The sequence below is a fragment of the Urocampus carinirostris genome, chromosome 15, assembly GCF_059441175.1.
Source record: "Urocampus carinirostris isolate Australia breed hairy pipefish chromosome 15, RoL_Ucar_1.0, whole genome shotgun sequence".
NCBI lineage: Eukaryota > Metazoa > Chordata > Actinopteri > Syngnathiformes > Syngnathidae > Urocampus > Urocampus carinirostris.
In genome coordinates, this window is record NC_142363.1 from 10909653 (window position 1) to 10981741 (window position 72089).

Here is a 72089-nt window from a genome sequence, read left to right on the forward strand (position 1 = left end):
GCTGAGAGTAAGAAAGAGTCCCGGCCCCTAAGTTTTGTAGCGTATTATGAACTGATCGATAATGGATAATGGATAATGAATAAAGATGATAGACCAATAACACTTAACCCCCCCCCCCGTCAGCGTAGTGACCTTGTCTTAATTCAATTTTATTTCCTGGCATTTCTTTTCAAGATAATGAAATAAAAATGATGCCATAGCTTGAAATCTTGATCTTCACGGGACTGTGTCTTGTGCGGTTATGATTTCTACAGCCCGGTGCCGAGATTTGCATCCCCTCGCTACTACAACCACGTTTACCTTGTTTTATCTCACTTTTAGGGAATGTAATGGCGAACATATAACCAAAACCTCTTCGTCTTGCATTTGTTGGAAAGGTAATACAACTTAAACCATTCCGTCTTTGGTTTTTGTTGTGAACGTAATCGAACGGTAAATCCTCCCCGCCCTCGCGTGAACGCGCATTCTGCTGCGCTTCCAACGAAAGCGATCGTATTCTATATAAAACGCTTATTAAAACTATAAAGCGAGCCAATTATAACAATTGGGAGATCCTAGTCTATATAACGCGTTTATTTAAACAATAAAGTGCGATCGTATTCTACAAAATGCGTTTGTTAACGTGGATGAAAAAGTCACGCGAGGGGGTGGGGCGGTGTGGGTGTTGCGTAGGAGTCGGATTTGGGCACAACACCGGCTCGGGAGCTTTTATACCCGTGGTCCACACGAGAAAATGACGCAGAACTGACGCGGTGAGGAAGCGGAACAGTCGCCGGCGTCTGTTTTGCGGGCATACCACCGATGAACAGCGGGTTGGCCAATTTTGCGCATTTTCCATCCCGGGCAACCACGGGCAAAAAAAAAAACTGCAAAATTTTAGCCGTGATTCAGCCGCAAACGGCTGTGTGACCGGCCCCTAACATTCCAGATTTCAACCCATCAATCCACCTTACTGTCTCTGTGTAAATTTTCCCCAAAATTTCCAGTGTTACTAATGATTCCCGTCTGATCTATGAGCTGGCTGTTACAGTACAGTGCAACCAGGGTTGCGTTGATGGATATTGTGACAAATATCCACCACAATACATATACAGTTCTAGAGAATAGCTGTACATTAAATAATCAAACTGAAAAAAAAAAAAAATCATCAGTAACTGAAAGATGGTTTTCAGTCATGTTTTGATCAACTGGTTGGTTTGGCTGGATCCCTTGACCACTGACCCTATTTGTTGAGACATCCAATGACCAGGGGAACTTTTCCTGTGGTACGTATTGGGCAAGTACAGCCTGGTGGCGCCCATCCCTCTCCAGGCCAACATATGTTTCCACCCTGTCTGGAACCAAGCACCTTTCTGCAAGGACTTTTTACACAGAACGTCCACAGTGATGCTAAAAATTGAAAGTGATGCTTAAAATAAAGCCAGTTTCCCGGGGCACACTGTGCCGTGAGACTTTGTCGAATATGACTTGGACAATTTCTCAATTATGTCTTGCCATAATTATTTTTTTTATTCTGTGTAATACGTGTGTGTTTCAAGTTGATGATTGGGGATAAAGGAGGGGATTTTGTTGTCTTATTTGTACATTGAATGTTTTATGCAGCACTTTGAGTTGAATACGCCCCACAAAACTGGAAATTTGGAGGCCTGCCTCTGTCACGGAGCGGAGCGGGAAACAGGAAATAAGGACCCATTCGCGTAGACATACTCACAATTTATTGGGAGAGGATGAGGAAGGTTCACAAAGTTTTAACAAGTGTAAAAAACGCTCCAGCAAAGCCCAGTTCAAAGGAGCACGTTTCAGTACTCCAAGAGCAATCAGTCAAATGCGTCTCAGCCGGTGCTCATGGGCGAAGCCAACTGGGCGCGGTGGCAACCGCGCCAGAATCCAGCACCACCCGGCTGGGACCAACTGGGCGCCATGGCAACCGCGCCAGACGTGACAGAATCCCCCTCTCAAGGGACGGCTCCTGAAGTCCCAACAAAAAACAAATTCATTGCCCCCCAGAATGGGCTGATGATCCAGAGGAGAGTAGCCCCACTTCAGCCTCTGAAAAAGCAGGAACGGGGAGAGGCAGGGCCGGCAGGCGGACGAATCGGAGTGTCGGGCGGACGAACCAGGCTGGCAAGTGGTCAAATCGGAGTGGCGAGAAGATGATTCGGACTGGCGGGTAGTAGAATCAGACAGGCGGACGAGTGAATCAGGCAGGCAGACAGGTCGACAAACAGGCATGACAGGCGGACAAACAGACGAGTCCGACAGGCGGACAGGTAAATCAGGCAAGCAGACGGGAACCTCAGATGGATCGGGCGTTGCAGGATAGTCGGCCGAGTCAGACGGGCGAGTCGAAGTGGCAGGCAGACCAATCGGAGTGGTGGGCAGATGAGTCGGACTCAGACAGATCGGACGTTGCAGCAGGGTTGGCCGAGTCAGACGGACCAGTCAAAGAGTTGGAGTGGCAGGCAGACGAATCGGAGTGGTGGGCAGACGAGTCGGACTCAGACAGATCAGGCATTGGGGAAAGAGTCAAAGAGTCGGAGTGGCAGGCAGAAGAGACGGAGTGGCAGGCAGACGAATCGGAGTGGCGAGCAGACGGATCGGACTCAGACAGATCGGGCGTTGCAGGAGAGTCGGCCGAGTCAGAAAGGTGAGTCGAAGAGTCGGAGTGGCAGGCGAACGAATTGGAGTGGCGGGCGGACGAATCGGAGTGGCGGGTGGACGAATCTGATTGGCGGGCAGACGAATCGGAGTGGCGGGCGGACGAATCGGAGTGACGAGCCGGGGAGTCAAACAGATGAGCTGGGGAGTCTGACAGACAGATGGGTATGGAAGGTTGGCCGACAGGCGCTGCGTGGATGCCGACAGGCGCTGCGTGGATGCCGACAGGGGCGGCTTTGATGCCGACAGGCGCGGCTTTAATGCCGACAGGCGCGGCTTTGAGGTCGACGGGGACCTCGGACAGCTCGGCGCCAAATCTTCCCGGAAACCCCGTTCGAGGCACAGCAATTGCCACGGCGGGCAGGGCCGTGGGTCGGATGGGCAGGAAAGGTGACGGCGCGGGCGGAAAAGGGATCTCGGGAGGGGGGGCCATTGCCAACAGGATCTAATTCAGCGGACGTGACATAAACTCAGTCCTCTGAGCTAATTGCTCCATCTGGCGTCCTATGCTCCGTTGAGTTTGCTCGACCTGCAGCTGAAGGGTGGTGACATCACTGGGCGATCGCCAGAAGGCACCCTACGTCCGATCCAACTGCCAGAGAGCGTAAGGAGTATCCAGCTTTCACCAATCCACGCTGGTGTGATCGTTCGCTGGGTCCAAAACTGGTTCTGTCACGGAGCGGAGCGGGAAACAGGAAATAAGGACCCATTCGCGTAGACGTACTCACAATTTATTGGGGGAGAATGAGGAGGGTGCGCACACTCGATCTGGGAATCAATGGTCGCGGAGTGGATTAGAAATCCAAACAAAAGAAAAGTCTGAAAACAAACAGATCAGACCAAAAACAAAACAGGATCAAACGCTGGCAAATTTACAGACAGGGCATTTCTCAGAGTCAAACAGAACTTGCAGAAATCTCACAGAAAGTTCACAAAGTTTTTACAAGTATAACAAACGCTCCAGCAAAGCACAGTAGTAATAATAATAATAATGCGTATTAACGCATGTTTATAAAACTAATTTTCATTCAAGTTAACAATGTAAGAGATTAGTCAAAAGTGAAAAGGTGAAATATATGTGATACAGGTATGTGTCAGGCTGATAACACAGAAAAGAAAACTGTTTTTTTTTAACCTCTCGTGTACAGAGTAGTATTTGAGCAGCCAAAATCCAGTCGTGCCTCCCGTGCCCTCCCTTTTTGTAGCGAAGGGGCTTCTGGGAACAGGTGGGCATGGCAACCGTTGTAAATATACGCTTCTCTCCTCTTGCTAGTTGCCGCTCTCCCTCGGCTGCTAAGCAGGTTGAAAGAAAATCATGGCTCGTGTGGAAGACAAATACTTGGAGAGGATATCATCCATTCAACAGAGCATTTGTCAAAGGTCAGAAGGTTTTTGCGTTTTAATGCCATCCCCTCTTCGACACCCACAATTTAGCTATATTGCTAACTATTCGGCTAGCTGCTCAAATAGCGTCGGGGAAAGTTACTTAAAGTAAACATTAGGGAAACTACATGCGTGTTACCCATCGCTTCTTTTGATAATGCAATCGTTGTGGGACTTTAGAGTTATTTATTTGAATTAATAATTCGAAAAAAATGTTATTTCGAATGTTCCCGATTATTTGACTACTTGCGCGTGTTCTTGTTTGTGCAGAGAGAAACAGAGAATGCAGTTGGAAAAGGAGCAGTTTGTTTACGCCAGAACGCATAAACGTACAACGTAAGCCAAAAATATTTTCTATTTCAAATTCTTATTCTTAGTAATATCTTACTTTGTAACTGCATTCCATCTGTTTAACTGCATCACATTCTCGAGATCCTTAAATTAAATTGTTATCTTAGTAAAATTGATTTCATGAATAAAAATAGTAGAAAATAACATTTGAATTTAGAACATTTTCTGCTTAACATTTTTTCCCAAGTCTTGCTCTTATATTTTATGACAAGAATCCTTGATAATTCTATTTGGAATAATGGCTCTTCTGCACTTTCAGCTTTGAGATAAAAGGTTCCACACTGCACGGTTATCTCAAGCGAATCAGTGTCAGGGAGGCACAAGCGAAAATGAGAAACCTTGAGCTTTTGAGAGATGTGGAGTGCCTTCAAATTAGCATGCAACAATACAATCCTGACCTTTTTGCTTTGCAACGACAAAAGGTATCGCACACATGCACACACACCAGACTTTTTTAATCGCTCTTGGCGAACAGAGTTGTGAATATGTAATATATTTAAATGTTGTCAGAAATTGGTGGTGTTCATTGTATGGTGTATGGTGTATGGCCCAAAGGGGTATTTGTGGCGCCACACGTCTTGTTTGGTTGTCTTCGCCTATATTGCTTGTAGACATATTTTTAGTGCTTTCATACATCGCACATAAACGTATCTATATTAATATTATGCAAAATAAATACAGTGACTATAGTATGCCATATATATAATATTTCAACAAAGTAATTTACTTCAACTTGTCCATGTCTGATGTAAAAATGACAACAATTATGACTAATTGAATCAAATCAATTGGACTTTATTTTGAAGGGGAAACAAATAAAGGACTTGATTTCACCGAAACGTTAAAATATAAACAAAATTTTGGTTCAGGATATGAATGTTAACCCCAACGAGAGGCATATGTATTCTCATGTTATATAGAGTTTTGGGACACAGCTAATTTCTAAACAACCTGAACTGTCTTACCGCCGGATGCTGTCATAAAAATAAACTCCACATAGATACAGTATATTTGATACTCTGTACTTATAAAACATACTTTTGACCAATGGGTTTAAACGTTTTGGGACAACAGCACTTAACATTAAAACTAAGAATGTTCCATAACAGTTTTTTTAAACTAATATCCAAACTTAACATTCTAGTAGTCATCCCATACACCCAATCGTTTATGATAAACCTTTCCCTTTGCACAAATATAGCTGATGTTTTTAAAGAAACAACTTCAGTTCTCGCCATGTTTCTTTTATATTGCATTTAATTCGTTTTAATGTATTATTCCTCTCATTTTCTTTTTTTTTCAATACTGCTAAATTGTCACTTAATGGGAGCCAGAATGTATATCCTATCGCAGATATAAGATACATGTTGGTATATGCACTGATACTGATACCTGCTATCACCCATCCCCAATAAAAAGGAAGCTTTTCAAATACTCATTAACAAAATAAAAAAAATCTCCAACTTGGTCAATTATTTATTTTAAAGATGCAGTTTTTATTTTGGAATTTTCAAAATACAGTATACCAATTCAATATACACCAGCCTTCATGTCATTTTAACAGTGAGATGTAATATTTGCACTATTATTTACAGTTAGGTAGTAAACACTCACAATGCTCAATTTATCACAACAACCAAATGGACGTGTGGGAGAAACAATGAGCTAGTCAGATTATCGCTTAAAACTCAACATCAGTGCTTGACAATTTAATAATAATAATAATAATAATAATAATAATAATTTCCTTGTATTGTCATTCTGTGTAACAATGTACACAGAACGAAATGTCGATTGCACCTGACCCGTTGTAGCGAGCCGATGCAGCCGCAGCCAACAGAGGGCGCCGCCGACCACTTTTTAAGTCTTAGGAATGACTCGGCCGGGGCGCGAACCACCGACCTCCCAGTCTCAAAGCGGGCGCCTTACCATCTAGGCTACTGAGCTGGTTAATATCAAATCAACAAAATTGGCTAATTATGACTCAGAGTTAATTGGACAATATAGAGTCTGTGAAGTGCTCCAGAGGTTTAGCCCTTCTCTTCCCTCAAGCAGTTGTTTTTTTTTCCTCTTGATGTTTTATAAGAAGCACATTTGTCTTTGCTCTGCACTCTCCATGATTGTATTCAGGAAAATCACATTTCTTTAGAAGTTTGTCCTGTCTTTCCATCTATTTTGCAGGCTAAATTTTCAGATGAAATCAGTAGATTGTTGGAAGAAATGAAGAGTACAGAAAATTCAAAGGTACAATCAAGTTTGCCACATTTTACTCTCACTCATTTTGTGATTCTTAATGGAATATGAGCTTAACATCACTTCTTCTGGCTTTTGTGCATGCACATTTGTGTGTGCTGTTTTCAAGGTCATTTAATTTTCGCTTCTGTAAGGCTGATTTCTGTGTGCTAAGATGTGTGTATATTTTGATTGCTTGTAGCATTTAAGGAAAGTCAAATTTGTCACAATTAGACTGTGTGCCTGTAGTATCTTAGGTGTAAAATCCTAGCCAGTGAATCTGTACAAGCAGTGCAGTTCAAGCCCATAGCTGCTTTCTCCCTTCACTTAAAGCAGTTAAAAAGCTCTTTTAGATGAAATGTCTAAGACATCTCATAATAACTTCGAGCATGCTGTCTCGAGCAGTCACTTGTAACTGTGTTAAGCTCCCCTTCCCCCTCCTCAGTCTGTCGATATTGTAATGAGCAAAACGGTACCCGTTTCTCCATTATGCATACAAGCCATTGGCTTCCAGTGTGCATGTCCCTCAGGCTGCAGCATTCATTAAGGGAAGCTTACCGGGCTGAAAGCTGGAGACAGATGATAACGGGATATGATTTTCATATTTAATACTTTCCTTGGAAGAGCACACGCGTGCTGCAGATTGATAGAAGAATCAATTGCTACTTTAGTGAGTCACTTTCTACTTTGCCCTGCAGCTACCGATGGAATCACTCAGCCAAGAAATTAACTTTTCCTCTTTTTTTATACTTACTTTGTGGATCTGCTGGGTGGGCTGCATGGTTTACGGTGAATGTTATTAAGGAGCTAACTGTTTGGTATTTAAGACGCTTATCAGAAAAGAAACAGAAGCTTTATTTTTTTTTATTTTTTGTTATTGGTTTGGGAGGGAGTGTTTTTGCCTCCTTCATCAGTCCTTGGTGACATTGACATGAATCAAAACTTGTGTTAAGGATTTCTTATACGATTAAAAGTTAACATTTATCCCGAGACATTCTTTTGAACGATGTACTAGAGAGAATTCTGACCTTGGCCCAAACGCGCTATGTTCATTCAAATTACAGAGTGGATATTTAGCCTACTTGAGAAAAAAAACTCTCAAAAAAGAAATTAATTAACTTCAGTTAAGAGTGAAGATATTTTGCAATTATTGTGTTTTTAATCCAAATAATACATTTATACAACAGTGAGATTAATACAATTTTTGGTTTTATTTGTAGTTGCAATCTGTTCTTCACGATGGCAAGGACATCTTTCCTTCTCACATATCAGAGGATTTTTCAAATGCATCTGCGATCAAGCCAATTGGCCATCAAACCTCGAGAGTGGCCTGCCATGCAACTGCGAGTGTACTCTCACACCAAGCATTGGACTGTTCACCCAATCGTAGCATGTACTCCTGCGAACACCTACCAAGTGGCCCTTTAAAGGACTTCACAGTTGTCAGAGAAGAGCCTGACATCAACCGAGCACATTTAGCAGATGACATTTTAGTGCCAGACGACTCTGGCGACTGCCACAAATTGACTGACAAGCATGAGAAAAAGGCCTTTGATCAATCCGCGCCTGTGTTTTTCATAAATGATCGTGAACAAAAACCTGAACCTCGGGTGCCCTTGACGAGTCCCAAAAGGAATCCATCTCCGGGTACCAGCAAAAACCCAATAGGACTTCAGAATCCCCCTGCTGAACACGTTAACGCCACAGAGATTGCTCCACAGACGCCTTTATTGGAAAATTCTGGGGGAGGTTTTAGCTTTTTGATTCCTGAAACTTCCTGTGCAAGAAAATCTGAAGATAAATCAGGTTTGAAAATCCACTTTTTAATTATTAATTTTACTGCACTTTTTGGCATATGCACTTCCACTGCATACTTTCTTTTTGTGTTCTAAATACTGTTTGTAACTTACCTCCGCTTTATTCAGGCCATTCTGAAAGTGTCAATTTTAAGTCTGATGTGGAGCTACTAGAGAGCAGTGTGAGCGACCTTACCATTTCTCTGTCACAATCTGAGTCCGAGGAGTCCGAAGATGATGAGGCTCAGGATAAAGCGACCCCACGGAGTACTGGATCTGGTGGAAGTCGGCACGGTACCGTGTCAACCCTCAAGGACACACCTCCTTTGTATGTAAAATTTGATCTTCCAACATTTCACCATATGAAACTAAATATTTTTGATTAAATCATCTTATTCTCTGCACTATAAGGCTCACCGGATTATAAAGCGCACCCCAAAAAAAATAGTCTTTTGTCATATATTTTTCATACATAATGTGCACCGGACTGTAAGGCATATGAAATTGAGACTATGGCTAGAGCTTCTATGTATACAGGTACATATTAATGCAATGCACTACTGACCTAAATCGCAAATTATTGTATGCAATGGGAATCAAACCTGAGTTGAGCGCCGCCATATTACCACTAGACCACCAGTTGTTCAGATGACAAACAATATGGTATTAAAGCTCAGCCCATTATTACACAATTTTTTCTCACGATACCACAAAACTGATTCGCCCAGTTCATTCTAATAGGTTAGATAGCCTCTCCTCTTTTCCCCCTGTACATTTATGATCTCCCTGTTTAATATGTATGTGTGCGTAGAAGAGGTTATTTAGTATTTTGTTGAAAAACGGTTTTCTCTATTCTCTTAACATTCATAAGTGAAGAATTGAAGAGACTGTCTAACCTATCAGAATGCACTATGCAAATCAGTGTTTCATCTTAATTTTCATTAGCACCACCACTAGCATTCTTCAGTATATAAGGCGCACCTTCAGATTGTTGGCCAAATTGGGTTTTTTAGTTGGCCCTTATAATCCGTAAACAACGGTATATTTAAGAAAAGAGTTATTTACACAGCGAAAAAAAAGAAGGTTCTGAGATAATTGTTTTTCTTCCACATTGCATGTCACCAATTTATCCTAGGCTGTCAGAGAGGTTTGTGGGAGACGTGTATACAGGCAGCCATGCATGTGTAGCTCAGCAACAGTGGTGGCAGTTGCGCATCTTACAGAAAGAGCTCAGGACCTGCCGCCAGCCATATTGGCGTAATCCTTGATAATGCCCTAACAGAGCAATTTTCTGCTTGAGAGACCTCAGGAACTCCCCAGTGGAGGAGAAAATGTGCGGCACCACAGAGTGTTCTGGAGGGTTGGTATGTGGCCGGCACTTACAGCCACAAACCCTCAGTGCGATGATGGCCTGTAGTTGAAGGATCATTTTGGATGAGTTATAACCACATAGTCTGACTGGTGCAGTTCACTTTTAACTCGCCAATGTACGCTTTGCAAGAGTAAACTGTCTAACTTGCACTTAGCCAGGTAGTGATGGTAATTACTAAAATAGTCTGACATCATATCAGCATTGAACTGTATGTTCTCCTAAATTGATTATTCTTAGGAAAACAACATAAACAGCAGGTTAAATACAGCAACTGGTATCACAAGAAGACAAAAGTAGCAGCAGTTCATACCTCATAGATGTCATCCACTGCACAATGTTCATACCCCTCAGTCCTTCATTTTTTTTTAAAATTAAGGCTGCTGTAAACAATTACATGAATGATTGCGATTTCATTTCAATATATGTATTCTAGACCCGAGTAGATTTTAAATTAAAATAGTAGAAAACACATTTTTTGTCCAAAAGAATGGCAAAGATTTATGAAAAACTATATACTTTCCTTTCATAGCAATAGAAAATTGGATGTGCCTTACTGAAACATTGAACCCCCAAACTTGTAAATTGGTCACTTTTATGAAGTTGTTCCTTTTTTTTTTTGAGACGTCCCAAAAAGCGTTCGTCCAACTTCTTCCATGGCATTATCACCCGTTAAATTTGTCAATGATAATTTTTCATATAATGTCTGACCGCTATCTAGTGGGGACAATATTAATAGTTTGTTGTAAGTGGCAGGGTTATGGAAAGAAAGTTCATGTGAGAGAAGTAAAGATAAGTGAGAGAAGCAGGATGAGTGTGAGTGAAAAGTGAGGAAGTGTCTTGAGATGGTGTAGAGAGATCTGTAGAGGGAGTGGAGGGAAAGTGAAAATGTCTGAAGACATTCTTGGAGCGTAGTGCAAATGCGTAAGGTTGGTGGAATGCGTAAGGTTAGTGGAGTTGTAAGAAAGGGTTAGTTTAGTAAGTGGTGAAATGAGTGTGTGAGAGCAGCAGTTGTAGAAAAGAGAAAATCATTTGAGGAATGGTTGCAGAGTGATAATCAGGAATTATAAGGGATATGTACAATAAAAATAAAGTTTGTAAATCGAGTGGTAAGTGATGCGAAAAGGACAGCAAATGATAGATGGGGGAGGAAGTTGACTGAGTGTTTTAAAGAGAATAAAGGGTGTTTTTGAAGGAAGTGAATAGGAGTGGGACGGGGTAGTCAGGAAGATAGTGTGAAAGATCAGAGTTGCAGGGTGTTGGTAGAAGGGCAAGAGGTGTATGACAGATAGGCTAAGTACTTTAGTTACCTGTTGTGCCTGTGGGTGGTGGACGGATGCCTTTGTCTGGTAAATTAAATGAGAAGAACATCATGAGGGAAAAGGTGGAAGCAGCAGTTGGGTCGATGAATAAAGGGTTGGATGGACGCATGGTCGAGCATATCAGGTAAGGTGGTGAATCTGTGATAGTGCGGCTTGTTAGGTGGTTGAATATATGTTTCGTGGTTGGAGTGGTACCAAAGGACTGGCGTAGTGCAATTATGGCTCCCTTGTTTTGCTGTTGGAACTCAAGGAAATGTTTTCCCGTTCAGGTACTTCGTAACCTGAAACTTTCAAATGAAGAGGCATTTGTTAGTAAAAGGTACCACTTTAACGGTAAATAATATCCAAATCAATATATAATAACCTAGTTTGATATAAACAATCAGAAATATAAAACAGCAAACCAAATTCGTCACACATGAATTGCGTTTGCCTGTGTGTTTTCTGTACAGCCCTTTGAGACTTCTTGTGATTCAAATAAACATGACTTGACTTGACTTGTTAAAAGGTAAAGGTGACCGGCTGCAGGTTAGTAATTCGAGAGGTCTGTTGAGTGGGGTCAGAACGCTTTATGGTAGGATTTTGATTGAAAGAATAAGGGATAAGATGATGAAGCCAGTATCACTAAAAGAGTATGTAGTGCAGAAATGGGGGGAAATGCTTGTTGAAAGGAGGAAGTTTTAGGATTTGGAGAGTTTCTAATCCAAATTTGTTTCCAAACAGGCCAGCTATTATAGAAATGTACATTGAAATACAGTTTGCATTGAATTCGTCAACCCAACTTAATTAGTCGTTAATAATTCATCAAGTGTTGCCTCTATTTGAGGTATACAAAAACAGCCGTTTGCTTTTGGCACAAAAAGCCAATGTTTGCACCTAGAGAATGTTAAACATTTTCTGTCATGATGATGTATAAAATCGTTCATTTAATGCATCTTACAAACAGCAAAAAAGTAAAGTTTGATACTAGTTAGTGTATGTATTTTCCTTATTCTGAATTCTGCCAATTATCTTTGTTTCACTTGCTTCATTTTGCAACTATTCACATGCTACATATCATACAAAAATGAAGTTCCAGAATATAATTTGTGCAAGGATGTTTCTGTGTGGTCCCCTATACCGCTCATAGCAAAACCTCAATAGGCGCCAAGGTTTGGTGCAGAGGCAATGATGGTGGGGGTAGCAGCTTTCATTGTCAACACTATGAGCTTGTGTGTATGAGGAGAAAAACGAAGGCTTTGATGTAAAGCTCAGAGAGCATCCAGCCGCCATCCTCTCCCTCTTTTCTTTCTTGTTCTCTTAGGTTAGAGTTTACATCGCTCTATCCATTCAACCGGCAGTCGGGGAAAAACAAGCCAGGGCAATTCATTAGATTATCCCATTATATTTTCTCTTCTGCTTGGCCTGGATGAGTGCGGGTTTGTGCCTGAAATATCCTCCAAGTTTCTTCACATATGGTCAACATAATGGTCAATCTATTTGTCTACTTTCTAGCTTCGAGTCGTATGGGTGTGCTACTTTACTAACTGCTTGTAAAACAATATATTTTCATAATAAGATAATAATGGGTCTCTTCTGGTTCTAAATATTTTATTTTAATGTCAAGCAAGATTTCAGTTAAACACAGTCTTTAATTCTGGCCCATTTTTATATCCACAAGATGCCAATCAATGTAGTACTGGGCTACTACACTATATAAAGGATTGCAGTAAAAAATATTTACTGGGAAAACTGATTATTTTGACACACTTTGAATGTGTTTACTCACACATGTCAAATTAAAACACATTGAACATTCGAGTTATAAACAACAACATTGAACTTAAAAATTAAAATAAAAAAAAAACAACAATACTTTTGGTGTTACAGTATTGTTAATTAAATAATTTATTAATTCGATCTAACAAACATGTTATATCACAGTAGCAAACAAAGATAGTATGCTCTTAAGATGAACTCACAATTGTCATCATTATATCTTTTTTTAGTTTATTTATTTTTATAAAGATACGCAATCCAGAGTTTTGTGAAGGATACATTTTCAATTGCCTGATGGGATCAAAAGATTCTTGCATGTCTCTTAAAATCCATCCTCCACTACCTAACTTCCCGTTTTAACTAAGTGCCGTGGAGTGAAACTATTGTTTTTAAACTCACAGAGGATATAAGTAAGATTTATAACACAGGTTGATTGCACACATTAGAATGTCATATAAAGAATTGACATAATGTGAATGTGAACGGGGGACAATTTTTACCTGGATTGTTTTTGTTTTGCTCCATTACCTGAAAAGGGTTAATTCTACAAAATATTTGTTCTTTGCCTTTATTTGACCATAACATATCTATGTTTTATATTTGTTTGTATAAATGTTATCTTCCGATTCTCTCGTGCGGCTTTAATAAAATCAAATGTTAAGGTATCTCCATATGTATCAGTAAGCTATGCAGCTTTAACTCTGGGTAAAAGTTTTAAACCGAGCTTTAAATCTTTAGCTCAGAGGTTAATAATTTTACCTTTTGACGGCACTAAAAAGTGCCTGTATTAGGATTTACTCTCTTTTCTCCTTACACGCCTCTAATGTCAATGTATTATTTTTCTTCACCAGACTGTCAGTAGAAGGACTTTTTAAACTTCTAGACTCAATTGAGATGCGACTCACTGGTGAACAGACAAGAATTTATCGGAATTCTTCAGTAGATGAAAGAGAACTCAGTCGGATTATCAGGTAAAAACAATATAATATGTTTGGTATACATCACAACGCAATATAAAGATGTCTTATATTTACCCAACCAATACCATTACTACATTCTAAATTTGTATGGAGAGAAGAAACACATGCATTGACTGAATGAAAGATATAGAAACACAAGCTCTACGTGCACTTGTTGATAGGTCCATAAAAAAGCATTTGTGTGGTGTGATTTTTGTAAATTATCTTTTTGTGATTCATATCAAAGTCTGGTGCAATTTGATTTTTTTTAAACAAATACAAATATTATCCCTTCGACTTGGTGCTGATATCTACAATTCCAGCCATCAAAAAGGCTGCTATGTGTTGCAGCTTTCTGTTATGCTTCGCTTTGGTTTATTTAAAAACACGCATTTATTTGCTCGTAGCATTGTGCAGCTGTGTATGAGGTGTTAACAGATGTCAGACTTCTCTATTGGACAGAATTTGTGAGAGTGAAGCGGGCTTGAATGAGGAGAACCTTGAAGCATGCGGCGCAGTGGTGCTTCATGAGCTCCAGAGGTTGTCATTGAGTACAGAGAAAGGCTGCCTGCTAACACAGGAGCTTGTGAGTGCACACCAGTCCAGTACTGAGGATGTAGCCGTCAGGTAAGGGCCCTGCGACCACAAACAATAATCTTTTTTGTTAATATTTGCTGTTTGGGTTAAATTATGCAAAGCATTGCTGGCTAAATATTCTTTTGTATTGTTCTTTCAATTATTATTTATTCAATATCCTTTGTTTTCTCCAAAACATTTGAAAGTTAAAGTGCAAAATAAAATAATAAATATCACAGGGCTGGACAAAATTCAAAAAGTAAACACCGAATAATTTATAAGTAACATGACTAAATGCTACAATTGATGAGTTAATAAGTTAACTACTTTTGACAATTAACACCACCTTCAAGTAATAGAAACCAAACACTTTAATATCTAGTAATCATTTTACAAATTTTAAAATTAATGACTTTTGAAATGACAAATGCATTGAATTAATTTAATTACTCAACCCTCAAATTCATAACGTTTTTTTAAATTCTTCATATAAGTTTCCATTTTAAAGTCAACGGCAGCTTAGCTGAGGTGATAGCAGTGTTTTTGTTCTTTTAAGATAACAGTGAGGAGCTACAATTTCAGCAGCAATGGCCATTCAGTACTGTCCGACGCCACAAATGTAAAGGTCATTTTTGATGCCACTTCCTGCAAGGGGTGAATGTCATGAGTAAATGAAAATTCCCTATCTATAACCTGCAGTCCTCTGGATAATGAATACCAGTAGTTATACACAGAGCCAAATCCCTGCTCTGTCTTCAGACACTAAGACCTGCTATATATTAATTGAAAAAGAACAGGTAGTCTATTGTGGCATTTTCAGCTCTTTATTTATTATAACCGTATTTTACGCACTGAAAGGTGCACCAGATTAAAAGACTCACCCCCCCAAAAAATAATCTTTAATCATATATTTTTCGGGCATATGGCTCACCAAACAATACGCTGCATGAAGTTGAGACTGCTGGGCTCTTTATACACTTACAGCATATACAAGTGCAATGATTGATTAGGCGATAGTGTTGCCAATAAAATCGCAAAACATAGTTTGCAACAGGAATCGTACCTGGGCTACAGCAGTGAGGGCGCAGACTTTCCTACCAGAGCACCAGTGGGACAAATGTCATTTGAAAAGGCATTACAGCTTATCTTATTATCACACTATTTTTCTAGTGCCAGAAACAATTATTTGACCAATGCATTCTGTCCGCATTGTGATAGGTTAAACCAGGGAGGGATGTCCAAACTTTTCCTAAACCGGGCTAGATTTGGTAAACCGAAAATGTGTGGGCCGACTATTCAGCCTGGCATTCTTTTAACAGTTTTTAATGAATTCACACTTAGTGAAAGGTTTGCAGTGCTTGGCAATCACACCTCGTAGTTCCCATTTGTAGTATTTTTATTGAACTTGCATGGTCTCATGCAGTTCAGTTAAAACAGCGTCCAGTTGCTTTACCTTTTCACAATGTTCATTTCCAGTTGGCTTTTTGTAGTCGGCGTGTTTCGTCTGGCAGTGCCTCTTAATATTATATTCATTAAAAACAACCATAGTGAAATGAAATGAAATGAAATGAAATGAAATGATCTGCATTTATATAGCGCTTTTCAAGTCAATGACTTCCCAAAGCGCTTTACATTGTGCTTCACATTTCCCAATAGCGGCCGTGATCTGTGCAGCCATGTAAGGCGCTAACCTGCTTATTGGGGGTAATTGGGGGTTCAGTGTCTTACCCAAGGACTCTTCGACAAGTAACACGGACAAGCCGGGATTTGAACTGGGATCCCTTAATCCTAAAACGATCGCTCTACCTCCTGAGCTACTGCCGCCCCGACTGCATAGTCTCTTTTAGGCATACACAGTCATTTGGGATTTCGGTGAAAAAATACTCAACTATCCCCTCGTCCTGGATGTGGCAGCCCTCACAATCAACTTTCCTTTTTTTATTTCCAGTTGACATGTTTGAAATAGGGCGGGCTAAAATTCTCACAAAAATAGAAGGGCAAAGGCTACTGCCATTATATGGTGAAATATATAATATATGTGTGTATGTATGTATATATGTATGTATATACAGTGGAACCTCGGTTCTCGACCATAATCCGTTCAAAAACGGATTTGTTCGATCACGGAAATCATTTTTCCCATTAAAAATAATGTAAATCGTTTTAATCCGTTCCAACACCCTGAATGTTTACCATGAATGTTTAACGGAAACATAAAGCTAACCCAGGCTAATCGTACGTTCGCGTTATCGTAATCTTCCGTACAAAAGATTACGCTAACATGATCGTGTAAAAATAAAAAAATCAGGTTGTTTACAAGTCATTTAGCACCCGGGTCTCCACAACAAGTGGTGAGCGGTTCATTGTAAAAGGGGCTCCGTTCCAACACCCTGAAAGTTGGGCTCTGTTCCAACACCCACATAAAGCTAACCCAGGCTAATCGTACGTTCGCATTATCGTAATCTTATGAATAGGATTTCTTACCTTTGTGGTGGTCAGCATAAGGCGCTCGCACACCTCCTTCATATTTGGCTATTATTTCTTTCTTAAATGCAATAGTTGTACGCACTACTTTTCTTTTCACCTGTAGCAACTTTGCTGCTTGCACTGACTTTCTTCAGAGGCATAATAAGGGGCTAAAACACCCATATGCCGCTCAGCATCGCACCCTAGCATACGCACTCATGCATTACCGGCGAGCGAAGCGAAGCAAGAATTTTTTGAAATTTTTGGTCGGACTCCGATTTGTTCGAACTTAGAGACGTTCAAAAACCGAGGTTCCACTGTGTGTGTGTGTATATATATATATATATATATATATATATATATATATATATATATATATATATATATATATATTGGGGACATTGATTTTATACTGCAGTCAATATTAATGGTGGGCCACATATTATTAATATAATAAAAAAGGTAGCGGGCCTGTACAAATTGTATCACTGGCCCCCGAGCTGGACTTTCGACATGCCCCGGTTAAACAAACTCTCCAATTATTCACGTGTGCGTCAATAAGCTTGCGGTTTAGTATGTATGTGTAGGTTAGGGTGGTCCTTATTTTTCGACTTTTAAAATTTCATGCTCTGACCCCTTGAATATGTTCCAATATATACAAAACGTAATTAGGCAAAGTTTCATCAAAATCAAAATATATTTAGAGGTCGCTCAAGGCCTCTGAAATTTTGGTATGAAAAATAAGGATTTTTCGCACATTATATCAGACCTAGTGTACAAAGTTACTTGTAACTTTTCTTGTGTTACAATTATAAGCAATGGACTGAAATTGGATGTTCTAAAACGCCGTACACATAGGGTTAAGATTTCCGTTTTTTCTCGAAAATTGCCAAAATTTTACCATTTTGGGAAATTTCAAAGTCGTTGAGCTACCTCTAAATATTATCCAAATTGTTCAAAATTGCACACAGTGTGTTTTTATCGATATAAGAACATATGCGGGGGGTCAGAGCCCAATATTTCAAAAAAAAAAATTTCGACCCCCATTAAGGACCACCCTAGTGTAGGTCAGAACTGGTCTACTATTTTGTTAAAAAACTTTCTGTTTTTTGTTTCTGTTTTCCCAACATTATAGACGCACAGGTGAAAAAGTGGAACGATTGTTTAACCTTTCAAAATGAAAAAAAAAATGCACTATGCAAATGATTTTTTTCTGGCTCTGTGAGTAAAAACAGTGTGATAATGAGATGCTATGTCTTCTTTATCACTGGTGGTTAAGAGGTAATGTCAACCCCCTCACCGCCACGACCCAGGTACGGATCCCGTTGCATGCAATGCTTTGCAATTTGGCCATGACTAGTGTACTAAAAAAACATGTGTAATAATGTACACCTGTATGTATGTGGTATAAAAGGTACACTTTCAAATTTCTGGCCAGTTAGGGTTTATGAGTGTGTCTTCTTGTCCAGAAAATACGGTACTATTTTGTTCAACTACCGACTGCATTTATGAGGAATTATCATTCACTTGAAGCAGTGAATATTGTAAAGGTTTAAAAAAGAATTGCATTTTTTCACATTTAAAACGATTATGGCACTTGTTTATATCTGTGAAATGACCAATCCCCTACACTCACTACAGGCTCCCTTCTAATGCGGCTCGGCTGTGGGATCGCTGGTTCAAGCACGCCCTTCTGCTCAAGGAGAGGTGTATCCTTAGCACTGAGCGTTTGGTCGAGCTGTTCACGCCGTTACTGATAGAGCGTCATGCAACATACCACCAGCAGGTAGCGTTGGAGTCACATACATTAGTAGTGCACTCACGTGGGGTTGAGGAGTTTGTGTTGTGTGTGTTTGTGCACATTCATAGGATTTCAGTGCTTTTTCTTTTTAGGTCTCTGAGGAATTTTCTGCGTGTTTTGCTCAGTGGATGATTTTATGCCAGCACTTTGAGACATTTTTTATTGTACAAATGGATATTTTATGTGATATATATACATATATATATATATATATATATATATATATATATATATATATATATATATATATATGGATATAGATATAGATTTCATGTGTATTTGTACAGCCCTTAATCACAAGGAGTCTCAAAGCTGCATAGACCAGATTATTGCAAACTATAGACTGGTATTACACCATCCCCTGATCTAAAACCTACATGAGGGCAAGGAAAAACTCAAAAAACACAACATAAGGAGAATGAAGAAACCTTGAGAATGGACTGCACATGAGGTAATCCCTCCTTCCAGAATGACCAGGCTGCAACAGATGTTGCAATAACCAATATCACACATATATTGTCAACATGAAATACAGGTCATTCAGAAGCTATAGAATAGAAGTGTGTTTTAAGTCTGGATTGAATCTCTGGGGGCAGAGCATTCTACAACACCGGGACCTAAATGGAGAAAGCTCCGGAACCTGCGGTTCTCTTTTTGGCCCTTGGGATCACAGGGTTTCTGCAGATCCATTGTAAAGTCCTAAAAGTTATTGAAATCTTTATTCTAAAAATAAGGCCTTAGTTGGCATTAAAATGTCTCAAATAAAATGCTTGCCACTCTCAAAAATGTGAACACATTAATAAGATTTATATTTGTTTGAATTTAAAAATTGTAAAAACATTTAGTCATTATCTTTAAAATAATTCACAGATTTACTTTCGTGGCAATATGACATGACCACATTAACGAAACTATCAAAACGGTGATGTGGTTTCAGTCGGGCCTTCAGAGCAGATGTATGTCTCTGTTCTGCCCACACTATATATAGCAACTTGGGACAAAGACATTTACTTTGGACCATGAGGAACTGTACATTTAAAGAGAAGTAGCTGTCTAACTAACGTTTTTCGCCATGGCCAAAAGCTGTGCCTGGTAATGTGCACAAGGCACGATGTGTTGTGTGCAAGAAACATTTGTAACTTTTTGGGTGTGTTTGTTATCACTTGTTTTTTTTGTCAACTCTGTCCGTCTTAAATTTGATTTCAAAAGCCATTTAAAAAGTGTCCAAAAGTCTTGAATTTAACTCACCTTAAGCTGTAGGAACCCTGTATACATTTACCGTAAATTACAGACTAAAGGGCGTATCTCATTATAAGCTGCACCCATTACATTTTAAAGGAAAAAACATTTTATTAAGATATAAGCCGCACCTGACTATAAGCCGCATGAGCTACAAAGAAAGACAGTCCACGGAAAGAGTTTTAATAAAATACGGTCCGTTAACGTTCCGACGAATTTTTGATAAGCAAATATGTCTCTCTACGAGGTCACCAGTCACTGAAATACGCCAAATATCATAGGAAAGCTTACACTCTTGGGATTCAAGATATAAAAAAATATACTCTTTAGAGAAACATCAAAATCATTCAAAAAACAGATACTCGAAAATATAAACCCGCTCACCAAAGACATCGTCTTGCAGCCATCATGTTCGATGATAATACGCAACCACGGTCTCCTTATATCCGAAAGTGTAGTGACTCCAACCATGTAAAATTTGTATGTACTCTAAAACACGTTATAATACCGACAAATGAAAAATAAATTTGCCGAACAGCATCCCTGCATTGATGGACGTTGCTTGTTGCTAGCTGTTTTAGCCCCATTAAATTATTTTCTCCAGGCCGTAGACATCTTTTTTGGCCAATTGCAGGCTTTGTTTACCCTGCTTTAGCCTATACGAGCCTGTAAATGCTAAAAATGACCCACCTTCTTTACATCCAAATAACTTTACCCAATAGTTAATGATGATTATTGACACATCAATTAGGAAATTAAACGCCGGTTTAAATATCCCAGCATGCACCATGCCCTACTTCTTCAGGGAGAAAATCGAGTCAGCGGCTGCCTACCGTAGTCGCGTCGCAATATTGATCATATATAAGGCGCTTGGTGCAGGGTAAGCTTTTGAAAAAAAGAAGGCTTTTACGTGTACCTTATAGTGCAGAGTATACGGTATGTTGAAAATGTTACTGCTTTAACATTTTAAACTCTAAATGTACATTCATACTGCTGTACATGAGCAATTTCTTTCCGTACATTGCATTTTAATATCACAGCAATACTTGTGTAAAAAAAGAGAACAGATCCTAAAGAAAATATGGTAATTTGACAATCACTTCAAATGTCATGAAAATATGCAAACCTGTTTGCATGGGTTTAATGATGGAGCAAAGATTAGTAACAGTCGGTATTTTTATTTGCTCAAGAAAAAGTTGCGTATATGTCTTTGCATTAATTTTAGTCTTTTTTTTAATCCTTATTAGTTATAGTGCCCCTAGTGGATGAAGTAAATCCACAGAATAGCTGCATAGTTCAAAACAGAGGAATACTGTACATCATCTATACATTTGTGAATGTGTTTTTATTTATTTATTTGTGTCTGTAAGGCTGTTGTTAGGTAGTCCGTTTTGTGGCTGATGTTTGATGCCATTGCTTGGCTGCCTCCTCATCAGATTGATCTGCACATTGACCCTGACGAAAGGGAAACCCTGACCCATGCGCTAATGGCAAATTACACTCCGCTTTTCTTCTTTCATCCCATGCGGCACATTCATCAGACAAGCACTCCTTTTTTTTCTTAATGTGGTATCTTTCCAAAACGTGAAGCAGTCAGCTGGCCGGGATTCATAGAACTATCTTTATGTGTTAATGTCATTCACATTTCTCATTGTGCTACCACTTTCTAGGGTATTCTTATATATCGTGGACGTTTAAAGTGCAGTAACTATTATAATATTATGCAAACCACTGAGCAACGACCTCGTGATGTTTTTCAAAAGTTAGACCACAATAAGCATTATAATAAACCTGTTGTTTGATAGAATTCCCCTTCCTTTCTTTCTCGTGGTAGTGTTTTATGCACTGTATAGATGGCTGGCTCTTTATTGATTTTCATACACAATATTACAGTGGTCCTTGTGTCATGAAGACGTCACTTCAAAGTCTTGGACTCAATGTGAAGAGGCAAAGGGAGAAACTGTTGAGACACTTGAAAATATGAACCAACAAATGCGAGACATGTTTTTTTCAATGTCTCCAAGCACATCAGTCAACAAAAGGCTGAGTGAAAATGATCCTCTTGTGCCATCCTAATTTATCCTTTTTTTGGCGTCTTATTCGCTCTTCTGTCGTCACTTACAACTGCTTAGTTTCCAAAAAAAGAGAGTAACTACAATTTTTCCTCTTTTCCGCACACAATGCAGCCTTTCAGTAAAATGCAAACCTGCAGCAAGCATGTAGCTTACAAGCACACACTTTTTGAATACTCAAGAGCTTTATGTGTGAATCCTTAATGTTTAAAAAGGCTGTGCTTTCAAAACAGCCCTCAGCCCACAATACATATAACCCAGTTTGTATGTATTTTTATACACACAATGTCTGATGCCAGGTAAGTAGTTCAAATTTTATTGGGCAGTAGCATCACATAGCAAGTTGTAAACTGGTATGAGTATTTGTCCCATGAAACAAGTATTTGTCAATCGTCCTTGTTTTGATACAATATTGTTGCAACAAGTAATGAAAATTATTTTTTCATTTATTCTTTCCATTATGGAAGACCCATTATGGTTTTAAATCAAGAAAAAAAACATTTTATTAACCTTGAATAAAAACATATGCCACAATTTGGTGAAAACCTTTCTTTACTCAGTATTGTCAAGAAATCCACTAGAATCGCAGAGTCTGAATATCTATTAAGAAGTCAATTTGTATAATAGAGGAACAATACAGTAAAATAAGTAGTCTTGATCACTCTTTCTAATTAAATTGAATTTTTTTCATGCTCAAATTCAAAAATTAATTTTCCTCTAATTTAGTATTTACATGGTGTAAAATAAGAGGAGAATATGTAGAATTAGCACATTTATAGAATTTTAAGATTTTTTTATAGTTGAAAAAATAAACATACACCTGAAAGGAGCAAAAACATCCAACAGTTGTAGATTAATTCTTTTTTTCCGTTAGTGATTGCATTTTATTAACAATTTTGGGGTTTCATTAAAAGTTTCATTTGGAGGTAAACTACTTTTTTTTCTTTAGAAACTTAATCTAACATGCGTGTCTATTTGCTGACACATTAGGGGCCAAACCACTAACTTAAATGTTTGTTTTTGTTACAATGTGAATTTGCAATAGTAATATTTTTTAGAGTGCATTGATTGGAATTAAAATGTTTGTATTTTAACCAATGTATTTATTAATGAAACAATTATTTGAAAATCAAACTCTTTGTTTGTTGCAGTCCTTGTGCTCATCCTGATCTGTTTCCTTGTCCTATCAACAGCCATGCCATTTTTCCAAAAAGTGATGATTTTGATGACAAAAGAGATGTTAGAGAGGGCAGTATCTGGGCACAATGAGAGAGAAAAGAAATCAATGCTTGCAATCTCCTGAAACAGATCCACTTAATTGAATAAATTGTCATCTTTAATCTTGAAAAATTTGATTTAGACAGAGAGGAAGGGGAGCAGTTTGTCTCAATGTTCTCAGCTAAGAAGGGGGATATGTGTAACATGTTGAACATTAAACACCAGGATGATTGCATTCTTTAGTTGTCTGACTAATCTCATGGATGAGAAGAGAGGGTGTGAAAGAAAATAAAAATGGGATTGCGAGTGCAAGAGTGGAAACAAAAGTGCAAATTAATCTTTCTTTTTAAACGAATGAAAGGTTTTAGTGTTCTTTTCTCTTGTTGTTAATTATAAACCTCTGCCACATTTCTGTGCTACAAGCATGGCCCAAGTAAATGAAATGCCTAATCAGTCTGAGTTTAATTTAACACTTCCTTCACTGAATGGGAACAATTAACCGTTTGGTTTTAATTTCCGCCTCTTGCAGGCCAAAGTGCTGCTGACGACAGAGCTTTGCCAGTCCAGTGAGGAGTGGCCCTCATCAAATGAGGAGAGTGAGTCTACTCATTCTTGTGGCCCTCCTCCTTTCCCTGCTCATGACCACGATGTGAAACCTGCTAGTTGGACCCAAGAGAAACAGATCCAAGGTCAGGGAAAGTGATTTGAATTTTATGCAAATCTCTGAATTATAAATTCTCAAAAAAAAAAAAAAAACTTGTATTTTGGTTTCAAAAAGTAATTTTGGGGGGATGCACTGTTGTAATGCATTTTTGGTTTTCTTCCTTAAGCATATTAAAAATGAAACACAACTACTAAAATACATTGTTGGGATGACGCAAGATAAAACCCAAGCATGCAGTGAAAGTTCTTTGCTCTCATGCCACCACTCGAGTTTATACAGGAACGCAGAGCTTGCTGGGCAGAGGAGTTAGCATTTAGTGCAGGGTCCGTACGGGTTCTTGAAATCCTTGAAAATGCTTTAATTTTCTTTTTGTATTTTTATGGAATAAAAAGTGATTGAATTTTGGGTGACGTGCTTTTAAATCCTTGAAATGGTTGCCATGTTTCTGGACAAGATTGCCTGAAAAAGACGCCGACACTGCAGCCTGGTGGCTTTTCTTTGCTATTGCATTTCTTCTTCCCTTGCAATTAACAACAGCTGGTATTAGTTTGTATGGAATTGTCCTATGAAGCACTATCACCCCTACAGGCTGCGCTTTAGAGGACAAGTGGATGCTCCACCTAAACACTGCTCGATGAAATGTGTATTCAGAGAAGGATTTCATATAAATTGTGGATATTATTATGGGCCATGCATTAAAGTAGTGTTTCTTAGTGGTACATTTTTAAAGGAAGAAATTCCTGCAACAGAAAATGTAAGCTACATATCACTGTAATTTCTACCCAACACTCATATGGGGAGAAAATTGTCTCTAAAATATTTTAACACATATTTTGCAGATCCACAAATGTATTCGAGTTTTACCCGAGATCTAAAAATCATATTATTGATTAATGTACACGCAAGGTTAAAAATCACATATATTCACAGATATCTTTGTTGCTCGGCAAAATCCATGACTCATACTGGAGTTCTTATTGAAATGGTACTGGAGAAATTTGAAAAATTGGCTTTGAAAGTCCTTTAAAAGTGCTGAAATTTGGCCTTGAAAAGTATGAACCCTAAAACAGGCGTACACTTCTTGAGGCTCCTATGCTCCTACAGTGCCCTCTTTTTAACTACAGTATAACTTCCTCCTAGCTTTCACCTTTACAGTCACTTGTGCCCAGGCTAATTTAGCTATTGCTAACAAGTAGTTGTCCGGTGTAATCTGCTGCACAATAATAGCATTGTACCACTTTTGATTCATTACTTTGTATCTTCTCTGTTGACGGTCCCTGGCCTGTTCTAAGGTCGTGGGAAAGTTGGAACCAGTCCATTCCTTAATGATGTCGGCCCAGTTCTTTTTCGGTCCTCCTCTCCTCCTACCCCCTTGGACTGCTCTGGAGAATTATCTTGGTCAGTCCTAATGATCTTGTGACATGACCATACCACTGACGTTTCCGTCTGCGCACATTTGACAACAGTTCTTAGTACAGTTCAATGTGCCCTCTGATGGTATTGCTCACAGTTTCTTTTGTCACATGGGCTAAGTAGCTCATGCCTGGAAGTTTTCTGTGGCATCATATTTCCATGACCTAGATACTTTTCTAGTTTTTCTGCGAGAGTCCATGTCCCGCAAGCGTTGGGGAAGATGGAAATAACCAGCGCTTGTGTGAGTGTAATGTTTGTTCCAGCAATAGCATGAGCAAAACGTAGGTTAGTGACGTTGTATCCCCCAATACTGACTGTACCTTCATGTTGCTCCAGAGCTTCAGACATGACCCCCTCCTGGAAGATGTTGAATATAGTTTGAGAGCAAATGCAGCCTTGTCTATTCTTACTATGGTTCGAAACCACGCTCCAATGGTATCGTTGATCAGTACCATTCGGTTGGCATTGGCATACAGTTTTTCAATGGTCTAAACTAGTTTTTGTCTCGTGTGGTTCTTCTGCATGGTGGCCCTGAAAGCGGCTTTCCATACTCTGTCAAATGCCGTCTTAAAATCAACAAATACTTGACAGAGGTTTGTCTGGTGTTGTTGAAACTTCTTACATAGGATGCGCAGATTAAATTCAATTATATTATATTGTGCTCTGTGAAAATGCCAGAGCCAAAAATACAAAACAAAAAAGTTGAAATTGAATTATTGTTTGAGGCATCAATATTTATGTATTCTCAATATCATGACTTTAGATATGTAGATACACAACCAAAGACATTCATACACCATTAATACAAATTGCTGCAACAAATTACTTGTGTTTTCTGTCCATTGGTCATATGTTCATTTTTATTTTGGCCGAACATTTTCATTTCAGTGCATCCCTCATTTGTGTTTAAAAAGAAGATCATGTAATCAAAAATGTTCAACAAACATATTTTGCTGTAAAGTTGACTGAGGCAGAACACATTTACCTGCTTTATTATACGGGAACTCACCATTGCAGAAAGTTTCTTTGATTTCACACCAAAGAAAAAGAAATACAGTGGGACCTCGCTACTTCGCGCTTCGACGTTCGCGGATTCAGAGCTTCGCGGGCCTAAAAAATAATAATAATAAAATAAAATAATAATAATTATTATTATTTTTTTTTTTTTTTAAGCATTTTTGAAGGGGCGTCGCAACTTCGTGGTTCCAAGTTCGCGGGTTCAGAACTTAGGCCTAAAAATAATAATAATAGAATAAAATAATTTAAAAATAAATAAATAAAATGTGAGCATTTTTTAAAGGGCGTCGCTACTTCGCAGTTTTTCACTTTTCGCGGGTGGTTTTGGTCCCCATTAACCGGGTATAAAAAATTAATAATAATAAAATAAAAAATATATTTTTTTTTTATTTTTAGTTTATCTTAAGGTGCGCCGCTACTTGGCGGATTTTCACTTATCGCGGATGGTTTTGGTCCCCATTAACTGCGATAACCGCGGTCCCACTGTAATCAATTCTACCATTGTGATTTTTTTGGGGGGGGGGATGAATCACTGGCTACCTGGTTTTATAGAGATATTTACTCTATTCAGAGCTATATAAAGACCCATCATTCCCAATTCCCTCCCCACTTTCCTTTTCCCCCTGCCAATCCATCTCTCTATGCACTTCCACTCCTTACAGAACTACAAAGTGCTGAAGAAGAGAACCACGACCAAAGCCCTGCAGAAACTGTTCCTATTAGAGGTAAAAAGGCATTGCCTGCATTGCAGTTTTCACACTCGCTTATATGCGAGTTTGTTTGCTTCCTACCGTAGTGAATAATCGGCCCTTTTACACAGTGGCGGTGGCAGCATGATCAAGGTGAAATCAGGGTCAACATTCCACCTGAAGAGCTATGCTTGTTCACTCTAATTAGCTCTTAGAATATACCAGCTATGTTTCCAACCCTGGTCTAAGAAATACCAGGAAAATTGATCATTCAATGTTGGGGGAATAATGCAATCGTTTTAATTGTCAGGCGGTCAAAGAAGTTGATGCTATAGATCAATCATAGAGACCCGTTATCTAGCTAATAGTATCGCTGCACGGCTACTGCGTTTTGCAAAATACTAGCTGTGAAGACATCCTGCAGGAGTTGGTTTTCCCCTCCCTCTGCTGCTCTGAAATGTAGCTTGTACTTACCTTGGTTACCAGATGTCATGCTGATTATTATTTTTTTTTTTTCGTGAACATGTCGTATAGCTGGCAAAATGAGTCTTGTTTGTTCTTCCTAATCAAAAGGGAGCGAAAAAGGTAGGGGAAACATTACATTAGTTTCCATATTTGTGCAAGATCACAGAGTGTTATGTTGTGTTTTTTATAAATTGGACTAGTTCTATATGTGGGCTGATTTAGCATTTATATATTTGATTTTATACAACAGTATACCTTCAATAGATCCAAATAGATCGATAGCCAATTATTTTTACATATATAATTTAGAAAATTAAATCAGGAGAGCTCATTTTAAAAGTTCTATATATTTTTATTTTTAATCAGTAGTCTACAACCCTTTCACCATTGAAAGCATGAAGTGTAGTTGGCATAGAAAAAGTAAAGATACGTCTCTAAAAAAATTCTGAAGAATCACCCCTGTAGCTTTAAACATTTCCTTGAATAATCCTGGAAACTGATTTCAAGAAAACAGTGGGAACCTTGTGTTGTTGTTTTTTTTTTAACTATTATTGCGATGGCAAAGATTAAGCTGAAATCCTTATTAAAAAAATAATTTCGACGTTTTTTAACGGAAACAGTGAAATTGCAACATTTCCCTAACAACAAAGCTGATGTATTTGCCCATACTATGTCTAAGTTAAAGACTCGGTCACTCGAGCATGCCGGCTTGCCAAATGCAGAAACCTCTGAAAGTAGGAAGTCCGGCTTTTAGGCAAATATTTGACTGACCGTGTGTGTGTAAGCGTACATTGTGTGTGCTTGTCCTAACAGAAACAAAAGCCTATCAGTTACTTAAGCGTTCAGCCATGCAAGCAGACCTGTCGAGTTCTGAAGAGATGGAGGGAGAGGAGGATGACCCCCCCTCAGCAGGTAAGGAAACCACCCCCAGCAGTATATTGCAAACAGTGTGATTTTGGCCCAAAAGAAAGGCACAAAAAAATAGTGTTTAGACTAGGAGTGGGCATATTTTTTTAGGCGCATTGCCTTAAAAATGTGCGTAGAGGCTTTGCTAAGAGGATAAATTTGGCTAATGTATTATTATTTTTTTTGTATATAACTGAATAGTCTTGAATCGGATACATTGGCAATACAAGAGAAAAAAAATAAAACGTAAGCCAATTCAATTTGTCTTGTTTGCATTCACATGCACATGTTTTATTTCATTGTATATTTTTTATAAAGGGACCATTGCTTGCAAATTAATTTAAAACACTTAAACATTTAATAAATTAATGTATGTATCTATAAAAACTTAATTTAAAATGTATTGGAGCAAAGTTACATGATACATTGTCACAAGGCCTAGTTTAGACGTAATTTTAACGCGATTTTTCTTTTTTTTCAAAGACTAATGAATGAAGTCAACAACTACAGAAAAATATAGACCACTATTTAACTGTGGCCGTGAGCACAATGAAAAATATAGTTCTTATGCAGACACAGGAAAGGACGCTGGCTATGGAAGGCAACAAAAACATTTTTTTTATTTGTAGTACTTTTTTAACATGTTTATGTTCACATTATATTTTTACCATTTTCATTTTGGCAGGCCCGATTAAAACACCTGATGGCCTATAGTTTGCCATCCACTGCATTAGAGAAATAATACATTTTCTACTATTTGAATGTATTATTAGGGAAACGTTAATGTTGGGGTTTTAAAAGTAATTTAAAAAAATATCATCTTTTTTGCCCTTTTTTTAAGAGTGGAGGGAATTATATGGGCCTGATATCTGCAACTGGTATAAGTAGTAATGACTACTCGCTGGTTGCCTATTAGTATCAGGTAAACGGTCAGGTGAAAAAAATGGAGTCTCAAACATCCCTTTATAAATGATGTATATTGCCAAAATGGACATAATTCATACATCCGACATCAAGTGCTAAGCCACGCCCTCAATAGTTGCTGTATTCATGTATTACAAGCGGAGCAAACAGAGCAGCCAAAACAGCTTTAGTCGATATTCCTGATAACAAAGCTGTATTGTTTATTTTGGATTATGCAATTTTATCTCAAAAGTCAGTAACAAAGGGTCTCAAACTCTCACTTATCATATACAGATTTATATTCATGGTCTCAAAGTGACCAAAGACGCTAACCTTGCAATGGTGGATGCAAAATGTTGGCGATATATAAGGAAGTCAAAAGCCCCGTACCAACTACACATAGAAAAAGATTCAGATTTGTGAGAGATAATGGTATACAGAAGGATGTACAATGACCGATGCAGTATATCAAATTCATGAAACAAGTGGTATAATTTCCATTTGTTTCGAGTCTCTGGAGAGGAACATAAGGGAATTACACTTCAAGTTTCATAAATTTGATATACTGGATCCCGAATTGCATATCTTATTTATACCATAATTTACTATTTTACTTTAATTACCAAATGACACCTATGCTTGCATTTGTTTTTGTCATATGCTAGTGAGGGTGTAGTGATATCCTCATAGAACGTGCAGGTAAAGCGACCACAACAGTAACATACAAACTTCACGCCCAGGGAATGTAGACTGCATTGGTTACAGTGGACAGTTATCTAATCACTGCAAAACACATACAGTAAAGTTATCCAATAATTTTAACCAAATTAGACATTATTATTTATACACATTAAACAATAAATACTGGGATCCACAGCATATGCCAATGTCAGACTATGAAGTGACTCAGACAAAGATGATGGCCAAAAGCTCACTGTACCATACTCTCCCACTGACAACTAACCAACCCAACTGCAACGTTAACTTCATCCATCCATTATCTGCACCGCTTATCCTCAGTGGGGTCGCGGGGGTGCTGGAGCCCATCCCAGCTATCCTTGGGCCCCCTGAGCTGGTTGCCAGCCAGTCGCAAGGCACACTGAGACAGACAACTCACTCGCTCATTCACACCTAGGGACTTTTTGGACCAGCCAATTAACCTAACATGCATGATTTTGGAATGTGGGAGGAAACCGGAGTGCCTGGAGGAGACCCACGCAAGCACGGGGAGTACTTGCAAACTCCACACAGGAAGGTTCCATCTCATGACCTCAGAACTGTGCCGCACACGCGCTAATCACTGTGCCGCCGTTCTGCCCGCGTTAACTTCAATTTAAGAAAAATAAAATACTGTAGAACTAATGACTTTGTTCTGGTTCCCATCAATCCTCTGCACATCGAGTTGATCGTGAGGCGCCCGCATGCCTTTATCCATATCAAACATTTCTCCAAATTAGGTTTGGGCTAAGGAAAAGAGACACACCTCACCTGTACCAATCGTTCTGGATACCCCTGATCTATATTACAAGTGACCCAGACACATCATCAAACCATTTTCATACAAAACACTAAAAGAGCGTGGATCACGTGTGCATTGTTTGTGATACAAAGAGGGCCGACCTAAATCGGGAGCCACATACCGTCATCTGCTTCATGTTCTGATTGACCAAAAACAAGCACTGTCTGATGTATGAATTATGCTATTTATGTCCCAATTTATGTGAAAGTGGACTTGGTACTCCTAACAGCTTGTTGGATAGCATTAATGTTTAGTAATGTTCAGTATCCGAGTTAAAACTCGATGGTTGGTAGTTTTGTAACTTTTTCTCGAAACAATTTCTGTAAAGACTGAAAACTTTGAATTGGTGTAAATCAACTTGAAAAAAATATTGATACCTGATGAAAATACATCCGAATTCCACTTTTGAGTCTGGAGAATTGTTTCAAAGTTTTTTAAAGGGACAGTGTGTATTATTTAGTGCCTACCAGTAAGCATTCTTTTTTAGCATGTGTTTTCATTTGCACCACACAATATAGTTAAATATAGTGATTGAGTATTACACACAGTCCTTTTCAGGGACATATTGATTTTAGATCGTGTCGAAATATAAATTCTTTTATCTGTTCTTCTTTCAAGGAAAAAATCATGACCTTGGCTTGGAACTTGGGAGGACCAAATGCTCATCACCTGAAGACCCTAACCCTCAGTAAGAACATAGTTGTTACTCACCAGACCACAGGGAATAGGCCACCAGACCCCAAAGTGGTTAATACACATTTGCATGGAACACAGTAATGAGTCCTTGTTCATTTCCATAAGATCAAAGGGCAGCACCCATTAACTTCCCAACAAAGACAAAAGCACCGGTAAAGTCTCCCTCCCCATTTTGATAGGGTTCGAAACCCATTTCTGAAATCAAAATCAAAATGACCTGAAGGAACGCTAAAACGGTGTCACAAAATCATGTTTCTGGCTTATTACAAGAATGCAAACACATCAAGAAGAATAATGAAGGGCAGGTACTTTGAAAGATGTTTTGACAAAGACAAGCGTCCTTTCGTTTTTCAGCAGTAAATGCAGCGAAGCTTCTCAAATCAGAGCTCTAAGTGGACCAGTTGAAGAACATTTAATGGTAAACAGCCACGTTGAATATCACAGCGTTGCACCTCCATTTGAATATCAACACAACTTGATCAAATCTGCAATTGACTACCAGGTCCTCAGAGCAGCTCTTCGCTACAAAACCCATTTTGGCTCCTGTAATGGCTGTATAAACGTTATGAGGAATAATCTTCTCTGATTTCATGTGATTACTGGGCAGCACGTTGATCCGAGGGCTGAAGGCTGTACGTCCCTGGCCTGGCGAGCAGGCGCTGCAGTCTGCCTATTAGCACAGGGAAGGGCTAATGGGCGGATTCTATTGTGGTCCTCGTAGCTGTTGACGCCTGCCTCTGCCAGCCGCAGAGCACAGACAACGCTCTTTAATAAACATGAGCCAATTTCAGACCGGGCCCCTCTCAGATGCTGCCGATTTCCATGTTATTAATTTGCATAGGAAGTCTAAAATATCTGTGAATTGACAGAACCTGAAAAATAGACAAATTTGCAAAAGTGTAGTGATGGGGATTGCACATGTTCATCTCGTAGATCAAATGGTGATCTATGTTGAGGACCAAATTGTCCAAATTAGAAAATCTATTAATCTATTAATTAATCTATTAATTATTTTTACACATAAAAAACACTTATAAAAAAATACCCAACTTAATTTAAAAAAAGAATAACTACGGAAATAGTAGCAATTAAGCACCGTATACAAAAACAATCGAATGAATAAATACAAAACGTGGTTAAAAAATTAATTGTACAATTGGAATTAATCTAACCCAAGAGACTCTTTTGGTGGCCCCCTAATTTTGTGAACGTTTAGTGATGTGGATTGTACAAGTTCATCGCGTTGATCAAATGATCATCTTCATATAGGACCAAATTGACCCAAATAAAAAAATCGTATTTATTAATGCTTGAACAATTGTGAAAATAAAAATACATATGAAAATAAAATCCCCAACTGTATGAAAAAAGTAATAAATATGTAAATGGTAGCAACAAAGCAAGTATACAAAGACAAACCAAAATTAATAAATACATAGCATGGTTAAAAAAATAATTGTAAAAATACAATTGGAAGAAATCTAATTCAAGACACTCTTTTGGGTGCGCCCCCTAATTTGAACAAAATGTCATTACACATATCATGCCTTCAGCGACTGCAGCCTAAAATGAATAGAGAATAATGTTTTTAGATTCCTATTTTGTTTTTTGTTTTTTTTTTAATTTAATTTATTTTTATTTTTGTTATAATTTTTATATTTTGGGGTATTTTGATTATATTTATTGAGACATATAAGGTATAACAATAATAAAGTATTTTTTTAATACCTGTCAACCTCAGCCGATTGCTCCCCTATTAATGATTGCATTACACCCTTTATCATGGTGTCCTCTACTACATCCACCTAACAACAATCAACACTCACAAGCATACAAGTGTGCGTATTATAAAGTAGAGCGGGAGCTAAGTTAAGTTTGGATGTGCTCTAAGTATCTATGACAGAGTACTCACATTTTTTAAGTCATCACTAGGCGTGGGCGTGGTAAAACACACAGAGAAAACGAGCACAAAAGAGAGCGCAACAAAATTTATTTTGCAGGTAATCGTTGTGAATCAAACCCATCGAATGTGCAACAACCATACCAGTTTAATTTTAAGAGTCAATTCCTGTGCCGTGCTTCTCTTTTAGAAATAATAACAGCTTTTGAAAAATAACAGTTACAGCAGAAATGTTAGCCCTACCATCTGCAACCACCTAGAATGATAAAAAGCTAAGAGTTCATTTGTTTCACTCGTTTTCCACATCGGACAACAGTCAAGTCAAGTCACATTTATTCATATAGCCCTTAATCACAAAAATGTTTCAAAGGACTGCACAGGATTACAATTACACAATTAACTGATCTTAAACCAACATGCGGGCAAGGAAAAACTCAAAACCTCAGCGTGAGGAAAAAAGAAACCTTGAGAAGGGGCCTCACAAGTGGTAATCCCCCTTCCAGGATGAAATAGATTTAGCATTACAGTACACAAACATAGTAAACACTAGGTAATATGTTGAAAATTTGTCCGGAGAAACGATGCCCCCAGCCTGTAAACTAGTCCAGAAAGTCTATGACGGCACACTCAGTAATGTGGTACAAGCCACTAGAAGGAAAATGACAATGGTACGTCAATGGTGGAAGATCGCGTCAGGCGTGAGTAGCACGCGTAGAGGCGCAGGTCAATGGAGATGTGTGCAATAACGCACATACATCTTTTTTCATACACAATAATCTACTCATTCTTTCAAAAATAATCAATATCACCTACCCCTTTAACTTTCTCACGGTGACCTCTACTACGTGCGCTTCACAACAATACACACAGGGAAAACTGCACTAAATAGCGCGGCACAAATGCATGACTTTTTTAAGTGCACCGTATAGTTGTGAAAATTCAGTTTGTTTATTTAGTGTTTATTTTTTTGCTATTTGTTTATGTATTTACATTTTTTCATCAATAATTTTTTTTATCCAATTAAATGTTGCCTACCTTTTTGTTTTGCTTTCATTTTTGGAATATTTGTGTATATTTTCTTTTTTTCAGTTTTATAGATTCACTTTTATTTAATGGTTAATTTTTACCTTTAAAACTGTGAACATTCCATATATTTGTGCATGCCGATGCTAGCGCTAGTAAGTGCTAAGGTTGCACTAGATTCCTCTTCTTGTTATCTTCTTTTCTCACCTTCTAGATTTAAGCATCTTACTTCTTTCAGTCACTTAAATGCACCCACAAGTGGTCCAGAAGCTCTGCACTCAAGCAGAAGCATAACACCACAGGAAGCTCTGCCCCTGCTTCTATCTGTTTCACTTTGTTACACTTTGCCCTTTCTCCAGCCCTTTTCCCCCCATCTTAGTCTTTACTGAAGCATTTTTTGTCGCTCTTCGACTGGTCCCTCCCTCTACATGATTTGCTTCATTTTTTTTGTCAGCGAGCTGATGAGTTACATCAAAAGGAGGATAAAGTCGGACTCGAAATAGAAAAATGTCTTCTGTGTTGTCTTAGACAATAATTATGATTTGTATGTTAAGCTTATACTACAGCTGAGGGGATTGTACTTTAAAGCAGAGGCTTTAGCACAAAAAATGCATTTATAACTCTTTGTCAGGCTTCTCATTATGTGTGGGCCTGATTCATTAAGTAATTGGTTTGCAGTTGTTTACATGAGTATTAAGGCCTTCTATTCAGGGCCTTTGAGAGATACATTGTGCAAATGTTGCATGTTATGAATGCAGAATGAGAGGCGGGGGGCCAGCGCTTTTGGCCAAACACTGCACTCAGATGAAAAGCGAGAGAAAAGCGCTGGGTGCTGCTTTGCATAGCAATGACCGAAGCCTTAATAAGCTTTACGGATTAAATACATGCAGTCTATACAAGATGCAAAGAGATACTCGTAACACGTATATGTGTGTCAATTTCACTATGACGCCGTTTGAGAGAATCGTCTTTCTCAATATTAAAAATAAAACTGCCAATCTGCTGAATTTGCAAAGGATTTGTCCATTACAAATCTTTTGCTCTCTTTTTGAATGCCGAAGTAAAATCACTTTGTGGTTGAGTGAGGATGAAAGGAATAACGCACGAAGGAGTGAGTCTTAATAAGCAGCTGCACTCCATGTAAAGACCACTTGTTCCCCTTTTGTATGCAAGTGCATGCCACTGCTTCCTCTAGTGCAAAGAAACATTCTGCTTCTTTCTCTTGCGGACGTTTCACAGACCCCGGCCTCCCTGGTTTTATTTAGCAATTTATTTTTTTATTATTATTCCTCCCCATTTTTAATCGCCCGCACATGACCGCACACTCTGCGCGTAAGAAAAAGATCCTCTCACCATCAGCCGGTGTTATTGTTGTGCTTAGTGCCTGCTTGACAAAAACCTTGACACAACAATTAGTGGTTTACAGCTTTGCCACGGACAACAGGATGTGCTCAAGCATTCGACCTCAAATCGCTCAGTGTCAAAATCAGAAGCGCACAGATATGTGACTGCTCGCCGGGAGGAGGGAAGGACGGGACCGCATGGAGGTCTGAGGGAAGAGGAGATCCGTAAATAAAGAAAAAGGACGAGAATTGGTCATGGGTAAAATAGAGATAGTGGGGAGTTATGGCTTTTTTCAATGCAATACAATACAGTACATACTTTCTTGTTTTCCACAAAAGAACAATGCAATCATTTGAAATTTACTTTGTTTTTATATTTTGTGTTTATTTGACCAAACCAGGGATTTACATCCTTTTTTAAGCTGAGCGTTATTTTTTGTTGCTTATTAGAGTGAAGGGCTTCTACCAGTTTGATATATATTTCCTAATCAACTTGTCTTGTTAATACCATGTTATTAATGTGTCAACTACTATGTAATAATTATTGTGAGACAAGTTCGATCAACCACACAGCAATCTTTAGCGAAAAAGGGAACTGGGTGATTACATGTAGTTGATAGTGTAATTCTTAAATATTTTTTTCTATTAAAGGTGGGCTGCATCATTTGAGGCGTAAAATAGTCAAAAGTGTAATATTTCCTCTATTAAGTATGTGTTAACAATGCCCAACAGAGTTCAAAGAGTCCTTATATTTTTCCACCGCGCCCACTTACGGGGTGGGGAGATTTCATGCGTTTTCTTGTTGTGGTATTTGTTAGTGAAGCATGACAATTGTGAAAGTAAGAAAAAGCCTGTTTTGAGTATTGTTCAAATGTCAAAACAAACCACAAGGAAGATGAAAAAAAGAAGCGTTTATTCAAGAAATGCACGTACTTTCAAGCACAACATAAAGATCTTGACAGATGCTGCAATGATAACACAAGCCAGGAGATGGCGGCAACAAGTAAAAAAGTTCCAAATTACGTACAGCTCCTTCGAACATCAATCATGAATGTAAAGAGACTGGTCAAGTAAGTGAATTAAATGCCACTTAGAAAACTGATATTACCTGTATAAAACTCTCTCTCCATCTTCTCCGCGGTTTACATTTTTACTTTCTCTGAACCAGTCTACTGACTACCCAAGTGCTCTAAGAGGCCTGTGGTCACCACTTTGATGACACATTGAATCATTTCAGGAGATCCTACCTATGGCTCGCGAGCCATATATGGCTCTTTTCAGAGAACATAAAACTTGAGTTATTTCTTTATTTATTAGGCTTTTAAGTTCTAATAGAATAGCAAACAGACACACAACAATATTAAATGTGTAAAAGGTGCAGTACAGTATGTAAAACACGGTTTTGACTACAGTTTAAAGTCGAGGTGTCAGACAAAAAGACCCTGTTTTTGCTTTAACTAGTTAAATAATACTTTATATGGAAGCTCATTAAACAATATATGTTCATTGTGGAGACACTTTATGATGAAATCCACATAAAAAATAAACACACTTGAAGCACTTGATAGGAATGGGTGGTGCTATGCACAGCGCATGCACTGCTTTTCATCTTTGCCCAGCTTGGTCCGCACTGATTCCTTGTTTGCAAAATTTTGTGACATTTTTACAAAAGAACTTTGCTCGCACCTCCTTTTCAAATTGTTATTTAGGATAAAAAAATATTCTCAACACTCTTAAGTAACTGCGGGAGGGATATAAATTTAACGTGGTACATTCAAATCCATATGGGACACAGGCTTTGGCATTTTTATTTTCTAGATTTTATCAACTCATCAAACATCACGCAGTGAAATAAAATGTGTTTGGAATGAGCTTTTGTTTGGGGGCATGGGTGCAGACAACTCTGGGAGATGGAGGACTTGCACTTACCAGGTTGCAGTCAGTAAACACAGGTGTCTCCCGTGAAAAACCATGTCAACAAATGCCACTGTCCAACCAAACAACACATCCAGTCACACATTCACACCATCCAGAAAATTAAAGTAACTGATTAATAAATAAAATAAGAAAAATGGAGATCACTGTATCCCGATAATGATAAAACATATATATTCAATAAATAGTTAGAATGATAGCAATAAGTTAAAAAAAAAGAAAGATAAAATAAAAAATATTAATAATAATAAGATAAAAGATCAAGGGGCGGGGATCTCTGTGCTCACGATCCTCTATATTAAACTGCACTGTGTGTAATAAAAAGGGTTGTCAGGTCTCATAAAAGGCATGTAGGGAAGCTTGAAGGGAGACTCTGATTGTTTTAAACTTCACATTTAGTTATTGTTTAAAAGTTTTTGATGATGCAATATGTCAGAAAAAAATTGGTTAGAAAATGACCTTTTTTAATTTGTAGAGTTTTCAATAAAATGTGAAAAGAATATATGCATTTTGTTTATGCTTGTCATCCAAAGTGTATTACTATTGCAGATATTGTTATTATTTCTCCTTTACCATTATTATTAATGAATATGATGTTTGTAGCAGTTTCCTTTTTTTTCTTTTTTGTTGTTCAATCTTGATACAAACAGTGAGTGTAGTTTTTGTAATATTTTTGGACGGTTTTTAGCTGTGGAAAACATTTGCATTATACTCAGATTAAAACGGTCCTTTCATAACTATTTTTTTATACTTCACCATTGGCTGTCGAGCAATCGCACAAGCTGGCCCCTATTGGACTGTCGCTCTCAAAAGGCTTTTATCATCAGGGTTGCTTCCATTCAGTTGCAGTACAAACTCTTGCCCAGCAGAGAGCACTCATATGTTAGAGTGCGCCCACTCAGCGTGCACTCACATTTGCCTCTTGTGGTCTGACCCACTACCTCCCTCCCCCCTTCTCCTTCCCCTCTCTTCCCTACTGATGGTGACATCCTGATGCCATTCAGGCCTGTTAGAGTACATCCAAGCTTAGCCTAAACATTGTTTGTGCGAGGGTCATAGCTGGAATGGGAGTAGGAGTTGATGGGGATGATGAGGTGATGGGTCTACCTTTACCTTTAGACAAGCTCTGCTGTGCAAAAGTGCTGTTGAGCTATTAACATTTGTGTGTGGGCGGAGAGAGCTTACAAAAAAAACTGTAAACAAAAGCATTTTCCTGCCACTCTGTCTGCGTTTGGAATACAGGAGTAAATGCCTTGTAAGCATAATTTAAGACAAATGTTTTCTACTATATCATAGCAAATGCAACAGTATGGTACACAGTACATAACTATAGAATTATGGACTGTATTAATCATGTTGTCAAATATGCTGTATACACAACATTCTGCAGAGATTATATTACTCCCTCTCACCCTGCGTAAAACATGTAATAAATAAGACACAAAATACAAATAAAAAAACAAAACGGAATTACAATTGTTTAATACAATTGAATACAAGTTTGGTATTTAATCAAATCCCGAAAATACATTTAAAAAAATTAGAGGCGAGGATCCAATACATTTTAAAATCTATACATTTACAATATAGGGTACCGTATTTTCCGCACTATAAGGCGCACCTAAAAGCCTTTATTTTTTTCAAAAGCTGACCATGCGCCTTATAATACAGTGCGCCTTATTTATGAATCAATATTAATTCGCAAAGTATTGCAACTAACTTACAGTTGCCGACGAGATTTTCCCCCGAACGCCAAGTAGTCCGCGGTGTATGCTGGGATTTATTTACCGGCGTTTCATTAGCTAACCAAAGTGTCAATCATCATTTGAAAGGATCACTATTGGCTAAAGTTATTCAGAGGTCAAGGGGAGGATCCTTTTTATCATTTACAGGCTGGCATTGGCTTGAACGGCAAAACAAAGCCTGCAATTGGCCAAAAAAGACGTGTCAATCATCAGTTGAATCGATCACTATTGGCTAAAGTTATTCAGAGGTCATGGGGCGGGTCCTTTTTATCATTTACAGGCTGGCATTGGCTTAAACGGCAAAACAAAGCCTGCAATTGGCCGAAAAAGATGAATGCGTATAGCACGTGGCTGACGGCATACAGAAAGCATTTTTTTACTATTTTGTATTTGTAAATATTTTATTCTCCTGGATTTACTAAACTCCCAGATATAAGAGGACCACGGCTGCACATTATTATAAACAGAACCACTTCGGTGAGCTACTATGGCTATATATATATTATCCCTGTATCTTGTTTCAGACTGAACTCGATGTTTCTGTGATAAGCGGTGCAGATAATGGATGGAATGGACTGTCTATTTTTAAATTAAACTCAATTCCAAGTGTTTATTGTCATATATACAGTAAAGTTGCGAGCGAAAAAGAAAATAGAAACTAAGGAATGGTTGGCATTTCTTGAATCCCAAGACTTTAACCTTCCGAATGATGGAACGATGCATTTGAGTGACATCATACGGACACCGCATCCGCACGTGTTCTCGACACGTATTTGAGTCTTTGCGAGCTTTCAGAATGTTAAGGGGGTAATAAGTTTGACTGAACTATCTGACTGTTTTGTCGACGTTCCCATTGTAGCGCCTTATAATCCGGTGCGTCTTATGTATGTCAAAAATAGGACCAAAAACTATTTTTTCGGGGTGCGCCCTATAACCCGGTGCGCCTTATAGTGCGGAAAATACGGTACATGAAAACAGAAAAAAGGCCTGATGGTAAATAGACAAAGCTTAAATTGGTTTAGGTCCCCTCAACTGAATCACACATTTCCGGAGGAAAACAAAGCCTACTCACAACAAAGTCAGGTAGTTCTTTGTTCCTTTATCTCTTTGTTTCCTTATCCTCACTGTAAATGTGGAACTGGAGTCGTCCAATTTCGTTGTCACAGCATATCCCATGTTGTAACAATGACAATAAAGGCATATTCTATCTTCTATCTATCTATTTAGTATATTCACTCATACTATTTCAAAGTAAAATCTTGTTCTTTTTGTTAATTTTTGAGTTCATTTTAAATATTGTTGAAAAATAGAAGTTAAAAATTCTAAGAATATATAGTAAAATAGGAATGTCCATACTCCCTAAATATTCTTAAAAAAAAACCTGCAAAGTCCAATAATTTCCGAGATAACTTTTCTTCAGTAGTATGAGTACAAATACTTAGTTTGACTCCAACTACATTGACTGCTACATTTTGTAAAATAATTCATATCTTTGCATGTTCTCAGACAAATTATGAATCACATAAGTGCCCTACCGAAATGTTTAGTTTATGTCTGCTTCAGTGTTAATTGTAAATAGTGTTTTGTTTTAAAATGCATTTGATGAAAAGTTTTTCATTTAATCCAATGTATCAATTCATTAAATCTTTGAATAATGAAATAATTGTTTGTTAGAACCCGAAAATTATAACATAACTCATTTTCGAACGTTTTATGTGTGTCAACGCATGGAAAAATGTTGGAACACTTAAAGAAAAATAACCAGGGATGAATAGATAACAAAGTTTGACCAAAATATTAATAAATATAAAGGGAAAAACATTCTAAAGAACTACTTTTTTAACTGTGAAATACAGAAATATACTGTAAATCAGAACCCAACTAGTAGTCACTGTCAGTCAGATCAGCAGATTTGTTTCCATGGGTAGCAATTCTTCAGTCTACTGCAGCTAAAAAAATCAACACAAGATTGTTGACAAATCACATAATAATGCCATGTGTATACAAACAAGTTGTGAGAGATAATGAAGGTAGATTTAGCATGTGCACGGCTCTGCGAGAGGAGGCCTTCTAAAGTGGATCCACGAACCTTCTTGCATATGCATCAAGTTAGATCAAAGCGCTTTCGGAGGTCACACATTTACATAACGTTATCAGCGGAGCTATGGGAACCTGGCAACCCTTGCTTTTGACTGTATTTCAATGGGCCGCCTTCTTGATGTCATTTTCGTTCAATTAGAACTGCAGAGTCGTTCTCCTTGCTTTACTGTTCAAATTTTGCAAGTAATCATATCAGCGACTTTCAATCCAGTGGTTGACACAACAGCCATTAATACTGTTAAAGTGGGCTTTAACGAAAGATTTCTGCCTCTTAGCACAGTGTTCTAGTAATATGTTTTGTGCATTTTATTTTTTGAGCAAGCAATGAGAGGAGGTATTATTTATGTAATGCTATTCGAACTATCTAACAAGGTTGCGTTTTGGTGTGGGTATTACATAATGTACCTACTGCAATTTTTAAGCATCATGATAAAAAAATGTTTATTTGTGTTTGTGCTCATAGGAAAACTCAGGTGAACCCAAAGATTTATTCTGCTCTGCAGTCAAATGGTAAGTAGCATATACAAAACCATATTGTAGGTGGGATTAGGCAACTGACATGATTGTGGCTGTCTTACAACTTTTTGGAATGTACATAATGCATGGAATAGGGATCATGCTTGCTTAAGTGCTGTTGCTAAGTACTGAACTAAGCGATTTAAAACACAATTTTGTATTTATTCATTTAACACTTTTTTAATTTTTACTGTTGGAAAAGTTACAAGCTCAGGAAACGCATCTTATTATACTCAATTTAATTAATTGAATTGTGTCTTATGTCATTAATATCAATGTTGTGAAACATTGTATGCAATGACAAGAGGCAATTTATTGATGATTGGGCACAAAAATAAATTGTAAATTGTTCTAAAAATGTTGATGATTACTAGACTTAATGCATAATATAGAAACACCAACTTAACATTACCTTATCCTTAACAGTCAAACTTTCCAGAGATGTACCCCTAAAAAAACATTTCGGGTCCAAACTGAAAACATGAAACGGTTGACCGCACCCACCTCCACCAAGTGCATATTTTTGTGGCATTTAAAGGATGTAATATTTAGTGCCTCCTAGTGGTACAAAAAACTTTAATCCAGCTAAAAAAAAAACATTAATTTGAGTACTAAGCAAAAATACATGAACTATCATACCAATGTTATTTAAAAAAAAAAAAAAAAAAAAAACATAGGTCGAGATTTTACACAGTGGAATCCCCACTGGCCCTCACTCGTACCAGACAACACAGTGCCATCTAGTGGTCAAATGTTACTAATTGGGGCGTTAAGCTTTTAATGAACAGAAAAATGAATTATGACAAGAAAACAGAAGAAGGGGAGAACCGACGATACAGCAGTTGGCAGAGTCTGCAACAAACAAATCACACCACCATTTTTGCTGGAGTAGAGTGATAATGTTTCCATAATGCAGTGGTTAGCACATTCGCCTATCGTGCAAAAGGTCCCCAGTTCGAGACCACATGGAAACATATGTTGGCCTAGAGAGGGATGTGCACCACAAGGCTGTACTTGCCCATGACACACCACAGGATATGGTGCTCCTATGACCCTAGTGGTTAAGAAATCCAACCAACCAACCAAAGTACTAATAATAGGAAATCAAACACCCACCACACAAAGCTTAAAGCCAGCCAATTGATTTGGAAAGAACAGAATGTCATGCACAAAGTATGAAATGAAATGAAATGAAAGTACATGCTTACGAGTTAAAAATGCTAAACTGTTGGAAGTTGGCCCTCTGATGTTAACATGTAAACAATGCCCAAAGTACAACTAGTGGCTACCATAAACTCAGGAGCAGATAGACACACGATTCTCTGAGAGAATGTAAAATAAAATATTTGCAGATTTCTAGTTTTGACAGTGATCTTTCTATCTCCTCTTCTCGTTTAGATCATTGTAATGCCCTGCTCTCTGGCTTCCCTAAAAACATTGCCAGCTTGCAGCTACTGCCAGCCTCAGCAGCACTTGTGCTTACGGGGGCTTAGGGAAGAGATCACATTACACAAGTTTTGAAATCTCTACAATGGCTACCCGTGCGTTTCAGGGTAGATTATAAGAATCTTTTACTAGTTTTTAATTGCCGTAACGGTCTTGGACCATCATGTCTATCTGATCTGCTTTTATTGTATACTCGAGGTCCTCTGGCAGCGTTTTCACATGGCGGCAACATCATTTTGTCCACTCATAATTTTAAGAAGATCTGCTTCTGATTATTTACAGCCCAAAATGTTCTGATCCCTAAAATTAAATGTATCCCTACTTATTTATATTTTTTTACATTCTCTATCAGAAAATAAGACCAGAGTGCAGGACATGGTTCAAAGGTACAAAAAAATGACACCACATTTGGTCCTGTTGGCATGTATTTTTTCCACTCGGTCACTGCCGACTCATGAGTGCGAGTTGTCATTTAAAGGTTTTTTTTGTTGTAAAGACGGTCACAAGAGGTTTCATTCTATTAAACGTGATATCAAAACAAAAATGTTATTCATCCCTGGCAATTTTAAGTGTAATTTGAATACTAACTTTTTAATTGAAATTTTCTCTATTATGTTTTTTGAGGTCCTGTAGGACAGAAACCGACCTTGAGGCTAAATCCCTTTCAGAGAATCTGTAACCCAGGATTAGATGTTGAAAGTAAATCCAATTTATTAAAATGTAACATGTTTTTAAGACCTTTTATTTTGCAATTACTATATTCACAAAGTTTATTGGTCCAATTTTAGGTCATCTTTTGGATTTCTGATTAAATAAAGCGTCTTTAGACATAATCATCCCCTGCTTAAGCTTTGCTGATTATTGAAAGGCACCAAATTGCCATCATTAGGAGATTAGTTGCTTCTTGCACTCGTTATTGATCCAGTAACTCTAGGTGCACCTGCACACTTGCACAACTTATTGGTATCTAATTTAGGAGCTACAGATAAAAGCATACCTTTTTAATTGCAAATCTATAGTAATTTCTGCACGTGAAAGACACCCAGTTATCCGTTCACTCTCTACATCGCTTATTGTGTTTTCAGTTGCGCGGATGCTGATTTCGCTTTGACATTTAATTAGCTTTTCGATTTACATTTTCCATTAATGCTAGTTTAGCTTTTTTTCAAATTTAATTTTTACAAATAGAAGGTTTTATATTCAAATATAGTGTAAAAGTCACATGTATAGGATTATAGTTATTAACTTCATCTGGATTGGTTTTAACTGCCAAAGACTTATTTTCACATCGTGTTGATTTTACAGAATTCAGGTTAAAATAAAAAAATAATAAAACATTAAAATACCTGACATTAATATGCTCGTTGTTTGTGGAAGGTCTGGCAATGAACAAATTAAACAGTTTTAAGGGAACATTGGATGGCAGAATAGCATTGATTTTCTCCAGGCTTGCCGGAAAGCAACGTGGTGCATTCAAGGCCGTGGGGAACTGGTAAACAGGTACAAGGCTGTGAAAAATATATATTAAAAAAGTGAATGTCACTTGTCCATTTATGAGACTATTTTTAACCTGGCTCTGCAGCTTAATGGAAGTTAACCTAAATTTTCCGGACTATAATTCTAAGTCCTTTTCATAGTTTGTGCCGCAGGTGCAACCTTTACTCTGGTGGGACTTACGTATATGTGAAATTATTAAAACGTTATTATATTGAGTTTTAAATTACTATCACTGATAATGTATATCACTTCACTTCATATTTTTACACTAAACCGCAATAGAGCACTCCAGTCCTGTGTTGATATTTACATCTTGACTGCGACGTAGTTGGGGACCGTGGAGGCAGGCGCATCGTTTAACTCCGGGATCTACCGGGAGATGTTTGCCGGTGAAAGTGACACAAAAGATGAAGGTTTGATTAGATTTAGCGATTTGGAGAGAAAATTCTACAGTGGCTTGCGAAACTATTTGGCCACCTTGAACTTTGTGACCTTTTTCCTCATTTTAGACTTTAAACATAAAGATATAAAACTGTAATTTCTTGTGAAGCATCAACGATAAGTGGCGCGCAATCATAAGTGGAACACACTTTCTTGGCTATTTTATTTCTTTAACAAATAAACACAACGAAAAAGTGGGTCTGCAATATATTCAGCCCCATTGAGTTAGTACTTTGTAGCGCCACCTTTTGCTGCTATTGAAGCTCCAAGTCGCTTGGGGTATGTCTCTATCAGTTTTGCACATCGAGAAACTGATATTTTTGCCCATTCCTCCTTGCAAAATAGCTCGAGCTCAGTGAGGTTGGATGGAAAGCGTTTGTGAACAGCAGCTTTCAGTTCTTTCCACAGACTCTGAATTTTATTGAGGTCTTGACTTTGACTGGGCTATTTTAACTCCTTGATAGATAGATTGATAGATAGATAGACACTTTATTCATCCCCGCAGGGAAATTCACATTTCCAGCAGCATCCCAGCACTGAGAACAATACAATAATAAAGCAAAAAGAATACAATACAGTATACAAATACCCAATGTGACGTGCTAATACCAACTGTAGCGTGTTATGTAGAGTATCTAGATAGTGCTACACAGAATACACATTGCAATAAAATTCGGTAATATGCAATGTAGGGGGTGTGATTTAATGTGGGCCTTTACTCTGCCGGGTGGAGTTGAAGAGCATCATGGCATGAGAAAGAAAAGATCTCTTCAGTCTGTCCGTGGTACAAGACAGTGACAGCAGTCTGTCGCTGAAGCTGCTCTTCTGTCTGGATTATTTTTGGTGAACCATTCCATTGTAGCTTTTGCTACTTTTGCTATTCTATTCTATTCTTTATGTTTTGGATCATTGTCTTGTTGGAAGACAAATCTCCGTCCCAGTTTCAGGTCTTTTGCAGACTCCAAGTTTTCTTCCGTAATGGTCCTGTATTTGCCTCCATCCATCTTCCCATGAGTTTTAACCTTCCCTGTCCCTGCTGAAGAAAAGCAGGCCCAAATCATGATGCTGCCACCACCATGTTTGACTGTGGGGATGGTGTGTTGAGGGTGATGAGCTGTGCTGCTTTTACACCAAACATAACGTCTTGCATTGTTGCCAAAAAGTTCGATTTTGGTCTCATCTGACCAGAGTACCTTCTTCCACTTGTTTGGTGTGTCTCCTAGGTTGCTTGTGGCAAACTTTAAACGACACTTTTTATGGATATCTTTAAGAAATGGCTTCCTTCTTGCCACTCTTCCCTAAAGGGCAGATTTGTGCAGTATACGACTGATTGTTGTCCTATGGACAGATTCTCCCGCCTCAGCTTTAGACCTCTGCAGTTCATCCAGAGTGATCATGGGCCTCTTGGCTGCATCTCTGATCAGTTGTCTTGTATGAGCTGAAAGTTTAGGGGGACCGCCCGATCTTGGTAGATTTGCAGTGGTCTGATACTCCTTAAATTTCAATATTTTAGCTTGCACATTGCTCCTTGGTGTGTTTAGAATAGAATAGAATAGAATACATTTATCATCTTTGTTACAAAATGGGTTGAACCTATTGAGACAACGAAAGTGGACGCAGCACTCCAGTATCACATTTTACTGAGAGAATTAAAAAAACAAAAAGATAAAAGATTATTTACACAATATTTACACAAGAAAGTGTGGGCATTTAGCGGCAGAAGATATTTACATTAGGTGTTTACATACAGTTTTGGGATTTAAAGCTTTAAGCTTGGGAAATCTTTTTGTATCCAAATCCAGCTTTAAACTTCTCCACAACAGTATCTCGGACCTGCTTGGTGTGTTCCTCGTGATGCTCTCTGCGCTTTAAACAGACCTCTGAGTCTATCGCAGTGCTGGTGCATTTATACAGAGACTTGATTACACACAGGTGGATTCCATTTATCATTGTTAGTCATTTAGATCAACATTGAATCATTCAGAGATCCTCACTGAACTTCTGAACAGAGTTTGCTGCACTGAAAGTAAAGGGGCTGAATAAAAAGTTATTGTTATTACGATGCCGTTATTATGTAAATACCAGGTTTCACCTATGAGAAGTTGAGTTAAAATAGCCTCAGCCAACCACAAAATCATCATGCCAATTAGAATTCATATTTCTTGGAAAATCCCATCACTGCTGATATATTTTCAGAACCTTTTGGCGGGCTACCCAGGGGCTAGATTAGAGATCCCTGCTCAAAACCACGTCAAAGTTGTGTTTTATTTCGTTTTTGTCTGTTCAAAATGATGCAAAATGTTGGTCATTAAAAACAAGAGGTCAACACGTTTGTTATTTTATATTATTATGGCTTATTGGCACAAACATTTTGCATAGCTCAAGAGGTCCATGCAATGATGTTAAAAAAATGTAAAGATTAAAAAAACCCATAATGGGAAAATACAATTTGTTTTCGTTTGTTCATTGTTTTAATACTCCCTCAATGCTTTATCAAAATATTCTTAAAGAATCATACTTTTTTTCTCTCTGTCAATACTAAATGTATCAAAACAAGTCTCAAAAATTTGATTTTGATGGGAATGATAGTGTTCTTTCACCCTTGTCTTTCCTCATGCAGCGGCAAATATTTGTCATAAAAATACCTTGTTAGTTTTCAAAAGTCGTCAGTCTGTACATACTAGTATTTTTTTTTACTTTCTAACAAATACAGAAGGATAATATTTATAACATATAATTTGAAAAGAGCAGCACGCCGGCGCAGTGGTTAGCGCTTGTGCGGCACAGTTCATGTCATGGGAACCTGTCGTGGGTTCAAATCCAGCTCCAGACTTCCTGTGCGGAGTTTGTATGTTCTCCCCGTGCTTGCGTGGGTTTCCTCCGGGCACTCCGGTTTCCTCCCACATTCCAAAAAACATGCATTTCAGGTGAATTGGCCGATCCAAATTGTCCCTAGGTGTGAATGAGCGAATGAGTTGTCTGTCCCTGTGTGCCCTGCGATTGGCTGGCAACCAGTTCAGGGTGTCTCCTGCCCACTGCCCGGAGATGGCTGGGATAGGCTCCAGCCCCCCCGCGACCCTAATGAGGATAAGCGGTACGGCTAATGAGATGAGATGAGATGAGATGAATTTGAAAAGAAAAGTAAATGAAACGACAAACAAAAAAATACTGTTCAAACAATCTAGTTACAACTATTAGTAGTCAAAAATGGCATAATTAATTGTCCATACAACGACTCTTGTACAATAAATTAGATTTTATCTTTTCAATGATAATTTAGAGACACACAAGCATGATTTTTTAAAAGGAAAACATATGTGAAATATTTTCCCTCGTTCTAGTGTTGAGCTCAGATGTGGCTTGTGATAATTATAATCGTATTTTGGTTCGGTATTGTGGAGCCAGCTTGTCATGATTCATCTCATTTCCTCAGCCTTCAACATAAACCAGACTTAGAGCTCATTTAAATGCTCCTCCAATATAAGATGTATTCCTTTGAGTGACGATCAGGATATAAAGAAATATTCATTTAGGTATGAAATGGACCGCAATAAGATTGCCTTTGTGGTATTTCTAGGCCCCATTTAGCTTGGGTTCATTCAAATTCTGAAATGCAATGAAGTGTCAATTTAGCTGGTTAACAAATGGATGTGAATGAGCGGGAGTGTCATACAACTACAGTATTAGATTTGCTTTAGTGTCATATTTTTCTTTTTTTCACTGTGTTGTAGAGCTCTGGATAGACTCCGATGACAGCAACTCAGAAATTGAAGCAGCTTTGCGTCCACAACCTGTCAACACAAATGACGATGAGGACACGGATGATTTTTATGACTGACGCTCTCCTGGTGATGTGTTATTACAAATGTAAGGAAGATGCAGGATTGGACAATTTCCACATAACATTTTACAATGAACAAACATGAACTATGCTTCTGTTGGTAAAATTGCCTCTCCCTCGCTGGATTACAGAGGACACGGACAAAAGAAAACAGAAAGACATTCTAATGCAGCAACTTTGGGTAGTTGGGAAATTACCGTAAATTCCGGACTATAGAGTGCACCTGATTACAAGCCGCACCCACCAAATTTTAAGAGGATAACCGCTTTTGTACTTACACAAACCGCACCTGTATATAAGCCGCATGCGCTCACATTAAAGTATGTAACACAATCATGAAATTAACCCAAACCCTATTCTGAGTCCCGCGATTATAACTGAACATAAAGTACACAGTTCAAAAACCACAGCCGGTAAAATGAACAGAAAATGATACCGGTAGTTAAGATTTGATGCAGACCTGCAGAGTCCGGGTCCCGTTAAAACTAATCCAAAAAGTGTATATTTCCAAAGGTAAGGGTGGGAAAAATATATATCCACTATTGTCTGCTGTGTCCACAAACACTCACCTTTACCGGTCCCCAATTCCCGTCATCCCCCGCGTCTGTTACGTCCCTTCTTTTTAATTGGTCAGTGCAAGACTTATCAGAATAAATGTCCAAAATAAATACAAATAAATACATTACAAAAATATACAGTTGCAAATGCATATTATACATGGTTACACATATTTACAAAGAAAGACGGTACACCGAGAGAGTTTTCAAAGCTTTAATAATAATATTATAACTTTCATCCCAAACCGTGCCTGTGAAGGGTAGCAAAACGCTACTAAGAACACGCTCGCTATGCAGTTAGCGGGTCTGTCAAAAAAAACATAACGTACATGTAGAAGTCACGGTAAACCGTCCTCATCTTCCTCCCTATAACTGACGTCATCAAAGATGTCCTCCTTTAGTATGGGAAAGAGACTTTGTCTTACAGACTACGTCCCACGCTCCCTTATTCAAAAACACGCTGGCAACACACTCGCAAGGTAAAGTTTGCGTGCAGTAGCTCTGTTTCCTCCTTTATCGGACTGCCCGATTGCGTTTAGCTTGTAAGCTGCGTCATGTGCCTTGAACTCGAGCGCCGCTGGCGGCTGTTAGAAAAATTACATAAATTGTCCGCATCACTGAATAAGCCGCAGGGTTAAACATTGGGAAAAAAGTAGCGGGTTATAGTCTGGAATTTACGGTATTTGAACAAATTACAACTGAAGAGGTGGGTTTATTCTCTGAAACCCGTCTTGCCCTTTAGGAGCACCACATGCGTTTTACAATAATTTTGTCAGGAAAACGTATAAAAACCTTAAAGTTAATCTGAAGTTTGGCTACCCAACAATTAAAAGTGAATTATTTTCAATGTTTTTGAAAGGTCAACATACTTTAATCAATCACACACACTGTCGGATTTAATGAATTTAGTTTAATAATCATTTACAGAAGACGTTTAAATAGAACAACACAAAATAAGAATATGTGTTGTCATCTTGGCTGACACTATTAAGATGGGCAAACAATGTGGTTGGCTTCAGTTTACTGTCGAACTTTACGCAACTGGGCGTTTTCTGTAATTTGATCTTATTACCCTTTAATCACACCAATCAATAACTATGGTTTCTGTGCATCAAGTGTTTCCTTTCACATACTTCTAAGCCCATCATAGAGCCGGTGAATTTAAACTGATTCTTAATGACACAGGTATACTCTGTCATTGTCAGTCATTTTGGTTGACATTGGATCACTTAGAAGTAATCAGAGAACTTCTAGGGTCAGTTGGCTGAGCTGAAAGAACAGCAGGTCAATATTTTTAAACACCTAATTTTCAGTTTGATTGTTGTAATCATAGTATGGAATGTTGAAATAATTTGGTTCACTTAGAAAATGTTTTTTTTTTTTAGCTTCAAGTTTGAAACCTGAAATGTGGCAAAGTGACAAAAAATTAATTAGGCACTGTATGCTAATTTTGCTCGTTTGTTTTCCAAACAAATGATAAAGTTGGCAAATCTGGCACCGGATAAAGTATGTGAAGAGTTGGGCAACACTGTGCTGTTAACCCCGCTCCAGTCTCTTTTATGTGAACAACTCTCCCGGCTCATAATAGCAGCTCGAAATAGATTAAACTGATCTTTTAAAGCGATTTGTTTGCACTGGACTGGAAAATCATGCATTTTGAATGCCACAAGCATCTCGGAGTGCTCTGCCTCCGGCGTGCTTGAGTGTAGTGATGTGAGTCACCTGTTAAATGACAATGCGCAACGGCCTCTCGGCACAGCTGCCTCACGACCTGTGAACCATCTGAAGAGTGCCGTCCTGTGCTGTGCCGGCCTACCCCCCCAGGGTACGAAATGTTAGTGTGGTCCAGATGTGCCCCGAAAGGTTTACAGTTGCCTTTGATTGTGCATAGCCATAGGTATTTGTGTGCATTATTTTATTTGTCATTATGTTTAGAGTTTTCATTCCCCACATTTAGTTGGGCTAACTTTTCACTAGGGGCGGGCGATACTGGGAATTTGTGTCGATCCGATCCAGGTAAATACATGATAGAATCAATTGTGGGCTCTTTTACCATAGTGACAACATATTTACAGTTTTTTTGTTCAGGACCAGCAAGGTTGCAGCTTTTTGCTCTCTTCAGGGTGAGGTATGTTTTATTAGTTTATGTAAGTTTGTAGTGTTGTCACAGTAGCAGACCACGTTATCACATAAGTTACCGTTGGCATGGTCCTTTTCTGTATTTAAAAAGAAGACCACTTCAGGCTGCGCTTCTTTTTTGTGTCTGTGATTTTTGGAAGGGGTGGCCTCGTTGATTTGACCCTCTCCTACCTGCCAGGCAGGACCAAGCAGCTGGCCAGGTAGGGAGAATTGTTAAAAGTGTGCCTGTCAGTCAAAAACTCAGGCATAAACTTAGAGAGTGCGCAGTGAGACAGAAGGGCTGCGCTATCTATATATGGGTGTAGCGTTTTGAGAATAATCGTATCAATCCCAGGAGAATAGTATCAATTTGATCCAAGTACTCGAGTATTATCGATAATATCCATACTTGGATCAATCTGCCCACTCCGACATTTTAAACGAGAATGTGATTTTCTCTTTATCAAAATAAATTAATTTAAAAGAGTACTGGTTAATAGTTGACCACAAGATAGCACTGTATTGTGTGCAACTGAAACTGAAAAAGAGTGCTACTTAGCACAAGTAAGAATACAAACTACAGAGACCAAACCACACCATATATCTACCCATTATTTTGGCCAGCGTATTACAAATTTTTTGGGGGTGGTAATCGTAGCAGCAAGGTGACAGACTATTATATCCCTCTAAGCAAAGCAAGCCTCATTTATGTAAAACAATGTTTTTGACATGCGAGTATTCTTTAAAATGCATGTTTATATGATGAAGTGATATTACCCACTAGCATCTAAAAAGCATCTAAAAAGTATTAATAACAAAGGGAGTCCTTAGTATACTACTTACTCGACCTACATTTTGACAATGTGTTTGTCGGTACGCCATTCGTTTCAGCTGTACAGTCCATTCTAGGCATTCACGTTTCAAAGATAAACACCTTTTAAAGCATTATTTTTTTATTATTTGTATTATAAAATGGTACCTTTACCTACTAACATATATATTAATTAAATTTCCACATAACCGAAGCATCCATATATCAAAGGAATTTCAGGTTACAAAGGTCAAACTACTGTGCTCTGCTTCATAATTAGAAGGGATGCTCGACGATTATTCATCCAATCCTTATGGATGGCAAAAGATTTTGCCACAGTTAAAACAGGGTTCCTTTTTTTTCATTCATTATCTGCACCGCTTATCCTCAGTAGGGTTGCGAGGGTGCTGGAGCCCATCCTAGCTATCTTCGGGCAGTTGAACCGGTTGCCAGCCAGTCGCAGGGCACACAGGGACAGACAACTCACTCGCTCATTCACACCTAAGGACAATTTGAACCGGCCAACTAGCCTGACAAGCATGTCTTTGGAATGTGGGGGAAAGCTAGAGTGCCCGGACAAAACCCACGCAAGCATGGGGAGAACATGCAAACTCCACACAGGAAGGTTCAATCTCATCAGGACTGCCTTTAGTATTTTACATTTATATTTTATTCTTTGTAAATTACGTGAAGCGATTCACTATCTAAGCTATTCATATATGTAAATTATGCAGATTTGCAGACATTTTTTCACACATTGTTTTGACGTAACGGTAAAATCTGGTTTACATGGATGTATAGGTCACTTATGTTAGGACTGAACTATGTTGGAAATCGGGACTCTGTTTAATAATTTGGGTGGTGTGTAGCAGTGTTTTTACAGACCAATACAACTCATTAAGTCATCGATTCCGAACAGAAATATTAATAAAATATAATATCACCTGGCCTCTGAAAAAAGATGAAATGATGACAAATAAATTAAATACAAAATGTTTCCCTTAATATAACATGCATTCAAATATGGTAGATTATGGCCCTTTGCAATTGTTAAGAAGGCAGCTGATACTTGTATAGGCAACCAATCACACTACTGATACCTTAAAAAGGCTGGTATCTGCACCAATAACTGGTGTTGGTAATCACTTATCCTTAGAATTATTATTAATAAACTTATGTTGGTTGATCACAAAGGAGCATCAAATATTTTTACACACCCTCAACATACATGGCTTTTTGTGTGGACCAAAGTAAACGGAAGCAGGAACTGATGCAGGGGTGCTCAGAATAAGGGTGGTATTTGATCACAAAACCAGGAACAAAGTAACAAACCAACAAGGGTAACAAAACAAATAACAAAATCGAACCTGATAATAGCCAAACAGACGGAGATGGAAATGCATTGACCGGACATCGTCTGCTGTCCAAACAGTTATTATAATGGGTCAGAATCACCATCAGGTGTGGGGAGATTGAGTGTAGGTGTGCCCAGTTCCACACCCACTGGTGGCAGCACTCTTATAAAGGTGGCATGCTAGAACCTGACAAAAAAAATGCATTGACATTTAAATCATCAAGCAAAAACTAGGATCATCATATTCCTTGATTTAGATATCAGGGTCCTTTGAATGCAATATGATATGTTGTTCTTTTACTTTGCCTTCAATAAGTATTTTCAGCAGTGGAATACTGTACTTATACAAAGTGAGAATCTGAATTTTTATCATGAAATGTAGGAGAAGCCCACGGCATTTAATATCAGCAAATTCCATTAGTAAGCTTCAGGTTACCAGAAATATCAAAACAGCATATTCATTATCCGTAATGGCATCAGACTGCCCTGACCCACTGCAAAAAAGGGACCGTGGTTGAATAATTTGGAGTTCGCTAAAAGACTCGCTCCCATACTACAATGCTCATGTTAAGGAGCGTGTCAACAGATGCTTGAAAGCAACAGATAGATCATGTTAAAAGTGGAATAGATTGTTCTAACGTGATGTAACCATGCAAAAAAGTAATAAAGAAGCTTTTGGTCTCCTTACTGCAACGATAATGAAAAGGATATTCATATCCTCAAGGTAGACAATTGGAAATAAAATGGCAAAGCACGGCCCAAAATAATTAATTGTCCTTCTTTGTGTAGTATTTCGCTAAACAATTAGTTTAGTTGTGGAAGTGTCTAGTTGGTTGCATTTTTTCCACCAAGGAAAATAATGAAGGGTTTTCGCAACTCCTTCACGACTGTTAACAGCTACATACTTATAAGACTAATTCAAACCGGGATGTCTGGGAATGAGAAACAATAGAAATATGACTGTTCTGCTACTCAGGAAATACAGACGCTGCCCTACTTACGAACGATTGTTCGTAAGTTGAATTTGTTTGCAAGTTGCTTCTGTGCTATATTTTGTATGGAATGTATGTTTAAGGTTTACATAAGTATGTTTAAGGCTTGTATAAGTAACCTGTAGTGTCTTGTACCAAAAAATAAACATTACATAAAACATTATGCTCTATAAAGATAAATAAAATGAAGTTTAACTTACGAAGATGGGCTTCCAGAGTTAGGCTACTTCCTCCTCCGTGGTAGAAAGTGGCCAAAAAAAAGCAATCCAACCATTTTCTCAACCGCATCAGTCTCTCTTATTCCACTTTAATTTAAAAAGAAACGGCTTGCCTCTTCCTTACACTTTACAGCAACCATAGTGAATGGATGCACGAGATATTGAACAATATAAGCGTCAAAATTTTTCACGCGCTGGAGATGCAGTACACGTAGTATGTTTACACAAGAATTGTGAAGTAGAAGCCGGATTTCTTCCGGTTGGATGCTGGGTGACCTCTCACGGCGCCACACGCCGGTAGCGGCGGAAAGAAGCACTACACTAATGTCCTGTACTCGGAAAAATGTGCACACAAAACAAAATCTAACTTACAGAAGTGTCCGGATATTTTTCGACATCCCGGAAAAAATGTTCGTCTATACTGTTTTTCGTAAGTCGAATGGTCGTAAGTAGGGGAGCGTCTGTATAGATAGGTGCGGTGGGAATACAGATTAGAAAAGCTCTTTGAACTATGTTAGACAATGTTAACACATACTAAATGGAGAAAGTATTCCTCTTTCCATTTTTTAAGGACACCTCAAATGACGCACGCCACAGTTAATTTGAAACTTACTTAGTTTGTTTTTCACGTTTATTTTGAAGGAGACCCTTCGAGGGGAGGTGGTGTCAACGTCTGCATCGACCAACTGGCAGAGATTGGAAGCTGTGTTGTGCTGTCATGGACTTTTTGGCCAAAGGCTCGAAGTTTTGTTGCTGTCAGTGACTTTTCAGGATTATTTTACAGGCCCGAGGCGTCGTTGCTGTCATGTTCCTTCTGGAAAAAATTCAACATATTACCTCGGTTTTCTTTTATTGATGTTCACTATGTTCTGTGTACTGTTACCCAATGCTAAATCTATTGCACTCTGGTCATCCTGGAAGGGGGATTACCCCTTATCGAGGTTTCTTATTTTCCTCGTGCTTAGGTTTTGAGTTTTCCCTCGCCTGCATGTTGGTTTATGATCAGGGGATGGTGTAATTGTAACCTGTGCACTCCTTTGAGACATTTTCGGGCTATACAGACGCTTCCCGACCTACGAACGGGTTGGGTTCCGGACGATCGTTCGTAAGTTGAATTTGTTTGTAAGATGCTTCAGTGCTATATTTTGTATGTTTAAGGTTTATATAAGTATGTTTAAGGCTCGTATAAGTAACCTGTATTGTTTTGTACTAAAAAGTAAACATTTTATGAAATAATATGCTCTATAAAGCTAAATGAAGTGAGGTTTTACTTACTTTTCTACTTGCGCTTCAAGAGGTCCTCCTCCGTTGTATAAAGTGCCCGAAAAAAATGTGTTTTGACCATTTTCTCAAACGCATCTAGCTTTCTTATTCCACTTTCATTTCAAAAGACATTTCAAAATGTCCAGATATTTTTCGACATCCCGAAAAAAAGGATCGTATCTGCCGGAATTCGAATGTCGGGAGGCGTCTGTACAAGTAAATGTGATTTGACCTGACTTGACTGTATTGGAAGCCACATTAGTTCAGTTTAATAACACATTCTCATTAACACATAGCCTTATCACTTTCAAGAGCCATCTTCTGTTGTGCTTTTGACGCCATTGTGTGTAAGATCCCAAATATATCTATTTGTTCATTGATATTTTTGACATATTTCATTGAAATTGTTAATTGCTCAATGGGTTTTTGTGAATTGTCTATGCTTGGGGGTTAGTTTCACTTTATCTTTCATTTCATGTTTCAGTTATACTCTTTTGGATTAAAGTGGAGCTAAGACGCTAATCACTTTATTCTAAGAACAGTTAAGCTCCTGCTAATTGTTGTGCCACTTACATGTAAGGAGAGCAAAAAATGATGGCAAATTACTGGAAATAAAAATTATCTGGATTATCTGCCAACAGAAAAAGTATGTAAGAAAACAATTACTTTTATTTTACTATTTTCAATTGTTTCACTTGAGTGCTTTCATTTGAATTATAGATTCAGCTTTTTCTATTATTTTCAATTTTCTTTGGATGAGGCTTAACATCGTTGATTGTTATTATTTACACTTGTTTTGTTTACATGCGGACCATGATGATATTAATGACACGATTGACGTCAAAAGAAAAACTTTCTTTGCTATTATTACGTACAAACACAATTTGACGCTTTCTTTGTATGTAAGTGAATGACACATTTTCTTGACCAATTTTTTTTTGTGAAAATAATGTTGTGCAGAGGGGGCAGCACGGCGGCGCAGTGGTTAGCGCTTGTGCGGCACAGTTCATGTCATGGGAACCTGTCGTGGGTTCAAATCTAGCTCCAGACTTCCTGTGCGGAGTTTGTATGTTCTCCCCGTGCTTGCGTGGGTTTCCTCCGGGCACTCCGGTTTCCCCCCACGTTCCAAAAACATGCATTTCAGGTGAATTGGCCGGTCCAGATTGTCCCTAGGTGTGAATGAGCGAATGAGTTGTCTGTCCCTGTGTGCCCTGCGATTGGCTGGCAACCAGTTCAGGGTGTCCCCTGCCCACTGCCCGGAGATGGCTGGGATAGGCTCCAGCCCCCCCGCGACCCTAATGAGGATAAGCGGTACGGCTGATGAGATGAGATGAGATGTTGTGCAGAATGCAATTCTTGACTTTTCAATACAGATTTGTTGGAGAAATGTGTACTACAATACATTTGTCTTTCATTTTAAGATTGAAATTGTGTCTTATTTAAGGAAAGCAAGCGTAGGGTTTTGATTTGTGTGCAATTAATTTGAATCCGAGATGAAAGAACACAGTCCACTAAAGCACAATGGCCCAGTTTTGCACTAATGTGAGACGTTTCCGTCAGCCGGACAAACGGAAATTCTGAAGTGTGCGCGCTTTCATTCTACCTGTACGTTTCTTCATATTCTGTCACTCAGTAATCATTTAAAACAAGGTCATTTGTAACTCCTGCTCCAATTAAAATCACATTCATTCTGATGTATCCTCTTCAGCAGCGTCTTTGGTATGTGAGTTTTTGAGACAAAAGGCCATGCTTTTAATTATACAAGCTTTTTTTCCTACCGTAAGTCATCATTCCTATGTCATGCTTAACTTAAACAATCTTTTGAACTGGTTAAGGGGGAAATGCTCAGGCAAAGTAAAATATTTTATCCTTGAATGTTCATCAATAATGATTTATTTAATTAATTTTAACTGCAATATTTTCACTCGTCTTATAAAATGGTGTGTTTTTTTCAGGTGGCTAGGTAGTGGAAATAAGTACATATTATGACAAAAAGTTGATTGTAAAATAATATACCTGTTCATCAAACAATTGATAAAAGGTTGCATGTGTTGAGATTTAGTTTGCTAGCACCATCAGATTGCTTTAATTGAGCGGAGCAGGTACTTTTGTAAGCAAAGTTGTAGAAGAATTTTGAGTGCACGAACTCGTAAGATGAGCTTCCTTTGGGTTAACACAGCTACTTGCTGATAATTAAAGGGACAGTGAGTATCATTTAGCGCTTTCTGGAGGTCAAAAAAACTTCATTCATTGAATTAGATAACACGCAATTACATTAACTACCATGGCTGCACTTTTTTTCATATAATCAGCTTAGAAATTAAAATTTGTTTGACCTAAGATAAGCCTCACCTAGAGAGAGCTAACATAATAAGCTACCGACTTCTTGCTACTGGTACCCAAAAACCCAGTGGTGAGCCTTGGGGGGCAGCAATTCCTTCGCTGCTGGCCTAAAAAATATCTGATTTATGTGATGTTAATTATCAATAATCAATACTTATCAAATAATTCTAAAGTATCAGCTTCCTTTCATTGCTTCTTCCTTGTTGTGCTACCTACAGATATGTGCTTTAATATTTAAGCATTTAACCAATCACATTCCAGCCATAATTTTTCCCAGTCTCAGAAATACATCCGGAGGCCTTCACAAACAAGTCTGAAGGCCCTGCCTTGTAAAATCAGTCTTCAAGAAAGCTGTTGGTTAAGCCAATCAAATTCCAAGTTGGTGTCTGAAAGCCCTCTTGAGGGCCTTTAGAAATATCACTGATTTTGCAAACTATCACTGGCTCTTAGATAGCTCTTAGAGCTGCTCAAGGAAATAATACTGTTGTGTTAATTTGCAAGCAAAATTTCGGACAATTTTGAAACAAGCAACCCTTTCACAAACGGGAAAAAGGTTGTGTCCGCCACTTTCAGCCGAGAGGTAAGAGATCTTAAGCCCAAACCTTAATCGCCCTGATCTGAATTTTAACCGCTTGGGCCTAAAACGTCCATCATTATGTTCAGGTTAGGCCGAGCTTCTATCTCCCTGCCTTTTTCCCATCCACCTGCCATTGTTCTTCTTTTTATACAGTCTTGTTTAATGTAGATTTCGTCACAAATGACAGGCTTTACTTGTCGTGCGGCGTCCTTCTCGTCCAATATTTGATCGTGGTGCAAGAGGAAAAATGTGAAAAACATTCCCAGGAAAACGTTTAATTAACTTGAATCGTATTTGCATAATCATTTTGCACATGTTGTGTATTATTCATGATGTGAAGAATATGTCCGATGGTGCCGTTGCATTTGTTGCCCGTTTCAGCAAGTATCTGAAAGTGCAGCGGGTAAACAATAGGTCCAAGGTCCATTTCCATATGAATGATCTACGTGAATGAAAGTGGGTAACACACAACAGCTGTGTCTCCATAGTTGGCCCGCAAAGGTCGGCTCCCCTCTGCCTTTTTCTACAAAACAGGTGAGATTCTCTTATACAAAAAGCCACGAGAAAATGTGTTCAACATGGAGCCTTATAATGGAGATTCTATAGGATGGAATCAGGTTGTCCATCCTTGTAAAGCTGCTTTTGTTTAAATCTTGGTATAAAATGAACACGTTTGTTTTGATGAAGTGTCTCTGGACATACTGATTTTTTTATGGGTTATCGGATAACCCATTCTTTGGGATAACCGTTATCCCAAAGAATTCATGGTTGATTGTAGCTCTGTAGTTATATTTCCGCATTCTAACATTTAAATGTACACAAAAAAGGCAACATAATAAACAACTTGCTTAAAAACTTTTGAAGATCAGGGTGAGTCCCTGTCCTAGTTTGCTTGTGGACCCCTTAAGGGTAAGCTGCTTCCAACCAGGTGTCAAATTGCTGACTCCTGCTTTAATTAATTTAAAAGAGCATTATAATATTTCATTTATTTATGTTGAAGTATCGATTAGTACAACCTAAAAAGAGTGCTACTAAGCAAAAGGAAGGATACAAAACACAGTTGAACCTCGGTTTTCGACCGTAATCCGTTCCAGAACCCTGTTCAAAAACCGATTTGTTCGATCACTGAAATAATTTTTCCCATTAAAAATAATGTAAATCGTTTTAATACGTTCCAACACCCTGAATGTTTACCTTGAATGTTTAACATAAACATACAGCTAACCTAGACTAATCGTACGTCCGCGTTATCGTAATCTTCCGTACGAAAGATTTCGCTAACATGAACGTGTAAAAATAAAAAAATATGGTCGTTTACAAGTCATTTAGCACCCGGGTCTCCACATGTGGTGAGCAATTCAGTGGAAAGGGGGCTCCGTTCCAACACCCTGAAAGTTGGGCTCCGTTCCAACACCCTGAATGTTTACCTTGAATGTTCAACGTAAACATAATGCTAACCCAGGCTAATCGTACGTTCGCATTATCGTAATCTTCCGTACGAAAGATTACGCTACCATGAACGTGTAAAAATTAAAAAAAGGATAAAGAAAAGAATTATGAATATGATTTCTTACCTTTGTGGTGGTCAGCAGAAGGCGCAGGTGGACCGTGGGGTATTCCCTAGCAAGATCAGACACTCGCACACCTCCTTCATATTTTGTTATTCTTTCTTAAAAGCAATAGTTGTACGCACTACTTTTCTTTTTTCACCTGTAGCAACTTTGCTGCTTGCACTGACTTACTTCGGAGGCATAATTAGGGGCTAAAACTCTCCGTACACCTATATTAAAAGCGATAGCAAAACGAAGCACGTCCGCACGCGATAACAATTGGTCACGAAAAGAGCGATCTACACCCTCAGCATCGCACCCTAGCGTACGCACTCGCGCATTACCGCCGTTCGAACTCCGATTTTTTGACCGAACAGCGAAGCAAAAATTTCTCGAAATTTTTGGTCTGACTCTGATTTGTTCGAACTGAGAGGCGTTCGAAAACCGAGGTTCCACTGTACAGAGACTCAAATTGACCAAAAAAACTCTTTCTTTCCCTTTGTTTTTACCAGTCTTTTACAAAGATTCTGGTTGTTGGGGGTACCCCTGGCAGCATTTAAAAATGTACTCAAAAGTAGCAGTAGTTAATCAGGGATTTGTGGATCTTTGAAAAGTCTTAAAAGTAATTAAATTAATTACACTAAAGATAAGGCCTTAATTGGCAATAAAAGTTCTTCAGTCCAATTTTGGAAAGTCTTAAACATGTGCACATATTAATAAGATTTATGTTTGTTTGAACTAAAAAGATTCAGTAACACTTATCATTTGTGTTTTTTGATAATTCCTGATTTACTTTTGTGACATCGCGTGACCACAATAATGGAACCATCAAAATGCTGTTTTGGTTTCAGTCGAGCCTTTCAGAGCAAGACTAATGTCTTATGACTACCAACGAATATGTTTCTCTATGACTCAAAGCTGTGCCAGGTAATGAGCATGGGGCACCATGTATTGTGTGCAAGACATATTCATATTTATTTTATCCATCCATCCATTATCTGCACCGCTTATCCTCAGTAGGGTCGCGGGAGTGCTGGAGCCCATCCCAGCTATCCTGGGGCAGTGGGCAGGGGACACCCTGAACTGGTTGGTAGCCAGTCACAGGGCACACAGGGACAGACAATTCGCTCGCTCATTCACACCTAGGGAAATTTTGGACCGGCCAATTAACCTGACATGCATGTTTTTGGAATGTGGGAAGAAACCAGAGTGCCGGAAAGAACCCACACAAGCACGGGGAGAACATGCAAACTCCACACAGGATGTTCGATCTCATGATCACAGAACTGTTCCGCACACACGCTAAGCACTGCGCCGCCGTGCTTCCATATTTATTTCAGTTGTGTTTTATTTTAGTCGGCTTGGTCTTACACTTTTTTTCAAAAGACATTAAAAAGTCTTGAATTTAACTTGCCTTAAGCTGTAGAAATCGGGTTAATATCCCTAATTTCTCACCAGAATACGGGATTGTGCATGTCAAGTGGGCTGGCTGTTCCTGTAACCCTCCAGATTTCTGATCTTTACTCCGCCATCCTCTGCCATTATTGCCTGCTAGTCGGAACATGTATCGAAATTAATTTTTTCTATTAGCCTTGAATATCACTGGTCTGTTTTGCGACCTTCTCAAGTGTCCTGACAAGCTTATAGACAAAACCAAGAACCAAGAGGGCCAAATCCCAATATATATCGTACAAAAACAAGCTGGCTGGCATATTAGGAGCTAGTAAGAAATTATATTATAACAATTTATTTACATCAGAGCAAAACAATATTAAAGGTATTTGGGGAATATTAAATACCATAATAAAAGGTAATAAAGTAAGTAAGGCATATGCAAACTATTTTATTGACAAGAACAGTGACAATTAAAATGTAAATAAAATTGTGGAGAATTGTAATAGCTTTTTGCAAATGTTGGACCGGAACTGGCTGCAAATATCCCTGAGTGCAGTAGTAAACAATTTGAGTCACAGATAATAAAAAACAACAACTAAAAGACCATGTTTTTGTGTGGAGTGATGGAATCAGAGATAATAGATGTTGTAAACAACTGTGAAAATAAAAAGTCTTCTGATTGCTTTGACATAGGTATGGTATGAGTTAAATTATACATAGCATTGTGACGCCAATAACCTACATTTGTAATCTATCATTTCTAACAAGGACATTTCCAAATGAAATGAAAATAGCAAAAGTTATACCAATGTACAAAAATGATAACAAACACATCTTCACAAACTACTGACCGGTATCCCTGCTTTCTTAGTAATCTAAAATATTAGAGAAACTGTATAATAATAGACTAGAAAAATGGACAGATACACATACCGTAAATTACGGACTATAGAGCGAACCTGATTATAAGCCGCACCCACCACATTTTAAGAAGAAAACCGATTTTGTATATTACACAAGCCGCAACTGTATATAAGCCGCGTGCGCTCACATTAAACATATGTAACACAAACACAAAATTAACCCAGACCCGACTTTAAGTCCTGCGATTGACACTGAATGTCTTTCATTACAGTACACAGTTCGAAAATCACAGCCGGCAAAATTAAGGGAAAATTATACCGGTACTTAAGGTTTGATGCAAAACGGCAGAGTCCGGGTCCCGTTAAAAGTAATCCAAAGAAAAAAGTGTATATTTCTAAAGGTAAGGGTGGTAAGGGTAAGGGTATATCCAGTATTGTCCGTCACTCACCTTTAACCCACTTCCCATACAGTTGCAAATACACATTATACATGGTTACACATATTTACAAAGAAAGACGGTACACCGAGAGAGTTTTCAAAGCTTTAATAATAATAATATAACTTTAATCCAAGCAGTTAATGGTAGCAACACGCTAGCAACACGCTCGCAACGCAGTTAACGGGTCTGTTAAAAAAAACATACCGTACTTGTAGAAGCCACGGTAAACCGTCCTCATCTTCCTCCCCATTACTGACATCATCAAAGTCGTCTTCCCCAGTATGGGAAAGAGACTTTGTCCCATAGACGACGTCCCACGCTCCCTTATTTAAAAACACGCTCGCAAGGTAAAGTTTGCGTGCAGTAGCTCTGTTTCCTTCTTTATCGGACTGCTCGATTGCGTTTAACTTGTAAGCTGCGTCATGTGCCTTGAACTCGAGCGCCGCTGGCGGCTGTTAAAAAAATTACATAAATAGGCCGCATCACTGAATAAGCCGCAGGGTTGAAGGTTTGGGAAAAAAGTAGCGGCTTATAGTCCGGAATTTACGGTAGTTAAAATAAACTGGAAAACACACAATACACAAAAAAACTAAGGTATTCAAAAGCATTTCAATAAAGCTGAATTCTTTTCAAACTATATTACATTCTATTTATTATAGTGTTGTCTACTTTTGCCATAATATAACGAACTGTGCAGAAGTCTAGGGCAATAATTACAAAAGTTCACTCCATCCCCTTTTTATATTCCAAAAACGTGCAATAAGAATTATGCACATGGCAGGATACTGTGATCACACCAGTTATTTCTGCAGTCAACATTTTTAAAACTGTTTGATCTAGTGGAGTTTTCCACTTAACAACTATTATTTAATATGGACAAAGATGTACTGCCAGAGAACATACAAGTATTACTTACACAAAAGAAGGAAGAAGTATGCTTCGGTCAGTATGTGGTGTGAAACTTTGGAACAAATTACAGGATGAGCTCAAAGAATGTCATAATGGCGTTTGCATTAGTTGTAGCAGTTTTGTGACTGTCCATTTAATAATAATGTCGGCATTTGTAAAGATGATACGTTTATAGTTTAGTGGAGACTCAAAAAGGAGAGAAGGCATCAATCATTTTTAACAAGGAGAACTTGAGAAGACTACAAAACACTCCCTCAAGATGCAGACTTCCAATCAGTTCTAAAGTTTCTCCCCTGAGCCATGTCTTTTTAATAAATCTCCCGGATTACAAAATGTAGATTTTCCCTAAAAGGTGTGGTAATCAAAGAACAGCTGCATAATTGGCCAGTAGTGTGAACAGAACATATTAGTTAAAAAAAAAAAAAAAAAAAAAAAAACGTGAGAAATAATTGGTAAAATAACAAACAACCCTGGTATCCTATGCAATCTCCTTTGGAGGTATCCAACAGTGAAAACGTGACTACATTCATTATTGTAAGCAAGCAGAATAAACTTATCAAAACAACAATAATAGTTCAAAGAATTGCAATCCCCATTCACCTCAGTGTGTCATGATTACTCATTGCCCTCACCTGTGCCCGCTTGTTTGTTGGCGCCAGCATCTGCTTGTTGCCTGATTGGTTCCCCTTCTATTTAAACTCCATTCACTCCTTCAGTCCGTCAGCGAACCTCCGCATACGCAAGGCAAGCACTATATTGACTCTGGCTCCCATCTGTACCGTCCTCACCTGTATCCTGCTCCTCTGTCCCTGACTTCCCGATCGTCTCCGGCTACTTGACCCGTTATGTCCACCGACCACGCTCCGATCAACCGTCCTGGCAACTCCACTCGTTTCCGCATTCCGACCACGCTTCGATCCCGTGAGCTCCTTGCTCCTCCTGCCCAACGAGCACCAGAGAACTATTGTTCCCCCACACCTGACTTCCTCGATTCTACAGTAAAGCTTTGTGTGAATCGTTACACATTTGGGTCTACCATCTGTTCTGGCTCTGACACAATGGACATTAGGGACATCAATTAATCTAACATACGTGACATTTTGGACATGTGATAATGTAATGAATTACTTAAAGTCTTGTTAAATAATTTAAACAAAAAGGGTTAATCCATTGGTAGGCTGCATCAGCAACAGACCAATTTATTATTGCCCCGTGTTTTTCTGTAGCCATGCTGGCTGATAGGGTGAGAGGGGCTAAGGCTAAGCCATAATGAAGAGAGTCAAACTGAAGCTGTGGCCAGAGAGCTCCAGAATGCAGATTGCCAGATTCCTGCTTCAGAGGCTTCAAATCGCATTTTCATTAACTGCATTTAGAAGGGAGAGCCAAAAGTCCCGGTTTAGAGCTATTCCCATGATCCTCTCCCTCTCTCTTTTTCTACGCACACACGCGTACACACACTCGTATTTTGATGTCCCAGTTTTCATTTGGGATAATTAATATGAAAAGATGGAAAGGCATCGTGTTCTACCAATTCCTATGAGACGGGCATGCAAAAGCTGTTTCAGCCAAGTAGGCAAATTAGTATTCATCCAGGTTTTCCTGTGGCAAGTCATATTTCCCCTTTTGGGACAAGGTTGTAGATTAGGCAGACAAGCAATGGCTTGTAGCTGATTATATGAGCAGAATGGTGCCACAGCAGAGCTTACAAAATGCAAAATAACAAAAAAAAAAACCCTAACCCAAGTAAATCAATTTCTGTGACCTGCTAAATGCAATAGGCTACATTGTAATTCTTTAACCCTGCCCATGAGCGAGAAAACACAGCCTGTAATGGAGGTATCATCTGCCACCATACGGCTCATGTTTTTGGAATTTATGTATACAACATTATGCATCATTATACCACGATTCACCGGCAATAAACAATTACTTTAATGCACTTGCATTTTTTTGAATCAATGAAATTGGACCTACAAAAACACCTATTATTCTAAAAGGACACATAGCTCTTTTTTGCTTTTAGATGCATTGGAAAATTAACGTAAATTGCCATTTTAATATTTATGTAAATATTACCTCACACGGGGAACATTTACATTTTTTTAATTGCAGGGGATGGCTTTTCGGGTGTTTCATAAAACAAAAGGTTATAAGCATTAAATGGAGTTGAGAGCATGAGAATCTAGTCCCCCTCAGTTTCTTTGTTCGAATTATGGGGGATTAGGGTACTAATTTGTGACAAAAAACAGTGAGACGTTTTTAGGGTCTTCTGAATTTAAATAGCTGCTTACAAGTTGTATTTGAAATGCAACAGTCTAGTCAAAAGCGGAAACTATAATCGATGCTGTTGTAGCATCAGAAGTTAAGGAACATAAAATACATACTGAGAATGATCAACACACAATCAACTACAAGACCATTGGCTGTAAAGTGAGGGAGACCTTGTCAGCATGCGATACTACAAAATAACCAACATTATGAAGGACTCGTCTCACCCTAGCCACCACCTCTTTGACCTGTTGCCCGCTAGTAGGTGCTACAGTTCCCTTAAAACAAGGACTAACAGGCTCAGAAAGAGTTTCTTCCCCAGGTCCATCACCACCCTAAACAAGTGCACATGAATGTGGGTATTCATAGCCTATTTTTGAAATAATTTTGCAATTGTGTTGCTGCTAAATGTTATTGCACTATGTTTCATTGCATTATTGTTACGTTGTATATTCAACTAGGGCCATTCTCCAAGAACTACCATGTAAATATTTATACCTATTCATTGTGTCATTCTTTTCATTTATCTCTTTTAAGTCTTTATTACGTGTTAATGTTGGAGTGCCATGTCTAATCTTGTTGTAAACAATGTTCACCGTGTTATTATCAAGGGAAAGAAAGACAATTCTAATTCTAAAATACCAGAGTTAGTTTGCACCACTGGAACATTGTCAGAGGGCTTTCATTTGGTTATATCAGGAGCGGAGTTGGGTTGGATGGTGGTTGTGACACTTGCAGTAATGATGCAGGAATGCCAGAACGTTCAATATGTGCTAACAAACCAGGACTAAAGTTGAGTTGAATGGTCTTCATACGTCTTGTCCCATCTAAAAAAGGTTGAAGGGCTGCCTTGGCGGTTTACCAGAACAAGATTTCCATTCGAGGTGGTCACAAGCCTCAATGGAGAAGGATTGAAGAAAAGTTATGTGCCACTAAACCAAAATTGAACTTAGGTTAGGAAACAAGATTGGAGGGTACCAATAGCATGTGCCAGGGCCAGATTTTGGTTGATCCATTGCTGCACCCCTTTTGCAAGGGAGATCAACATAAGGGTGTGCACACCCAAACCAGGCCCAGTGATGGGTTGAATTGTCGTCGCAACGGAGCATGCTTGCACCCCTAGATAAGCACCAAAGATAGAGGGCCATCACCAGACTAGGACCTAATTTAGGTTGATTGATGACCATAGGACTTGCACCAATGGAGCAGTGTAAAATGGGAGTTGACAGATTTGCCCATTCACACAAAGAATCGAAGTTAGGCAAAGTGAAACTAGTTGGAAAGACATTGCACGGTGTATACAGGCAACAGACCAGGACGTAAGTTTGTTTGGATCATGTCTGCAAGACTTGCACCCTTTTTGCATGGCCAAAGACTGTCATAAGGAAGTGCCGACCCAGATCAGGAACAGAGATTGGTTAAATGGTGGCTGCAACAGAGCACGGTTGGCCCACATGGTCAGCACCTAAGATGTAAGGCCAACATCAGACCAGGGCCTATGTTGGGTTGATTGATGTCTACAGGACTTGCACCAATAGGACAGAGTAGAATGGACATCTCCACCTTTTCCCCTGCACACAAAATTCTGACATTAGGCAAACCCAGAGAGAAATTGCAGTGTGAGGACGAGTGGCAGACCAAGACTAGAGTTTGGTTGGATCATGGATGCATGATTTGCACCACCAGAGCTTTGTCAGAGGGCAGCTGTTGTAGAAGTAAGATCTTGAGCATGACCCAACTCAGGCCTAAAATGTCAATCATTGCATTTGGGTCTATCAGGGCTGGGCATTGTTCCTCTTTGTCTCTCTCTATCACTAGACTCTTGAGAACAAACCTTTGTCTCTATTTATTTTTCCCTTCCATGATTCTTTTTATCCATCCCTCAATTTCTTTATCTATACCTCTTTCGTTTTCTCTTTATTTTTTTCTGTATTTCTCTAGCTTTTTTTTCTTATTTTTTTGTGTGTTTGTGTGATGTGTTCTTTTTCTTTGCTTTTTTTATCGTTTACAGCCCTTCAAAACTTATTGTAAATAAGGGCTATCCAAAAAACATGGCTTTGCCTTTGTAGTTTATGGCCCAACCTGTTAAAACGCCGAACGAATTTAAAATGTTCCCTTCAAGTTCCTAAAAAAAAAAAAATTGTTCAATGATGGAAAATTGTCACTAAATGTATTACATCTGTAGACACAAGAATAAAAGATGTAAATGTTTCTACAGTCTTGTTTAACTTTATTTTATTACAAAAGACAGAGAATAATTTATTTTCATAAGGCATCTCTCCTCCTTCCAGGTCCTCACAAATAAAATATGAAATTTCGGGTTTGCTTCAGGCTCGGTCCTGCAAATCAAGTTAATTGGTTGGGCTCGGGCTACGTCGGGCTTTAAAACCCGGGAGCCTGGATCGGGTTGGGCTGATTTTTAACGCTCATTCTTACCTCGAAGCAATTGGCAGTGCATCGCCAGGACTGGAGTTGGGTTGACTGGGGGACTTTGAATGGCGGCCGCAGGCTCAGAGTACTACAGTCTAGTACCGTATTTTCCGCACTATAAGGCGCACCGGGTTATAGGGCGCACCCCGAAAAAATAGTTTTTGGTCCTATTTTTGACATATATAAGACGCACCGGATTATAAGGCGCTACAATGGGAACGTGGACAAAACAGTCAGATAGTTCAGTCCAACTTATTACCCCCTTAACATTCCGAAAGCTTGCAAAGACGCAAATACGTGTCGAGAACACGTGCGAATGCGGTGTCCGTAAGATGTCACTCAAATGCATCGTTCCATCATTCGGAAGGTTAAAGTCTTGGGATTCAAGAAATGATAACCATTCCTTCGTATCTATTTTCTTTTTCGCTCGCAACTTTACTGTGCATATGACAATAAACACTTGGAATTGAGTTTAATTTAAAAATAGACACTCCATTCCATCCATTATCTGCACCGCTTATCACAGAAACATCGAGTTCAGTCTGAAACAAGACAATATAAAACCGGGAATAGCTCACCGAAGTCATTGTGTTCATAATAATGTGCAGGCAATGTCCTCTTATATCGGTGAGGGTAGTAAATCCAGGAGAATACAATATTTACAAATACAGAATAGAAAAAAATGCTTTCTCTATGCCATCGGCCACATGCTATACGCATTCATCTTTTTCGGCCAATTGCAGGCTTTGTTTCGCTGTTTAAGCCAATGGCAGCCTGTACATTATAAAAAGGATCCGCCTCTTGACCTCCGAATAACTTTAGCCAATAGTGATCGATTCAACTGATGATTGACACATCTTTTTCGGCCAATTGCAGGCTTTGTTTGCCGTTTGAGCCAATGGCAGTCTGTAAATGATAAAAAGGATCCGCCTCTTGACCTCCGAATAACTTTAGCCAATAGTGATCGATTCAACTGATGATTGACACATCTTTTTCGGCCAATTGCAGGCTTTGTTTGCCGTTTGAGCCAATGGCAGTCTGTAAATGATAAGAAGGATCCGCCTCTTGACCTCCGAATAACTTTAGCCAATAGTGATCGATTCAACTGATGATTGACACATTGGTTAGCCAATGAAACGCCGGTAAATAAATCCCACCATCCACCGCGTACTACTTGGCGTTCGGGGGAAAATCGAGTCGGCGGCTGCAAGTTAGTTGGAAAACTTAATGTTGATCCATAAATAAGGCGCATTGTATTATAAGGCGCATGGTCAGCTTTTGAAAAAAATAAAGGCTTTTAGGTGCGCCTTATAGTGCGGAAAATACGGTACTTTATTCATAGAGAATTCTATATTTCTGTTTGGCAGCTTAATATATTTTCATGCATCATAACATGAAAGGGTAGCTTCATCCCGTTTGCTTGGAATTCTGTGCTTCACTGATTAACCCAAATCTGTAGACCTCAGAGCCCTACTTGGTTTATTTTGAAACAACAGGAGACTTATTCTGTTATTCAGTTTTACACTAATCCTGATTCTTTTCAGCCTTTAGTAGACAATGTTGGAGAAAAATTCCATGTTCCATGTGCACACGATCCAACACGGACACCTCATGCATTGCGATTGAGTGAGATCTTCTGGGACATCGCCACAATTTATTCATGATGCACTCTCCCCCAGCCACTAGAAACGTGCCTGTGCCCGTCTGCAACGCATCCGCGTATTTCCTGCTCTGCATTTCCCCGAGTACAGAAATAATTCTAAATGATATGAAGAAGTGGCTGCAGTGTCTGTGTAGAAATGTGGTGATCATCTGCTCTATGGACGTGACAAAACCAATTTTATTGCTTTTACATATTTTCCCCCATGTCCTCTCTTAGGAGAAAACAACTCTATGCTATGTGCAGCTGGGTCACAGGAAAGGGGCATTAATGTAATGCACTGTTGATGGATGCAATCTGTTGATGATAGAGATGTTAACAAAAGGTGATCAAAGCATATTAGCCCAAGACACAGCTGGGGGAGTGGTTGGACCCTCTATCATTAACACTGCCTGTTATCTGGGATGCAGCACGCTCACGAGCACCTCACATGGGAATACAAGGTCAGGCATTAGCATTGATTTAAGGTATCAATCTACTAGCTGCCATCCTTAATTTGTTTATCATCGTGATTCTTATTGGGATAATACAGAACAAGATAACTAATAATACCCAATATGATATAGCAGAGCATTGAAACTTCCACTGTTTTTTCCGCCAACTGGCCTCCACGTCGCTCACTGCCCAAGCCGTTTTCATTGTGTATATTTCTAGATTATTTTTAATGTCTCTATACATTTGTGTCTCTAATTCCAATGGGGAAGCAGGAAACGTAACATATTTCTCTCTGTTGCCATGGCAAACTGAAATATTAGGACACCATCCTATTGTAGCGATCGTGCATGCGCTTTGCTCAAGGTGAGCCTACTCAGACTAGATGGCAGTAATTCAGATCAGCTTTTGGAATTCTACCCAATACTCACAACATCGATTCCAGACAATGTCAACACAAAAGCTTTTCAATAGTCGACGGGTGAACACACCAAGATTTATGCCCAGTACTCTGTCCACCAGACCTGCAGAGCAGCAGCCCTAATTTTTGGGGTCTTTTTTAAGCATTAAACTAACATGCCTGTTCATCTTTGGATTTTTACGCTACATGTAGCTCATCGTCACTTCTATTTTAAGACTGAATGCCAACA

At 38.6% G+C, this 72089-nt stretch overlaps 1 protein-coding gene across 3 annotated transcripts; it reads left to right on the forward strand.

Moving 5' to 3' along the window:
• The first annotated feature begins 3880 nt into the window (after positions 1-3880).
• Positions 3881-56760, forward strand: kiz (kizuna centrosomal protein). 3 transcript variants are annotated; one of them, XM_088354844.1, is made up of 16 exons: positions 3881-4038; positions 4312-4377; positions 4652-4814; positions 6574-6636; positions 7845-8430; positions 8550-8748; positions 13721-13840; positions 14291-14455; positions 18512-18656; positions 23730-23889; positions 26957-27019; positions 28262-28360; positions 31395-31464; positions 41982-42028; positions 49150-49285; positions 55952-56760. In XM_088354844.1, exons 1-15 carry the CDS (start codon positions 3974-3976, stop codon positions 49254-49256), a joined length of 2118 nt encoding a protein of 705 aa, XP_088210970.1. In that variant the 5' UTR covers positions 3881-3973; the 3' UTR covers positions 49257-49285; positions 55952-56760. The 3 variants fall into 3 exon arrangements, with proteins under 3 accessions (XP_088210970.1, XP_088210972.1, XP_088210971.1); XM_088354846.1 differs by lacking the exon at positions 4312-4377; XM_088354845.1 differs by lacking the exon at positions 55952-56760 and having other exon boundaries at positions 49150-51440.
• Positions 56761-72089: the final 15329 nt, after the last annotated feature.

What these genes read in the sequence shown, in the direction of transcription:
- kiz (XM_088354844.1), top strand. Translation starts at nt 3,974, where the DNA reads ATGGCTCGTGTGGAAGACAAATACTTGGAGAGGATATCATCCATTCAA. An exon ending in ATGCAACATACCACCAGCAG is followed by an intron (nt 18,657 to 23,729) that starts GTAGCGTTGGAG and finishes CGCCTCTTGCAG; the next exon opens with GCCAAAGTGCTGCTGACGAC. An exon ending in TTCTGCTCTGCAGTCAAATG is followed by an intron (nt 42,029 to 49,149) that starts GTAAGTAGCATA and finishes ACTGTGTTGTAG; the next exon opens with AGCTCTGGATAGACTCCGAT.